This window comes from Chiroxiphia lanceolata, chromosome 1 (genome assembly GCF_009829145.1).
Source record: "Chiroxiphia lanceolata isolate bChiLan1 chromosome 1, bChiLan1.pri, whole genome shotgun sequence".
NCBI lineage: Eukaryota > Metazoa > Chordata > Aves > Passeriformes > Pipridae > Chiroxiphia > Chiroxiphia lanceolata.
The window spans coordinates 2,479,652-2,550,854 of NC_045637.1; the positions used below are offsets into that span (position 1 = coordinate 2,479,652).

The 71,203-nt window shown below is 45.5% G+C and overlaps 2 long non-coding RNA genes and 4 other non-coding genes across 8 annotated transcripts; 3 read left to right on the forward strand and 3 right to left on the reverse strand.

Moving 5' to 3' along the window:
• Positions 1 to 24,361: 24,361 nt before the first annotated feature.
• On the reverse strand, positions 24,362 to 57,462 carry LOC116794446. Of its 2 annotated transcripts, XR_004359801.1 has the most exons (4): positions 57,304 to 57,462; positions 55,088 to 55,314; positions 35,673 to 35,835; positions 24,362 to 25,106 (listed from the first exon to the last, which is right to left on the reverse strand). It is a non-coding gene; the product is annotated as an uncharacterized LOC116794446 (long non-coding RNA). The 2 variants fall into 2 exon arrangements; XR_004359802.1 differs by lacking the exons at positions 24,362 to 25,106; positions 35,673 to 35,835 and adding an exon at positions 53,832 to 54,029.
• TRNAF-GAA lies at positions 50,614 to 50,686 on the forward strand. The gene has a single exon. It is a non-coding gene; the product is annotated as a tRNA-Phe (tRNA).
• On the forward strand, positions 56,268 to 56,340 carry TRNAF-GAA. Its single transcript has one exon. It is a non-coding gene; the product is annotated as a tRNA-Phe (tRNA).
• A 10,951-nt stretch (positions 57,463 to 68,413) lies between the features above and the next one.
• On the forward strand, positions 68,414 to 70,838 carry LOC116794454. Of its 2 annotated transcripts, none has more exons than XR_004359808.1 (3): positions 68,414 to 68,551; positions 70,048 to 70,580; positions 70,665 to 70,838. It is a non-coding gene; the product is annotated as an uncharacterized LOC116794454 (long non-coding RNA). The 2 variants fall into 2 exon arrangements; XR_004359806.1 differs by having other exon boundaries at positions 70,272 to 70,580.
• On the reverse strand, positions 70,414 to 70,486 carry TRNAF-GAA. The gene has a single exon. It is a non-coding gene; the product is annotated as a tRNA-Phe (tRNA).
• Positions 70,839 to 71,110: 272 nt separating the features above from the next.
• Positions 71,111 to 71,183, reverse strand: TRNAF-GAA. Its single transcript has one exon. It is a non-coding gene; the product is annotated as a tRNA-Phe (tRNA).
• Between the last annotated feature and the right edge of the window lie 20 nt (positions 71,184 to 71,203).

Sequence of the window (71,203 nt, forward strand, 5' to 3'; positions counted from 1 at the left end):
TCTGAACATGGTCTGGGACTCTGAAGGAAGCTGGTTTTGGAAAATCTCCCATGAGGATCAGCTCTCTGCACTGACTAGAGGCTGATGCAAGTTCTGAGCACGCTGCTGTGAATCCTTTTTTTAAATCTCCAGATTTAGGAAGTGGAGAGGGGTGGCTTGTGCAATTCTTGAATCATAGTGGGATCCTACACTGCCTACAGAGTTCAAAATTTCTCATATTTTCAGTCAGGACTTGGCTCATTTCTCTCAAAGATTTTTCATGATAATGCAATTGTTACTTCTTTTCTCAAAGTTTCCTGTACTTAGATGAACCTCAGACAGAAGAGAGTTGTTAATTAGCCCAACTAATGAGAGTGGAGATACTCAGTTTAGTGCAGAGCTAAAGAGGGCTCATTAAAGTAGAAACCTTGTGGAATGAGCCAGGAATTCCACAAAAAAAGAACAATGAAGGGTGTTAACCCCTAAAGAGGCTTTGCTTTGCCGTCCAAGGTGAATGAAGGAGAGCAAAACACGAGGGAATGGCTAAATTTATCCTGCAATAAATTTGCCAAGGGTTGCTGGGCTGCTGAATGGGCAGTTTTCCCACAGAAAAGAAACCAGCACTGTTCCAGAAGTTAAAGTTTTCCCATGGGAAAGGAGGGAGAGGAATGGGCTGCAGGACGCTGGGTGAGAATGCATCAGGTTTTTTAGAGAGAGGATCACATACATCGTATCAAAAGCCAACAAAAAGGGGGAAAATAAGGGTTTTCCTTTCTCTGGGAAATTCGGGAAGGCAAGCAGGTCATTCCTACTCAGCTGGGGATCATTTCTCCATTGTTCAACCAAATATGTGATGAGACATAACCCAACCTTTGGGATCATCACATTCCACAGGAGATCTCCAGGTTCAGGTTGGATATTAGGAAAAATTTCTTCACTGGAAGAAGTAGTGGAGTCACCACCCCTGAAAGTGCTCAAAAAAAAAGTAAATGTGACATTTCCCCACAGGGTTGAGTGGATGTGGTGGCACTGGGTTGAAGGTTGGACTTGGTGTTCTTGGAGGACTTTTCCAACCTTAATGATTCTGTGACTAATTTTCTTCATTTTTTTTTGCTTTAAAGCCCTTTTGCTACCACCCAACCACAGCTGAAAGTTAACAGTTTTGCATGGCATTGTGGAGCAGATTTACACTTTATATTTATATTTATATTTATATTTATATTTATATTTATATTTATGTTTTGATATATTTATATTTATAGTTATTTTATTTTTATTTTTATTTTATCTATATATAAATAATTGAAATACATTATACCATACATATATACAAATAAAATATTTATATATAAATATATATATATATATAAATCTACTCTGCCATGTACTGAAGTGCCAAGGGAACCGCATATTGATTCACACAAATCCCAGGAATTCTCAGAGAACAACAAACAGCCTTGCACTTACAGTTTTTACATTGATATTTTCTTTTCTTTTCTCTGTTCTGAAAAGCAGAAGAGGCAAGAAGGGAGAAAATGAGTGCAGAGATTAATGAAGTGCTTTGTTTTGCTGCTGTTTTATCCTTTTTTTTCTCATCTGCTTACAAAAAAAAAAGGTGAAACATGAAGAAGGGCTGGTCTTTATACACATTATACTTCGGAAAATACTCCATAAATTGCGTGCAAAGTTAAACTAAGGCTAATTCTTAATCCTGGTCTTACTTACACGGACACACAACTCGCTGACGTAAATCCCAGCTCTGTAGGATCTCTGAGGGACCACGTAAATTTGGCTCCAGCTCTGCTGGAGGTGGGTGGGAGCTGCTTGGATGAGCAAAGCAACAAATCCGGAGCGCTGAAGGGGATGGAAAAAAACGTTTGGAGGAGGCCAAATCGTAGGAGGGAAATCGGGAGGGAAGGTTGTAGAATTCCTGGGCTGAGCATGGTGGTTAATCACCCTAAACGTGGTGATAAAGACCACAGATCATGAGAGTTTTCCTACTTTTCTACCGTCACTGGGGGGAGAATTAGTAAGGACGACTCAGTTGCGTTAATTGTAATGCAAATTAGCAACAGCCAACCCGTGGAGATGATGTCACCTAGAAATGGTTTGGGTAACGATTTAATTTCTTGCACGGACACAGTTTGCTTGTCCAAAAGTGAATCATTTATTGGTTGAGACTTTTGGTGTACGTGGGGTTTTGGGAAGGAGGGACAGGCATTTCCAGCCGGGGTTAAGAGGGCAGAGAGATGTTTTTCACCAAACAGAAAAGCAGGTATTTTTTTATCACAGTTGCAATAATTGATGGGACAAAGCAAAGCCAGAAGGAGATTTACCACAGGGCCTAGAGGTTTGCTTAATTACACAGATAATGCAAGAATTTCAGGGAGTGAATGCAAACAGACTTTCCTTGCCTTTGTTTAAATCCCGAGGCTTCTTGCTAAGATCAGTTATCTCTGTAGTAACACAAAGAATTTGCATCTCAACAGGTTCTGGGGTTATTTCATCACCTTAATAGATGTAAAATATTGACCTGTGAGCGAAGACAAGCTCTGCTCCCCTCAGCTGAGGCATTTTCAGGATGAATGGGCCAAAAATAACTCTTTTAAAGGCCAACCCACCTCTACAGAATGCAGGCAGAATTTGTGATGAACCAAAAAGCCACAGCAGTGCAAGAGGCTGGAAGCCACCAGGATTTTCACACTTGGAGATGCTCGTGTGCTTTTTAGATGTTAATGGTTCTTGTTAATGATTGTCACCTCAAAAGGAGATGGAGAAGTCGTTTACTGTTGTATTGGTGGTAGGGAAACCAAGGCAAGGAGACAAACGGCTTCTTTGGCACTTCAATGCTCCATTGGGAAGGGAAAAATTGATGGATGCGACTCTGAATAAGATACATCTTGGTTTTCATGGACTAGGGAATGTGCTTTGAAATCCTGCTAATTAGAGAACTTCAAAAATAAGGAAGAAATAGAGAGGTTGTCAGCTGGATCTCGTGATGGTGTGTTGTTACTTTATGCATGGTCAGCTCCTGTTAAATAATGATTTTCCTCAGAACAAACCACAATTATTGAGTGCTTTCTTTCCAGTTCTGAACTACAATTTAACTTCTAGTAAAATATTCAAACTGGAATAAACGATTTGGCCAGAGAAGCTGTGGCTTCTCCATCCCTGGAAGTGTCCAAGGCCAACTTGGATGGGACTTGGAGCAACCTGGAATAGTGGAAGGTGTCCCTGCCCATGGCAGGGGGTTGGAAGTGGATGGTCTTTAATATCCCTTCCTACCCAAATCATTCTGAGATTCCATGATTTCCAAGGATAGGGAATCAATGGGCACCATAAGAAAACTCAATTTTTTAACCTTTGACATTTTGCTTTTATTTTTAACAAGTTCTGTCTCGATTCAACTTTCAGTTTCTTTGTAAAGCTGAAGAGCCCATTTTCTCTCATCCTTCCTGTGAAACAAGTACTGGAGAAGGGGAGTGGTTGGATTCACAGGGAATTGACTGGGAAAGCATAGAAGTTGTGGAAAAACAGAATCTCCTGAGCTGGAAGGGGCCCACAAGGATCATCAAAGCCCAAATCCTGACCTTGCACAAGGAAGAGAGACAGGAATTGACTGTCAAGAAGCACAAAAGCCCAGGTGTGGGGATAAATACCCCTACACCTGATCCCTTCCAACAAATACTTCCATTCCAAGAGGATCCTTCATTTATCCTCTTTAGGTTTTATGGGAAATGAGCTGCAAACCAACACTGAACAAATATGAGCCCCTTCCAGCCTGGTTTTTAGTGGTGCTGAGTGAGCAGATCAATGAATCACCAAAAATCAGTAGGAAATTACAGCCTGGAATATGAATCACTCACTGATCTCACCAAGTTTTCCAGGAATAAGTGAGAAATTTTGGGGAAGAGCGTGGATCCAACTGAATGATGTCAGAGAGAAATGAAATTGCTGGAAATAGAGGATTTAAGGACAGCAGTTCTATTTTGGATGCAGAGAACATGGGTAGGTATCATCTTGCAACACGCATGAATGGAATTTTGCATCGTTTATCCAGGAAAAATGGAGAAACAAGTGGGATTGGGTTAAATAGCTGCCTCCCAACCAGGTAAAAATCCATATGGTTTAATTTCCCCCCTCTCCCTTGCCTGGGAAGGGTCCATCTATCTGCAATTAAGTCTCAGTTTTACAATTCAGGATTATCAATATCTCCTGTCAAGGCTGCTGTAACACCCTTTAAAACACTGACTTGTGGATGAGATAATATATGAAAAAAACGTGCTGTATTTTCAGGAAAAGGAATAAAATAAGATAAAAAATAAACCTTTTTTGTTTGTTTGTTTGTTTTTTTCCCCAAATTTTGGTGATTCTCTGGGTGTACTAGAAAATTAAACAAAACCAATTAGCAGGTAATCTGGGGGAAAATTATTCATTTTCCTTCAAGAAAAAAAGAGAAGTTGTTTTTTTTCCCCCTGTCTAAATAAACTATCATTTTGAGAGGAAAAAGTTTATAAGAAATTGAACATTAGTAATAAATACAGCCTTAATCTACCTAAATCCAAAATTAGGCCTTATCTTTAATTCTGGTAGGATATCGGGGGAATTCAGTCCTTCAGGAGACTGAGCCACAATTTTTAAGAGCTTTATATTCGTTTTTTTTTTCTTGCTGGTCCTATATTTTCTTGCAATTGGACTCAGCACCTCCTGGATTTATTTATCTGGAAGTAGAAGGGACAAAAAAGTCCAGTTCCTTAAACTTTGGAGAGATTAAGTGGATTTTGAGTGGCGTTTTGGAAGGCAGGGACGGAGAAGCTGACATACAATCACAGAATGGTTTGGGTTGGAAGGCACCTGGAAGATCATCCAGTTCCAACCTCCCTGCCCCGGGCAGGGACACCTTTCACTAAACCAGGTTACTCAATTTATATTATTTTTTTCCTCAAAAAAACCCATCCAAAGGGAAATAATCAAAGAATAGGGTAGGATGCTGTTGAAGTGTCCATTGATCTGACACTGAGGCATCAGTTCTGCTTTGGGTGGTCAGAGATTTCTGAGTTGATGGGTCTGGGCTCCCAGTTTCCCAGTTAGGGAAGTGGTTCTTCCCTGGAATCAGCACTGGTGAGGCCACTCCTTGGATCTTGAGCTCAGTTTTGGGCCCCTCAGGACAAGAAGGATATTGAGGCGTTTGAAGGTGTCCAGGGAAGGGAATGGAGCTGGGAAGGGTCCGGAGCACCAGAAGCATCTGAGGGAGCTGGGGGGGCTCAGCCTGGGGAAAAGGAGGTTGAGGGGGAACCTTCTCCTTCTCTTCAACAACCTGACAGGAGGAGGGAGCCCAGGGGGGTTCAGACTCTGAGAGGACAGGAGAAAACGGCCTCAAGTTGTGCCAAGGGAGGTTTAAATTGGCTATTAGGAAAAAATTTCTTCATGGAAAGGGTTGTCAAGCACCGGAACAGGCTGCCCATGGAAATGGTGGAATGTCCATCCCTGGAAATGTTAAAAATGTGTAGATCTGGCACTTGAGGATGTGGTTTAATGAGAACATGGCAGGGCTGCTGGTTGACAGTTGGACTCAGTGATCTTAAAGGTCTTTTCCAACCTTAGTGATTCCATGATTCTGTAATTTTCTGATTCCCAACACACTGTTTATTCTCCTGGGATGGAACAAAACTGCCCAAACAGCAAAGGAACCGGATGCAGCGTTTTGTGCCCGAGGTAATGAAGCCAGATCTGGAAAAATTAACTCAGGTCCGTGGAGAAGGAAATTCCTTTTAGCCTGGGATGGCTGGTTGGTGGAGCTCTGCAGGAACATCCCCATGAAGTCTTTCAGTGCTGCTTGAAGTATTTTCATGCTGGATTTCCCCTGCTGTGCCTGAAAATCCCAGTCAACCGAGCAAACAACCGGAAAATGCACCAACAGGCTGAATATTCTCATTCCAAATGGTTAACAAGCCACCTGGAAAAAATCAGCAAACAAATTTCCAAAGAAACGGGATCAGATAAGAAGTTTGCATTTACATTGCAGAAGTTCCAGCTAAGAGGAAATAATGATCAGCAATGATTTACCAGCAATAGCTGTGGGCACGGGAGGAGATCTGGTTCATGGAATGACTTCAGGGCTTTGGAATGACCTATCCTGGCCTGAGAAAATATTTTAGGGGTCTAGTTTGGGTTTGGTTTTCCTTTTCAATATTCCACAGTGCTATTTCCTCCCTCAGATTGCCAGTGCCCCAAAGGAAGATTATTAACCGAAATCACCTCTTTTATCTTAATTCAGACATGCCATGAAAACTAAAATGATCTGTTTGAATGGGTAAAAAGGAAATAAAGCTGCTGGCAAAGGTTTTAGGATTGTTGTTCTACATCAGCAGTGAAGTGACTGAAGATATGAATGAAGGGGATCAGTGGAGCTGCTCACGGGGGTGAAGTGATGGGAGCCAAAAATGGGTTGAGAAAGTTATTTTAGTGAACTCATTCCTGAGGAAATAAATGGGGAGAGTAGGATTTGAAGACCTGAATGATATTTTTTTTTGTAGGTATATTAATAGGAGGATGGAGTACAAGTCTGATGAGGAGCTGCTGGAGCAGCTGAGGGGGGCTCAGATGGAGAAAAGGAGGTTCAGGGGGGACCTCACCCACCACAACTCCCTGACAGGAGGGTCGGTTGGAACCAGGTGGGATCAGGCTCTGCTCCCAGGGAAGAAGTGACAGGATGAGAGGGAAACGGCCTCCAATTGCATCAGGAGAGGTTTAGGTTGGATATTAGGAAATATTTCTTCACTGAGGGGGTTGTCGAGTGTTGGAAGAGGGAAGTGGTGGAGTCGCCATCCTTGGAAGTGCTCAAAAAATGAGCCAATGGAACACTTGGCAAAATAGTTTAGTGGCTGTAGTGGGATTTGGACAAAGGCTGGACTCGATGATTTTGGAGATCTACTCCAATTGTCATCATTCCATGATTCTTTAAATCATGAGTTCACCCCTCAGTGACAGCAATGGCAGTTTGGGGATGGAGGGACCATCAATATCTTAACCAACATCTTCATCTACAACTGATTTCCCCCTCAAATCTCCAGTTAAAGATCAAATAAAAAAGGAATTAAGTGGATATGAACCACTTTCTAATCTCACTTCCGCTTTCAAGTCTCTGTGTGACAAATTTCAACTCACAAATGAGAACCAAACTGAGAAATCCCACAACTGAATATTCTGCACTTCTACTTTTCCCATCTTTGCAGGCACCTTATCCAAGTCCCAGTGTTCGCCCTGCCTGTCTGTGGGCCTGGAATGCTGCCTTGAAAACCATCATTAGAACAATTTAAAAAATTATTATGATTATTATAATTTTTTTCCTCATGGTAGAGCCACGCTGGCTGTGTCTGTCAGTCTTTTCCATGTTGGAGTATTATTTTCTGCAAGGGGGAATTATTAAGCAAAACAGAGGTTTCCCTTCGTAAATAAGAGGATCAGTTTAATTGAAAATTGTGGTAGGAGCAGATTAACAGGGTCAACAGCTTTTAAAACATAAATTATCTGTTCCTAACAGAGATTTTAGAGGGCACCAAGTGAACCAAACCACACAATTTCCTGTTGGTTTCTTTTTTTTTGTTAACTCTAAAAGAGAGGCAAGAAATGAGACAACAGATATTTGAAGGGATATAAAGCTTAGAAATTTCAACCAGTTTGGAAATCTCTTTTTAGCTCTTTCAGCTGGCAAAGTGACTGTGAGATTTCTGGGGAAGTGCTGAGATCTCCAGCCCAGGCAGAGGTTAATGCAGGCAGTGGCAGAGCTTGTTTTGGGCACAACTTCATCCTGCTTTCTGCTGGAAGGGGGAATTTGGAGTTAAGCCATTTAGTCCTGTGCCTGATAGTGTCAATCAAGGCACATAACTGGTCTGGGATGTGATAACTTTGTGGCAGTGGTGGACCTGAGTCTAATATTAAGTGAGCTTTGCAAGGATGCTCCTCTCAAACACGATACAGGGACTGGGGGAAGTTGTCCTTGCCCCAAAAACGTTGGTTTATAGATACATATGTTGTTTTTATAGATACATATCTTAGTGTTGGGCTTTAGGTTCCTCTCACTGAATATCAAACATTCCTCTCAGCCACACGGGGTGACTCTTGGGGTGTTCTGTGCAGGACCAGGGGTTGGACTCGATGATCCTTGTGCGTCCTGAATAATCTGATCCCAACAGTCCCTTCTAGCTCAGCGTATTCTGTGATTCTGTGGAAAATTGCTGCTTAATTTAGACTTAGAAAACAATAAGGGCTGAAGACAGATCAGCTTTTCATTAGGCAGGTGTCACATAATTTTTGGAATGGAGGAATTACATAGTTTTTGGAATAGATGGATTTAGGAAAAGAGCCTGTGCTAAAGACATTGAGCATCCTGTAAAAAAAGAATTGTTTCCCTTTTTGGATTTTTCAGGTCTGGATTGTAGAATCACAGAATGGTTTGGATTGGAGGGGACCTTAAAGATCACGGAATTCCAACCCCCTGCCATGGGCAGAGACATTTTCCACTGGAACAGATTACTCAGGGCTCCATAGTAAAGGATTTGGGGACACTTTAGAGCACCTTCCAGTCCCTAAAGGGGCTCCAAGAGAGCTGGAGAGGACTTTGGACAAGGGATGGAGGGACAGGACACAGGGAATGGCTTCAAACTGACAGAGAGCAGCTTTAGATTAAATATTAGGAAGAAATCCTTTACTATAAGGATGGTTTTCCAGAGAAGCTGTGGCTGCCCCATCCCTGGAAGTGTCCAAGGCCAGGTTGGACAGGGCTTGGAGCAACCTGAGCTAGTGGAAGGTGTCCCTACCCATGGAAGGGAGTTGGAACTATGTGATCTTTAAGGTCCCTTCCAACCAAAACAATGTCATAAATCTATGAAGAAATAAAAACTATAAATTAAAAGCTTGATGTCCTGCCAAAGCCACCCCGTGAGCTCCTTGGGAGTGACACCTGCTGCTCACTGGGGAGCAAAAGAAGCTCCAAGAGCTCCTGAATTTTGATGGATCTCTGCAGATCAGCTCTGTGGAATGCTCAATGATCTGGGATCTGGGATCTCAGGGAATAAAAAGTAGCTGTGGTTTGACAAAACAACAAACTCCCAGCGTGAACCTGCGGCTGTTTCATTCCAAGTGTGTTTTAGAATTCCAACTGCCTGGTCCCATAAGCTTCAGAGAAGTTCCAGCTACTTGGGATTCCATAGCAATACTCCCAGACTTAATAAAACTGTCTGGGGGACTAATGAATTATTTAAAGACTGCATAAAGAAAATGTAACCTATGCATTTAAAGTAGGAAAATCCACTTTAAAGTCATCATTCTGCTGTCTTTATCAATCTTACAAGGTTTTTTCTTCACATATTGGTATTTTGTTTGTCTGGGCTGAATGAATTCCAAATGGGAAGTATTGTCATTTCATTTAAGCCAATACTTGGGGGCTGCATAAATTTATATTGATAATATTTATAAAGCCTTTTGTTCTGTGTAGCTATTTGCTCTGTTAAACAATAAAGTGCTTCATATAAAATTGGAAAAAATGACAGACAGAAGCCACACACCCAAGTGTGATTTCCTTGGGGATGTTTTTTTTTTCCTGGACTAACCTTGACCAAGAGGATCAAAGCTCTTGTTCTTTTGGTATAATAATAAGTTTGGATTTAGAGAGGTAAGAAATGACAGGGGACGGAGGGAAAACCAGGCTGCTCAACAGCACCTTGAGAGGTCGGAAACCTCGAGAGAGCTGAATGTGGAGGACTGAGTGGGGAAGAGGAAAAAACCCAGGAGGGAAAGAAAAACCTCTGGATAATGGGATAGATGGGAAAACTGCAGAAAATCTGGGCTCTGATCCTTGCAGGTGGCCCAGGTCCTACCAACAACTTGAAGGAACAATCATGGATTGGTTTCGAAGAGTCCTGATAAAAAATACCCACATGAGGAGAAAGGGATGGAAAGGAAGGGAAAAAAACCTTCCATTTTAGGGTCTGCAGGATTAAATACCATCCCCTGAAACTGTTCTCAGTTCCTGATGGTGACAGTGATCCAGGAGCTGGAGGTGTTTGTCATTCTTACATTGTCTTTGGATCATGGAATCATTAAGGTTGGAAAAGACTTCCAAGATCATCGAGTCCAACCTTTGACCCAACATCACCATTCCCACTAAATCATGTCACAAAGTGACACATTTGCCAGTGTTTTGAGCACTTCCAGGGGTGGAAACTCCACCAATTCCATGGGGGATCATCTTCACAGATTCCTGTGCACACACAGAGTGACTTAAAACATCCCAGTCCTTTGAGTGATCCCTGACAGTGCCATGATGGATGAAAAGACAGTGGGATGATTAATTAGAAGGAAATAAGGATGGTTGAAGATGATATTTGCAGGTTAGAATCACAGAATATCCTGACTTGGAAGGGATGCACAACTTAGAGTCCAATTCTTGGCCCTGCAGAGGACAACTCCAAAAATCACCCCATGGGCCTGAGACCATTGTCCAAACACTTTAGGGGATGTGCAGTGACAGGACACGGGAGAATGGCTTTGTGCTGAAGCAGAGAAAGTTTGGATTAGATATTGGGAAGAAATTCTTCCCTGGGAGGGTGGTGAGGGGCTGGAATGGAATTCCCAGAGGAGCTGTGGCTGCCCCATCCCTGGAAGTGTCCAAGGCCAGGTTGGACAGAGCTTGGAGTAAACTGGGCTAGTGGAAGGTGTCCCTGCCCATGGCAGGGGGGTTGAATTCCATGATCTTTAAGGTCCCTTCCAATCCAAACCATTCTATGTTTCCATGATTCCACTCGGATTTCCTCTCTATATCCCACCAGACCACACTGGGACATCCTGAATGATACAGATAATTGGAAGTGATGATAAAGTAAAATTCCATCCCTATCCCAAAGAGCTGGGAACCTGAAATGTTTTTGATCTGGATTTTGTTTCTTCCTAAAACTCGTGTTCTGAAGACTTCGTGTTTTCACATCTTCTTGTACTAGAACTCCTGGATCTCACCAAGTGGGATTCATCTTAGGAATTTCAGCACAGGAAAAGGGGAAGGACTTTGGGCTGAAGGAGGGGAGAATTAAGTTGGATATTGGGAAGAAATTGTTCGCTGTGAGGGTGGTGAGGCCCTGGTACAGGTTGCCCAGAGAAGCTGTGGCTGCCCCTGGATCCCTGGAAGTGTCCAAAGCCAGGTTGGATGGGGCTTGGAGCAACCTGGGCTAGCGGAAGGTGTCCCTGCCCATGGCAAGAGGTTGGAATTCCACGATATTCAAGTTCCCTTCCAACCATTTTTTGTAGTGCTTTTAATGTGGTCCCTGCCCAATTAGGAGCACTGGCTAAGGATGCCTGGAAAAGGTTTCTGGGGGATATTTTCTGTGTCAAATATCCATGAGAAACCCAAACAATTTTCTGCCCAGTGCAAAACTTTTTCTGAAGGGGAAAAAACCTTGTGGTATCCACACAACAGGAATGGGGAAAAGGGCTGGAGACAGAGAGGATTTGCTTCTCTCCCTGTATCTTGAGACCTTCTCTGGATGCACAGCCAACAGAGCTGAGAACATGGAGAAATGTTGGAACCAGATCCACCCAGTCCAAAGAAAACACAGAAAATTTGGGATAAAAGTCCCTCAGAGGAACTCTGTGTTATGCCCAGGCCAATTCCAGCTGTGAGCCCTCATTGGAGCAGGATTGGTGGGTTTATCCAAATTTTTGGTTCCTTTGCTGGAAGCTCCCTTGTCCCTCTCAAACAGCTACCAAGGGAATACCCTTAAGGTGACTCAGATATGAGGAGTACATGAATAGCAGGCATTGGATTTCTTCGCCAGATAAAGGTTTGTCATTCCAGGTTTTCCTGTGCTGGATTGGAAGCAGACAGAACAGCAAACAGACAGTTTTCCCACACGAGTGGATTAATCCTCTGTGCTTAAAATCTGCAGGAATTATTTCCACAACAGCCCTGGAATAGTCGCCCCTTTGCTGAGCAGGGCGTGGCTGTGTGAGAACACAACTCCTTCAGGTGACATCCCGCTCAGCAGATCAAATCCTAACTGGTGAAACTGGGATGTTTGGGAACGGATGCTGAGCCTTGCTGCCATTTCAAATCCAGCCAGCTGGTGGCCGTGTCGGGTAGGGAATGAGCTCCCGGCGTTCCAAAAGCAGCGGTGCCGCTGGAAAATGCGGTTTCATCTCCGAGGGGGTGACACGCCTCCCAAAAACTCGCAGTCAAGCTCCAGGAGCCTATGCATTGGCTCCAAGGGGAGCATGGAAAGAAACCTGGTGGGTGTTGGGAAAGCGGGAGGGTGAAGATGAAGAGGGGACCGACGGGAGAATTTGGGAGAAGGAACAGTGCCCTTTGTAGAGAAGGGGTGGAGGGAGCATCTGTTTTGGGAAGTGGAGCAAAAGGAGATCTGCCAGTAATCCCTGGAAAGAAGAGTAATCCCTGGAAAGAAATGGAATTGCTCACACTTATTTTCTTACTAAAAAGAAGAGGACAACATACAGAACCTTCCAGTGGGAGGTGTCCCTACCCGTGGCAGGGGGTTGGAACTGGATGATCTTCCAGGTCCCTTCCAACCCCAAACATTCCACGATTCTCTGATATTTCCATGGTATTTTCCACCAGCCCCTCCGTTTCCCACAGCTGTCCCCTCACACCTGCCCGAGAAACTTCTGATGGAATATTTTTTCTCCTGTCATAACTCACGAAAAGGTGTCATTTCTACTGAAATGTGTTCAGAAACATCCCTCCCCCTCCCTGCAAGACAGTATTTTGATAATCCTGTCAACAACTTTTTTTGATTGGGTTTTGGGATCGCTTTTTTTCCCCCTGAAGACAAATTTGTGGTTATTTCCTTTACTTTTAACAGCTAAAATGGAGAAAAAAATAATTTTTATTCAAACATTTCTCTTTTTTTAAGCCTAATTTTTAACTTTGGAATGTATTTTATGTAATATTTCTTCCAGTTCCTTCTGTCCACCCTGTATTCCCTCTTAAACTTGGAATGCAAATCACTTTCAAACTGAAAAATTTCACACAATCTAGAAAGTCTTTGATAAACTCAATTGCAATTTAGTGTTAAGGACTTGTATTCATGGATATTGAATTTCTCCTGCTTGAGCTCCAGGAGTAATTCCCTCAGTTTTCTTGGATAGCAAAGGTGCCTTTCCCTGAACAACTTCTTCCTACAGACAGGACACTATTATTTATTCCCCATCCCTGAAACTGTCCAAGGCCAGGTTGGATGGGGCTTGGAGCAACCTGGGCTAGTGGAAGGTGTCCCTGCCCATGGCAGGGGGTAGAATTCCATGGTCTTTAAGGTCCCTTCCAACACAAACCATTCTGGGATTCCATGATTCCACTTAGATTTCCTCTCTATATCCCACCAGATCACAGTGGGGTATCCTGAATGATACAGAAAATTGGAAGTGATGAAAAGACAAAACTCCATCCCTGTCCCAAGGGGCTGGGAACCTGAAATGTTTTTGATCTGGATTTTGTTTCTTCCTGAAACTCTTTTGATTTTGGAGATTTGTACTTTCACATCTTCTTGTATTAGAACTCCTGGATCTCACCAAGTGGGATTCATCTTAGGAATTTCAGCATAGGAAAAGGGGGAAGGATCTTAGGCAGAAGGAGGGGAGATTTAAATTGGATATTGGTAAGGAATTCTTCCCTGTGAGGGTGGTGAGGACCTGGCACAGGTTGCCCAGAGAAGCTGTGGCTGCCCCTGGATCCCTGGAAGTGTCCAAGACCAGGTTGGATGGGGCTTGGAGCAACCTGGGCTAGTGGAAGCTATCCCTGCCCATGGTAGGGGGTTGGAATTCCATGATCTTTAAGGTCCCTTCCAACTCAAATCATTCCATGACTCTATAGGTCTTTCCCAAGTTTTTGCTGCCTTTTAAAAGCTGGATCTAAATCAGTTACAACATTCCCATCTTACAACATTCCCTCACAGCCCCTTTATACGTTTAATGCCCAAGGTTACAATTTCCCAAGGCATTCATCACCAGGAATTGTTGGCCAAACAACATGATCCCAGCAGGAAGCCAAGGATTTGCTCTATTACCAGGTACCTCCATCCACAGGGAACATATGAAATCATCAGGGATTTCACTCTGGAAATGTCTCCTCCAGTTAATAATTAGGATTTCTCTGCAAATATTTCATCAGTTATTCCAGCACAGTCCATCAAAACAGGAAGACACCACTTATGTCTATCCTTATGTATATATCACTACATATCAACATATCCTTGAATATATATTCATATATATTATTGAACATATATTCATATTTATAGAAGGATCCTTAAATCAATTTTTTCTTTATATTGCAATTTCGATCCTGCAATAAAAAGTCAATGTGATGGATGTGGGTCTCTTCCCATCCAAAAGCTCAATATATAGCTCAGTATCAATAACTCCAGCTATAAAACTCATATCTATAAAAGGCTCAGTACTTAAGACTAGATTAAATTAGGGAAATTAATTCAGTTACCTATGAAAAGAAGTGAAAAGGAGTTAACTGTAAATTTGGCTCCTTTTTTTTCCCTCTCTCCCTGCCTTGGCAAAGAGAAACACATTTCATTCCTCGCTCATACAGCAGCCAGAAATAATGGGGCTGCAATTTATTGTGAGCAGAATAAGAAAGGTAGAAGAAAGGAACTGCAGAGCTGCTCCTGGCTTGCCAAGGAACATCCCAGGTAGCCTCACACAGCTGGAATTATTCCCTTTCTCCACCTCTAAGCACTTGGAGGATGTGGGAATGCCAAAATCTCCTCCCAAAGCTCTGCGGTGGGTCAGGGAATTCTGACACTGTGTTGTCTCTGTAGGAGTGGAGGGATGATGTCAAATGATTCCAGGGAAGGGCAACCAGAGCTGGAGAAGGGTCTGGAGCATAAATTGCATCTGGGGAGGCTCAGCCTGGAGAAAAGGAGGCTCAGAGGGGACCTTCTTGCTCCTTACAACTCCCTGACAGGAGGGGGGAGCCAGGTGGGAGCCACCCTCTTTTCCCTAAAAACAAGAGATAGGACAAGAGGAAACAGCCTCAAGTTGCACCAGGGAAGGTTTAGGCTGAATATTGGGAAAATTTCTTCCCTGAAAGGGTTGTCCAGCCCTGGCCCAGCTGCCCAGGGCAATGGTGGAGTCCCCATCCCTGGAGGGATTTAAAAGCTGTGTGTGACACTTGGGGACATGGGTCAGTGGTGGCCTTGGCAGTTCTGGGTTAATGGCTGGACTTGATGATCTTAGAGGGCTTTTCCAACTGCAATAATTCCACATCCTATGGAAGTTTCCTGTACAGAACCTCTCTGTCCGTGTCTGTATCTTCCTGTTTCATAAACAGCTTCCTCAGGCCAAGTCTGAAATGGGAGAGGACACGATGACACCAACGGGAAGAGACCGACTTAAACTTGGTGAAAATCAGGTAAGAACCAAAACTTGACTTATCCTGCCATTTCCATCCCTTCAAAGTGGAAGAGGCAAGGGAATTTAGGAATCTGTAACCCTCAGAGCCACATATCTTGGACCCATCATACTCTCCCCCAGAGATCTGGGCAGGGATTTCACTGGAGAAGTCAAGGGGTGTCTGACCTTCCAGGAACTCAGTCAACCTTCAAAGAGCACCAAGAGTCAATCCATGATTTGACTCCAAGTGGGGAACAGGAGGAAACCTGGTGGGTTTTGGGGAAGAGGAGTGGCAAAGAGGAGACCAACAGGAGCATCTGGGAGAAGAAACAGTCTTCCAGGTGGAGAGGGGGTGTAAAGAACATCTGCATCCCCACTGCCCAAATTTGGAGCTGTTCCTCCTCTGGACAGAATAAAGTCACACTGGCCAGGGCAAGGCTGTTTCATTTCTCTGGAAAGTTAATGTCTTATAAATATGAATAATTAACACTGTTCAATCCACCACACTATGGGTTTTTGCTCAGGTGAGGTGAAAATAACTCCACGGGATAATCCCATTTTAGGAGGGCAGAGGGATTTTCACCACACAAACTGGGAGTTGGATTCAATTTCCAGATATTTTAACAACATGACAACAGAAGATCAAGCTGAAAGAAGCTGAATCCAATACTTCTATATCCTGGAAAACTGTCCCGTGCTCTACATGGGTCCTGATCCACATCTGTGTTCAAATTCCCTGTAAACCTTCAGCCTCTGTCCATTACACCAAGTCCAGGCATGGGATTTATCCAGGATTCAGCACCTGCTACCTCTTCCTGAGCCCTGTTTTCCTTTCATGGCTCATTACAATGAGTCAGATTAGAAACACAGCTAATTGATGTTGCTGCAGTAATTTACAGTAGCTCTTGTTCCTGTTTGTACATCATGGAGATGCCATGATGACATGTTGTCTTTCCTAATTATATCAGCCAAGTAATCCCCACTAAGAGCTGTAATAGTATTTTAATTAATATTATTATCCCCCTCTCTGTCACAAAGCACTGGAAATGGGAAACTACTTCTTTTGTTTCTTTTTGTACTTCCAGAAAGAGTTGAGTTTGATAGAAATCTGCAGGTCTTGAGTCCTTTTTCCAAGCAAGAGAGAGCAAGAGATGGGTTTGATTGTCACCTTTGCCAAGGGCATAACTGTGGGCAGGTGAGTCTCTATTTTGAGACCTCTGTGAAAAGGGGAGAGAATATTTAGATTTAGTTCTCTTGGTTTTGGCAGATGGGATTTCAAAGAAGTCCTGACTTAGAAAGGGAGGCTTTAGTGAATAGGAATTAACCAGCAAATGGTTTTGTGCTTCGGGCCTAGACTAACAATTACCTATTACTGATTAGTTAAATTGGGATTCAGTTACCAGGTAAAGGGAAAAAGGAAAGCATCTCTGGAGGTGACCTTGAGCTTTAATTTGCTGTTTTTCCCTTACTTAAAGGAGCTTTAAATTTATTCTATGACACAGTTAAGTGTCTACAGCCAGGTGGGGTGAAGTGGAGATCTCAGGGGCTTGCAGACTGTTGAGGAGGACACATCCACATGTGCATTTTTAGCCCCAAATAGCATTTGTGTTCCTGTGCTGGGAACCCCAGTGATGTCAGACCAACCTGGCTGCTCTTCCAGACAGAAGCTGTGGGGTTGAACTGTCAGACATGGATGAGGAACCTGGTCTAGTGGAAGATGTCCCTGCCCATGGCAGGGGGTTGAAATGAGGTGGTCTTGAAGGTCCCTTCCAACTCAAACCATTCACAGAATCAGACTGGGTAAGGTTGGAAGGGACCACAGTGGGTCATCTGGTCCAAACTCAGGGTCATCCCAGAGTACATGGCATAGAATGGTGTCCAGATGGGTCTGGAATATCCCCAGTGAGGGAGACTCCACACCCTCTCTGGGCAACCTGGTTCCAGTGCTGGGTCACTGCCCAGTAAAGAAGTTCTTCCTCATGTCCAGGTGGAACTTCCTGGGCATCAGTTCCTGCCTGTTCCTCTTGTGCCATTGCTGGGGCCCCCCTGAGCAGAGCCTGGTCCATCCTCTGCCCCCTCCCTGCACACATGGACAGACAGGGGTGAGGTCCCTTCTCAGTGTCTCCTCTGGAGGCTGAACAGCCCCAGCTCTCTCAGCCTTTCCTCATGAGAGCGATTCTCCATCCCTTTGGCATCTCCGCTGCCTCTGCTGGACCCTCTCCAGGAGCTCCTTGTCTCTCTTGTCCTGAGAAGGCCAGACCAGGCCACAGCACTGCAGATGAGGCCTCACGAAATTCTCTGGTTATTGCTCTTTGATTTACTGATTTAATTCAGAAGTGACAGCAGTGGCATCACAACCAGAGGGGGACAGGGAACCCAGCATGATACCGTGCTTGTTATCATAGAATTATAGAATCATAGAATCAGCTGGGTTGGAAGGGACCTCTGAGATCATCAAGTCCAACCCTTGATCCACTATCCACTACTGCCGTGGTTGCCAGACCATGGCACCAAGCGCCACATCCAGTCTCATCTTAAAAACCTCCAGGAATGGAGAATCCACCACTTCCCCGGGCAGCCCATTCCAATGGTTGATCACTCTCTCTGCAAAGAATTTCTTCCTAATATCCAACCTAAACCTCCCCTGGCACAGCTTAAGATCGAGCCCTCTTGTCTTGCTGATAGTTACCTGGGAGAAGAGACCAACCCCCACCTGGCTACAACCTCCTGTCAGGGAGTTGTAGAGAGTGAGGAGGTCGCCCCTGAGCCTCCTCTTCTCCAGGCTGAACAGCCCCAGCTCCCTCAGCCTCTCCTCACAGGACTTGTGGTCAAGTCCCTTCCCCAGCCTTGTTGCTCTTCTCTGGACCTGCTCCAGCCCCTCCATGTCCTTCGTGAACTGAGGAACCAGAGCTGGACACAGCACTAGAGGTGTGGCCTCACCAGCGCTGAGTCCAGGGGAAGAATCACTGCCCTGGACCTGTTGGTCACACTGTTCCTGATCCAGGCCAGGATCCATTGGCCTTCTTGCCCACCTGGGCACACTCTGGCTCCTGTTCAGCTTCCTGTCCATCCACACTCCCAGGTCCCTTCCTGCCTGGCTGCTCTCCAGCTACTCTGTCCTCAGCCTGTAACAGCTAAAGAAACCTTTTACCTGTATAAGCTTAATTACTCACTTAATTGGGGCCATCCTGAGCATCCTGTCTTAAAACAAGTTTGTATTAATTTATTATCAAATACAAGGGGAAGGTATCCCTTTCTTCCTGCTCCATGCCCTGCTTTCCTTAGGCAGGGAAATAGGGATACACACCCTGGATATCCTGGGGTAGGAAACTAAAAAGTGAGGCTGGGCTGCCCTGCAGCACAGTCTGATGAGGAAGCTGTTGAAACAGAATCCCTGGAGATGTTTTTAATGTGAGAACAGCAAAATACTTGGGGAAGAAATCTTGTTGGAGAGCCAGGATATGCTTTCCATGCTCCAAGTGTTGCTCCTGCAGCAGGAGATGAACAACAGGCACAATAAAATCAAAATATTAACGTGCTTCTCTACTCAGTCACCATCTTTTAACTCTTTTTTAGCTTGTTATTGGCTGCTTTACTCACTCTCACAGGAACAGGTGACTTCTCCAGGAGGAGAAGTTCAAGTTCTTCTTCCACCTGAACGTTGTGAAGGTGTTTCCTCAGCCCTGGATGACAAACCCAGATGGGCCTGTCTTCAGCAAGATATAATGATGAACAAGAACTTGTAGAGAAGACACCACCAGGAACTTCAATCATATGGAAATGTGATTTGGAAGTTTTTAAACATATTAAACAACAGGTGGACGTGCCCTTGTTCAGAGGGAACTCTGACCTGATTTATTTAATTCTCTTTCAGATTGAACTGAGAAGGCTTGAGTTGGAAATTTTCATCCAAAATAAAATCTGCATCCCAAAAAATCTGCATCCAAATGAAGAAAGAAAAGTCCCATTCCTGCTCTTGATGGAATTGGCATAAGGAATCTTCAGCAAGATATAATAATGAGCAAGAACTTGTAGAGAAGACACCACCAGGAACTTCAATCATATGGAAGTGTGATTTGGAAGTTTTTAAACATATTAAACAACAGGTGGACATGCCCTTGTTCAGAGGGAACTCTGACCTGATTTATTTTAGTTTAATTCTCTTCCAGCTTGAACTGAGAAGGCTGGAGTTGAACCCATTAAATTTTTGCATATGAGCTGGTGATGTCCTATAAATTAATAAAATCAGTCCTTAGTCCCAGCCTAAGATTTGAGCTGGGTCCTAATTGAAAGCCAGGCCACAAGATAGCCTGTGCAGGGTATTCCTGAGGTCTGGACTTCTATGGGTTAATGAATCCATTGTTTCCAAATTTAAGCATCCAAAGTATAACATCAATGCAGAGCCACTGAAATCTGGGTCATTTATTCTGGTGTTTATTAAAATTTTACCTAGAAGTAATAATGATTAATAGATTGTTTAATACATATTTCACCAGTTGCTCCTGAATTCAATGAACTCCTTATAACCACGGAGAATAATTGAATGCACTTGTTACTCCTGTGTTCAGAATATTCCCATTGTTGTAACTGGGTCACTACAGTGCCTGGATAAAATCGTGTCTTAAAAATAAGCTGGATTTAAACTGGTGAAAGGGAAATTGTGACATCAAACATCAGCAAAATGGGCTTTTTAATCAAATACACAACCTGCATGTCATGCTATTGTCTAATATTTACATAAGGATGTAAGAAATTAATTATTGGGCCAGACCTCTGGTCCTTTTAGGATAGGATTCCCTGTCCAGCAATGGAATTGGGAATTAGGGGAGTGAGAAACCTTGGACATTTTCTTCAGTCTGTTCCCTTGTTACTCCTATGGGAATATATTAAAAAATATAACATATCAAGATTCTTTCATGGGATGAGATCTGTTTAAAGGGAAAAGTAGGACTGAATGGTCACTTTTTAGGATTCAGTTAAAACTCAGGGAAGATATCCTGGAGTTGCCACTGGGAGTACCCTGAAATCTCTGGCTTTTTGTGCCACAACAGGAAAAAGTGCTGACAAAATCACTTTTGATGCTTGGGCATCACCAAGAATATTTTGGGAAACAAGACAGAGGAGGGAGTTTGTTGTTACACGGAATTTGGATGTATTTACACATTGGGTGATCAGTGCAGTTCTGGTCTTTGACTCTCCAAAAAAAGACCCAGTTGAGGTAAAAGAGAGTCCAGGTTAAAAAAAAAAAAATAAGATTTTTAAGGAGGTGGAGTATTTGCCTTTAGAGGAGAGACTGAAAAGGCTACACAGACTGAAGAGTCTGGAGAGGAGAAATCTGGGGATGTGAAGATGAGGTTGAAGATTGTAAAGTCATGAAATGGCTGAAAAACCAAATGGGTACTGGTTTTCAATGAAATTAGGAGGAGAACAGAAAACAGGCCAAATTGCTTCTTAATCCAGCAGACAGGACATGGGACTCACTGCTGTCCTTGGGACTGGAGTAAAAATTTAAGGGCTCCAAATCATGAGGAACAAAATAGTTCCTCAAAACAGACACAAAAAGGAATGGGTAGAAATGTCTCCTTTGCCTTCTCTAATCCAATCCCCAGACTAATCCTGCACTTCCAGACTCTTCAGTCTGGGATTGGGTTGGAAGGGACCTTCAAAATCATCCAGTTCCACCCCCTGCCACGGCTCTTGATGTCTTGGAAATTCCTGGGTAATTCCCTGGAAAATCAGTAGAGTCTCCAGTTAAGAATGAGGCCAGTAAGTGTTTGGTAAATATGGACACTTGAGAAAGAGTCAACGTGGCTCTGTTGGTTCAGTTGCACTACAGGAAAGGTAAAATTCTACTGGAAATCCAGTAGAAAAAATATGTTTGGATTGTCCAAAAGCCTCCACACAAAGGAATATTAAAAAAATATCATATACCACAGGACTGGAGGAGATTCTTTCATAGGATGAGATCTGTTTAAAGGGAAAAATAGGACTGCCATTGGCAGGGACACCTTTCACTAGCCCAGGTTGCTCCAAGCCCCATCCAACCTGGCCTTGGACACTTCCAGGATGGGGCAGCCACAGTTTCTCTGGGAATCTGTTTCAGGGTCTCACCACCCTCATAGTAAAGAATTTCTTCCTAATATCTAATCTAAACCTACTCCCTGTCAGTTTGAAACCATTCCCACTTGTCCTGTCACTCCATGTCCTTGTCAACATAGGTCCTTTCTGGGTAACCTGTGCCGTTTCCTCCCCATCCAAGACGACCCAACACCGCTTGACATGACTCTGGCTGAGATTGCCAAGAGAAGGATGACACCCAAAAACCTAATTAGTGGGTCATTATGGTTCCAGACATCTCCACATCAATTAGGGATGGCTGGAGGAGCTGTCAGGATCTTCCCTCCTGTCCTGTGTGAGGTGGGAGTTGGGATTTTTGCCTGTTGGTGTCCCACAGTCTGTCAGTACCTCGAAAGGAGACCCTTCCCCAACAGATTCACGAGGTCAGAGGGTACCTCCACCACCCTTTTAGGGGCGACTCAACAGAGTGAAGACCCCCCAGCAGGTCCTGCTAAGGTGTTTTCTGCTGCTAGCAACTGCAAGGACTCCTTTTAAGAGTTCACAGAATAACACCTTTTGTTAATACAAACCATGACATTAATAAGGTTGGGAGGTTGTCAGTGATTGTTTCAACTGTAAAAATATGCTTTAAAGCAACCTGCTGGTCCAGGTATTAATCAAGAATGAGCTCTGATATGAAGCACTCTAATGGTATGTTAAAGGGCAAGCACAAACCCAAGCTCTAGTCCTAAAAGCAGCATTTGACATGTGTAGAGTATGATTCTCACCCAAGGTGTCCCTGTGGGGACAGAGGATGGGATCGGCCTGTCAGCTGACCCCAGCAGTTTTGGGGGGGGTCTTCTCCAGCTATCCCTCTCTCCCCACCTTACTTTTATACTATTTCTTTAGGTTTAGGTGGAGCTTGAGTGGCTTTAGTCATAAATACCTTTTGTTTCTCATTGGTGTAAAGGTCTATGGCCACACCTAAGGGGGAGGGGGGTGGTTGTGGTTGGCACCTGAGGAGGGGGTTGGACATGATTGTTGGCTCAGCAGCAGAATCCTTGGATTCTCCCTTGGCACACAGGCACTATACGGTCTCAGTACCAAAATATTCCCATTTTTTGCTGGTATTTGCATGGAGGGGTCCACGGAGTCTCCACTTCATTCCATGCTCCATCTGCTCCTCTGAGCAGATGATTATTGTTGTGTTGGGAGCATGTGGACCTCATTCCATCCAGGAAGTTGCACTTGCTTTTACCCTGGAATTCTTAGCCTCCTCTGAATTTTAACCCTGTCCATCGTGCCACACCTCCTCAACTACAAATTTTTCTGGTCCTCTCTCAGTGCAGAAGAACTGTTCAGTTCCCACTGTGAATCCAGCTCTCCTTCCTAATTTTCTCTTTCCACACCATCCATGGGATGATTCCACATCAGGGGATCTGCAGGTTTAATTACATCGAGGTGCAGAGGGAGCAACAACCACTTCCGCTCCATCACCTCCTGACCCCTCTTCCTGTTCCTCTGCTCCCTCACTGATTGCAGAGTTGGCTTTCCATTAATTGGGAGTGTCTCTCTTAATTGTGTTTTGACAATCACAAGCCTCCTACTCCCACCTGACTCATTCCAAAGGCGGCCGGAATCTGCACCAGCGCTGCATTTCCGGGGGGATGGACCTTCAGTCGGAAGCTCCTCCGTGGTGATGAGTCAGAGAAGAGGAAGGTTGGGAGAAGAAAGGGTTGATTTGCTTCTCTTTACCTTCAGTGAAGGGACAAAACAGCAAAAGAATTGCTGAAAGGTGTAATTACAGGGATGTGTGAGGCAGGGAGAGGTGGTTTGTTTGGATGTTTTGCTGGAAAGCGAAGCTTTGGAAGTACAAACCTCTAGTAATCCCTGATGGAATTAACTTCCTGCAATGCCTTCAAAAGGAAAGGGGAAAAAAACCCAAAAAAACAGCTGCAAGAGGCAGCCAAATGTGCCCAGGGCTGGGTTTGTGTCACCTGACTTCAGATGTCAGCTCACCACAGGGACATCTCTGTTTTAATAATTAGAGTGAGTTCAGGTTGTCCAGCCTGGAGAAGAGAAGGATCCAGGGAGATCCAAGAGCCCCTTCCAGGGACTAAAGGGGCTCCAGGAGAGCTGCAGAGGGATTCTGGACAAGGGATGGAGGGACAAGACAAAGAGAAATGGCTTCAAAGTGCCAGAGGGCAGGGTTAGGTGGGATATTGGGAAGAAATTCTTCCCTGTGAGGGTGGTGAGGGGCTGGAATGGATTTCCCAGAGAAGCTGTGGCTGCCCCATCCCTGGAAGTGTCCAAGGCCAGGTTAGACGGGGCTTGGAGCAACGTGGGCTAGTGGAAGGTGTCCCTGCCCATGGCAGGGGTTGGAATGTGATGGTCTTTAGGGTCCCTTCCAACCCAAACCATTCTCTGCATCCATGAGTAACCTCCAGAGAACATCGAGTGAGTGTAGGACATTGTTTGTCTCACCTGCTGCAGGTGCTGAGTGGAGATCATGTCCTACATTAAACCAACCCCTTGCTCCTGCATTAAACCAACCAATCTCCTTGCTCTCCAGAGATGAAACAAGGAACTCCAGTGATTTTTTTCAGATGAAAACATATCTATCAAAAATACACACCCTAAACCAGACAATTCCAGAATCCCAGAACTATAGAATATCCCGAGTTGGAAGGGACCCACAAGGATCATTGAAATCCCATTCCTGGCCCTGCACAGGACCAGCCAAACCCACTGTTTGTTTCTTGGGAATTCAGCACCAATGTGGACACTCTGATACCAAATCCGGGTTGGGAAGATGTGACCCATCTCACACCTCTTTATCTTCTCCTTTCTTCACATTTCACTGAAATTAGGAGAACTTTGATGATAATTCCTCCTGAAAAATGATGTTGAAAGCATCTGTTGGCTTTATAATTTATTAAGGAAGAACACAAGAACAGGAAGAAATGGAATATAAGACAGCAAAAACACATGTCAGATGATAATTAATAGTTTAACATTAGTTTCCTTTGGATTTCAGGAAGGGAAAGCAAACAGAGAAAGACTTGCTTTGAAGCATCTGAAATTCAGGTTTTTCAGAGAGAAAAAAATACTTAATTCGAATTACGGCATTAATTTTGTCTTAATTTTTAAATTAACCCTTGTCCTTTCCCTTGAAAAATGAATGGAAATGAAAGAAGTAGCATTGGCAAAGTGTCACGAAAATCACTTTCACTCCTCTTCTCTTCTCTTGAATCTTCACAGCAAAAAGACAGGAAACATGAAGTTAAAAAGCGAGAAATTCAGCCTCTCAAAGAGAAGTGAAAATGTTCATCTCTTTTAAAAAGTCAAAACAAGCTGCAAAAATCTTCATTAAATTGCTGGTTGGAATGTTTTTCATAAGAAATTGGAAAATGTCACTGAAACGAGTGTGATTTATCTCAATGTTTACATTTGGAGAACTCTTGTTTTTTTCTGTGATGAAAAAAAAAATCCATTTCACTGTTTTCCATTAGCAAGTGGAATAATAAGGACTAAACTCTCTTGGAATCCAGGAGTAGGAGTGGGACAGTCTGCTCTGGAGAAGATCTTACATAGGGAAGGAGGAGTTGAGAGGCATTCCTCAAATTCCACCATCTGCAGACTCCGCTGCTTCTCATCCTTTGCTGACAAAATAAGACTTGTTATAAATCTAGAAGAAGATAAAATGGTATAAAAAAAATTCTTTTTTTTTTTTTTTTTTTAAATTATTTTTCTAGAGGAAACTGGAAGGGACAGAAGAAGCCAAAACCAGATCTATGTTAGGCAAAAAATAGATATTTCAGTCGAGGGATGTTGAGGAAAAATAAGCATTTAAATGTGGTTATGTCATCTCAGTGTTCTGCGATACCAAGTACCTGTGCCTGGACTTGAGAAAACACTTGTTCTCTAAGAGTTCATAATAAAGGAGGGCCTAGAAAAATTTATTTTTTACAAAGAATTTTATTCTTTGTGATTTAATTTTTTCAATTATTTATTATTTTCATTTTCTTGCTGAGATACCAACGAAGCTGAAGAAAAGATCACAGGAACATTCATGTGACACCACCAGGCTCCATATAAAAACTTGCAGTTACTGGAAATCAGGAGGAATTTCTGCAGCAGGAGGAATTTCTTCATGGAAGGGGTGGCCAGGCATTGGAAAAGGGGCTGCCCAGGGAAGTTTGAGTCCTCATCCCTGGAGGTGTCCAAGGAATAACTGGATGTGGCACTCTGTGCTCTGGGCTGGGGACAAGGTAGGGATCAGTCCAAGGTTGGACTCAATGGCCTTGGAGATCTTTTCCAATCTCAATAATTCTAGGATTCTACCAATTTCCAGATTATCCAAGGAGAAAGGCATTTAAAGACTGGTTGATTCAGCTGAGGAGACAGTTTATCATGGAATGCATCCCTAAGGACATGTTTTTGTGCCCTACAGTTTCTGTAACGTCCCCGTGACGCAAATCCACCGAGTGCCAGAGAAATGACACTTCTGTGAAACCACTGCAAGGGCCTGGAGCGACAGGACAAGGGGGAATGGCTTCAAACTCACAGAGAGCAGGTTTAGATTGGACACTGGGAAGAAATTAGGATGGTGAGGCCCTGGCACAGGTTGCCCAGAGAAGCTGTGGCTGCCCCATCCCTGGAAATGTCCAAGGCCAGGTTGGACAGGGCTTGGAGCAACCTGGGCTAGTGAGAGGCGTCCCATGGCAGGGGGATTGGAAACAGATGAACTTTAAGGTCCCTTCTAACCATTCTGGGATTCTGTGGTTCTAAACCTCTGGTGATAAAGTTGTTTGGAGTCACCTGACACACAGGGAATCCCTCACTCACGTGTGGGGGTGATCACAACCCACAAGACTGAGGTGCTGCCTTTCTCCTCCTCATCCTCGAGATTTCCACCTTCCCCTGCTCCAGTTTAAAAGGCAGAAAAGAGAAGTAGTTTAATTTTGTTTTTTTTATTTCCTTCCTCTCTGAGGAAACTCTGCCTTGCTCTGACCTGCTCCAGCGTTGCTACCCCAGTGTTAATGCTGGAAAACCAAATTTGGCTTTTTTAATTGGTAACAACTCCTGTGGCAGAGCCTTTTGGGTGGAATATTTCTTGGACATATGGATTGTCCACCCTGCAAGATATCAACTGTCTGCAGCTCAAATTCAGGGGGATAATTCAACTCAGCCAAGGATGTTTGCTGGGGTGGAGAATCCGAGAATCACGGGAAAAGGTTGGAAAAAGACCTCCAAGATCATCAAATCCAACAGTTTTCCACCACTGACCCACATCCCCGAGTGCCACATCTACACCTCCTTTTCCCCGGTCTCAATCCCAATCCATTGAATCCAAACACCATTAGCAGACCTGGAGCTGGAACTGGTGTCACTGGGAGCTGGTGCTGCTTGGGACATCCATCCCTTGCAAATGCTCAAGGCAGAAAATGCTCAATTCCAGTGGGTTTGGGCCACAAAAAGGGAATTCTGCTGCTCTCTGGGCTTTGCTTTCCTTCTTGGCAGGCACAGGCACAAAGCTCCTGAAGCCTTCAGCTCAGATTCCCACAGAATTGGAAATGAGGGAAAGGGAAGAGGGTTTTTTTTTCCCTCTCTCTCATGTTTCAGAATGTGCTAAAGGAACTTCTTTCTTCAAAATAGAGCCACGTTTGGTGTTTTATGGTAACATCTTGGCTGGATCTGTAATTCAGTCATTTCCATTTGCAATGGAAAACCGAATCCAAAAGAAAGAAAAAATTCTCCTGCTTTTTAGTGGTTGTTAGGAAATTTCAGGGTAGTTGCTGTTTTTTCCATTGACTGTCAGTGAAAAACCTTGGAAAAATCACATTATAGTTCTACATCTTTGCAGAAAATAGGGATAAAACCCCTTCATTTTTCCATATACTTTATCCGACTTCTTTTCCTTATTTGTAAATACTTGGATATACTGCCAGTCTTTGATTAAAAATAAATATATAAGGATAATGTTCCTAATTTTTAATTTTCCTTGATGGGTTCAGGCTGCTCTTTAATTTTATGATTTTTTTCCTTCTCTCATGTTTCAGAAACTGCTAAAGGAACTTATTTCTTCAAAATAGAGAGCCACGTTTGGGTGTTTTATGGTAACATCTTGGCTGGATCTATAATTCATTCAGAGAAATCCATTTGCAATGGAAAACTGGATCCATAAGGCAAAAAAAATCTCCTGCCTTTTACTGGTTGTTAGGAAATTTCAGAGTAGTTGCTGCTTTTTCCATTGACTGTCAGTGCAAACCCTTGGAAAAATCACATTATAGTTCTGCATCTTTGCAGAAAATAGGGATAAAAAAGCTACCTTTTCCCATATACTTTATCTGGCTTCTTTGTCTTATTTGTAAATACTTGGACATGCTGCCAGCCTTTGATTAAATATAGATATATAAGGATAATATACCTAATTTTTAATTTTCCTTGATGGGTTCAAGCTGCTCTTTAATTTTATGATGGTTCCAGTGCAGTTTTGAATCCATACAAAGGGTTCTGATGGTTACTGGTATTTAACGAGGGTTTTGCTCACTCAAGACCAACCTTTACAGTGGAATAAATCAATATAATTACAATATAATTTAATATTGTCAGATGCAGGTGACAATGGAGCAAATGGGTGTGTGGTTGGTTGCACACAAGGGGAAAAAAACTTATTTAAGTTTGTTTCCTGAGGGAATCAGGTTAGAAAATATCTCTTAAAGTGTCATTTAACCTTCAGCCCACGACCTTAAGACTTCAGAACTTGCACTGGAGATTCTTTAGTGCTGCCTAAAGTTCAATATTGGGGATTTTTCGGTCATAGAAAGAGCTTTTTGTACATCCCAGCGTTGATGGTGGAGATTAAACATGAGCTAAAGTTAAAAGGAAAGAAGAGTGAGTCAAAGGCAACCTGTGCTGGAAGTTAAACATCCCATCGTGTCCGTAAATAATATTCATTAAAACAATAAAAATCCCAATTTTTACCTTCTGGGAGGGCTCAGAGCAATCAGGGAATGCATCAGAGGAGCTACTTTCTCCTCTCCAGCTGCCTTTTTGCACATAGAAGCTCATAATTCTCCTGGCTGGAGTTGCATCACGCCCAGAATTCCTAAGCCAGGAGATCAGCAAACAAAACCTTGGAATATTTTCCCTTCTCTCTGGCTCAGGCATTTCAGTTTGGCTAATTGTTTGTTGGATAGTAGGGTGGTTTGTTTAAAGATTTTGTTGGACATACCCTAATAAATAGTTATTTTCCCTGTTTTTGGACATGGTTGTGTATTTGATTGGGTTTTTTGGATTGTTTTTCAGGCTGTCGCTTTTCCTCCTCACACGGATTTACTGTCTGTCAGCAATAAACTTCCTCAGGAGATATTTTCCCAGGAAACCCTGGGACTAGGGGATAGAAGGATGAAAAATAGGGGGGAAAAAAAAATCAGGATTTGACATGGATGAACAAAAAATGTCACCCTGCGACTGAGGAAACTCACGCAGGAGTCACAAAGACGTGGATTTTCCACCCCTGCCACTGACAGAAACGAGTTAAAAAGTTAAAAGGGCTGATCTTCTGCTCCCTGGGAGGAATGGCAGCTCCTTCCTGGGAATTCTGCCTGGCTGGGACGGACTGGATTCAAGGAATCAAGTGTTCAAATAAATAAGAAGCAGCTTCTCCAGGCAAACTGCTGGAGGAGAGGCCGAGCAGAGCTCCCTCCCCTTGCTGAGGATTCCATGTTGTTTGTTCTTCCAAAGATGATTCTCTGCTAGGCTGGAGAGTTTTCCCTTTGAGGAACAAGGAAATGCAAGAGTATAAATGATATTATTCACCTGTTTTCTTTTTTCTTTTTGTTTTATAGCGTATTAAAATAGAAAAGAAAAGGAGGGATTGATACCTCAAGCCCTGACTGGGTGGCCACATTTGAGCATTCCTAGGAGTGGGTTGATTTACAAAAGTGCCCTTGGAGGAAACACTTCCCCAAAGGGGGGATCGAGGCCTGCTGCTGCAGCCCTTGGCCATGGGGAGGAGAGGGACCCACCGTGCTTTGCCTGGGGCTGGAGAGGCTGAGGATGACATTGGATCTGGGAATTGTTCCGTGCTGAGGGGAACAAATCGCTGGGTAAAAGTTAAAGATTTTTGGATGTTTGGACTTACATGCAGAAGATTTTTTTTTACCTCACCCTTTCCTTGGACTGCTTTTAAAATACCTCCAGAGCATCCTTTTGGCTGACAGTCAAATGTTCTTGATGCTGCCTGTGTGGATAAAACCAGCTAATTTAGTATTATTTCGAGAATCCAGAGATAATTTTCACAATACCTGCACTTTTTTGTGCATATTTATGTGTGCCAGCAGTGCAAGCAAATCCTCTTGGTTGCTTGGCACTGAAAACATCAGCAGCAGAGGTAGCACCTTTGTACCAACACTACAAACAACTTCCAGTTCTAGTCACAGGGAACATCCTTGGGAAGTAAACATAAGGGGGATAAAAGGACAGCTTATTGTGAAAAAGATTTTTGCAGTGTCTAAGCCAGAAGCTGGAGCTTTAAAGCAACCAAACTCCATTTCTTGCCAGAAGTCTGTGTAAGTTAAAATCAATACCTGTTAATTCCAGGTTCACCATATGATTCCAATCTATTGATCGGGCACTTTTTTCCAGCTACACTGAGCTGGGGTTTGTTGGCACAGGCCCTGAGCAAGGCTCGACTTCACAGCTTGGTTGATGTGGAGCTCACCTTCATATTTGTAATTTGATCTTGTCTTTCCTCAATTAAATGGGAAAAACCTTTCTTTTGACTCTGCCTGGGGGCAACAGATGAGTTGACTCAGCAATTCCAGCTAGAAATAAAACATCAGCAAGTTTGAGGCTTATTTTTCAGTCATGAAGAAGCCATAAAGAGGGTAATTATCACTAAAAATCCTGTCTGGAACGACAAGAAATCCATCTGCTCAACTTTGTGAACAAACTTCTTTGCCCAGCTCACACTTTGTACAGTATCCCTCTTGAAAAAGCCTAAATAGGAGGACCAAGAGACCAAATCTCTGCCAAAACTGGGCCAAAGAAGTTTCTGCAGAAGGCACTGAAGTCTCCCAAAAGTCCCAGTTTCACAGTCAGATATTGTCCCATGGATTATTAAACTGTTGGAAGTTTTCCAGAGGGCAGGATGGGAACAAGTTACTTGAGAATTAAATATATGAATTCCTGACATGAACCCCAAAGCCTGAACAAACAGGCGGTGTTTTTACCCTGCTACAGCCTCCTTACCAAGTGTTTTCGTGGGCTACTTCCACTGGATGACAAAACAAAGGGAAAAAAAGGAATGGACTGGATGCAATAAAGTGGGTGATTGGCACTGGAAAATCTTCCAGGCTTAGGAATATTTCCCCTCAGCTCCTGAAAATCAGAGGAAAACACAAGCAGATAATCAACCGAAGTTAATTAGTCTTCCTTGCTCTGCTCAGGAGCTGGTACTGAGCGCATACATCTGTTTGGTGGTCTCACTATTAATTTTCCCTGATAATTGTTCCATAATATGTCATGGGGGTTTAATAATTATTCCTCATTAATTTGGCATTGGGAGCTGTCACATTTTGGAACTGCTGCTGAGGAATTCCAGGTTTCAGCTCAAAAGGAGCTGCAGTTTCAAACCACTGCCCTGCTCAGGGCTGGGGTCTATCCCTGCCTTTCCTGGATTCTTCCCAAATCACTATAAATCAACTATTGGCATTGGACACAAGGGGCAAACCCACTGCTTTCCTAAGGAATTCAGGAGATCTCTCAGCTCTTAACAATGTTCATTTGCACAGGACTAATTGCTAGGACTAATTTCCTTGTTATTCAGCACTTTTGAAATGAAGAAAGGAGAAGAAATCGAAGTCGGAATTCTCAACTTTAATTTCCTACCTCTCTTCCCAAAAGATTTCTTTGATCCAAACTGCTTAGAGTGGACTCACTGCTTGCAAACAAGCGCTGGGAATTCTGGAAGATCCCTCAGGATCACCAGCCATCCCTCAAGGCTGCTGTGCTTGGGAAGGACCGATGCACTGTGGGTATTGAAGGATAATTTTAATCTGGATATTTTTTTACAGGGTCTAAAGTTTTCCTCCAGTTATTTTAAGTGACAATTCAGCAAGATTTTGTTAGGACTTCTGTTTAAAAAGCAGAACAAGAGAAGAAGGAGATTCCAAGGGAAGCCTTTCCAACAGGGATAACAGTAAAACCACAACAGGCTGTTGCTGCAGATGATTCCACGCCCATTGTGATGCTAAAGAATAAACTCCAACAACATATGGAAAAGCTCTGGATTCAGATGACATTATTTTGGGGCAATTCACTTCTGCTGAAGGCAACTCTGCCATAAAAGAGTGAAATCCCAAACACAGACCGGATAGAGCTGCACAAAACCCCACCTCAACACCCAAAGAGGGGCTTTCCAGGCACTTCTACCCAAGGAATGGGAAGTACTGCAAACTTCTTCAGAATTCCATGAAGTGGCACAGGATGAACCCAAGTGATGTCCTGGATATGTGGCTGAAAGGTGACTCCAACCATCTGCTGGGATATCTGGGGATAAATTCCCATTGGTTTTGTCTTGGCTGTTATAGCCCTGTACCAACTGTGGTCAAAATAATCGGGATAAAGGGGCTGTTTCTCTTCAAAATGCCTCGTTTTGTTCCAGGATGGTTAATAATTTTAATTCACGTGACTTGGCTGCCTGTATGAACACAATTCCCTAATGTAGGTGTGCACCTTTGAGTGTGCAAAGGGAGAAAATCTGGAATGATCCTGCTTTTATACACAGTCAGACCCAGGAGAGTGAAAGCAAATGGCCTGAAATTAAAAACTTGCTCACTTGAATCATTTTCTAAAAGACTACTTATGCTATTAAGTCCTCATCCAATCAATACATCACTTAACTTTAATTTAAATGATGACATTTTTTTTCTCCTGTGTTCTTAAGTCTAATTAAAAGGAATTAGTCACGAGAGTGACAAATTTTAAGCCAACTCCAGAATGACATCATGTGGCATTTATTAGGTATCAAACACGGGAAGAGTTTTAACCAAACTGGCAACTACAGCAAAAGTAATGTCTTGGCATCCAAATTCTTTCTTAAAATTAAGTCATTTGTTATTAGGGGTATTCTTTTTTTTTTTTACTTTTTCCTCAAATAACTTCTTTTTCTGTGCTTTCTTTTTTGTTAGGACTGGAGGAGACAGAAATTGTATAATAGTGAGTAATAAAATCTGTCATTCTCGTGAGTAATGCTTTGTAATTAGATGAAATAAAAGTCAAGTAAGTACAATGGTGTGTGGTGTGCAGGTCTGGGGGTGTATTGCTGCTCTCAAAGGGGTTTATATTAATAATGGTGCTGAACTTTCAAGGCTGGAAGGTTCTACTTGAATTAGCATCAGGAGGTGAAGAGGTTTATCTGCACTTTCGGTTCCGAGCGCTGCCGCAGCCACGGAAATCTTTCAACGGGGAGAGTTGAGATGATCCCTGGTCTTTCATCACTTCAAGGCACAAGCTTTGGGAAGAAAACCCAAAGGCTGTCTGTGCAAAGCAGACACTAGATGGCCGAGTTCCCCTCTCAAACGCTCATATACATTGGGTCATGCTCTGCAACAGGCACCCCTCGGAGTTATTTATTTATTTATTACATTTATTTATTTCCCTCTTCAGGATTTGCAGGTCCCCAGAATTCCAGCAATTCCTTTGCTGCTCCTTTCAGGCTCTTTCCATGTGAAAGTGGCAGAGCATTCAGCAGGAAAGATTTTGTTTGAAATATTTCAGGTTCATCGAATCATTAAGGCTGGAAAACACCTCCAGGATCATCAAGTCCAATCTTTGAATGCCACCATGCCCTCTACACCACAGCATGAAGAGCCAGGTCAACTTGTTTTTTTTGTTTTTGAGCACTTCAAGGGATGGTGACTCCACCACTTCCCTGGGCAGCCTGTTCCAACGTTTAACCACTCTTTCAGCACAGAAATTTTCCCTCATATCCAACCTGAACCCCCTCAGATGCAATTTGAGGCCATTTCCTCTCATCCTATTCCTTGGTACTTGGGATCAGAGCCCGAGTCCGATCTGGTTCCACTCTCCTGTCAGGGAGTTGCAGAGAGCAAGAAGGTCCCCACTGACCCTCCTTTTTTCCAGATGAACCCCCCCAGCTCCCTCAGCTGCTCCTGGTGCTCCAGACCCTTCCCAGCTCCGTTCCCTTCCCTGGGCATGCTCCAGTCCCTCTGTTTTTTTCTGGTTGTGAGGGGCCCAAAACTGATCCCAGGATTTGAGGTGTGGCCTCACCAGTGCCCAGTTCATTCCATAAACTTTGTTTCAGTGACTGGCAGCGTGTCCTCAAAGCCAGGATCACTTTCTATCACATTATGTTGCTCCTTTCCTGGGCTTCTCCAGAGCCAGAGGTTTTACCTGTTGTGCCCTCTCTGGTCCTGGAGCAGATGGCCCAGGTAGGGCTGTTACAGAGCTGGGAATTTTGGAAGATGGATCTTTCCCAGCCTTGGGTAGATAGATGAAGGCTCTGCCCCAGAACTAGGAGTACTGGGAGCCACTTGCAGCTGCTCAGTGCAATTATCATTCTCATTTAATGGGCTCACTAATTGCCAGGCAGTAATGACATGCACAGGAGTGTCAGGTTTGCTGGGGAACTTCTGGGATCTGGGAAGTTTTATGGAAATATGGGTGATTTTTGCTTTCTTCCTTATTTAGAACATGTTTTCAAAAGGAGCAACAAATCTTAAATCCTGATTTTCAGCTATTTTTTTCTTCCTATTTCTGCCGCAGAGATTCCAGGGAATATTGGGTCCACTATCTCCATTTTAAAAATACACTGAAATACAATTACTGCCACTTTTTGTAAACAGTTATTTCAAGGTTAAATTCAACTCAATTCAATTTCTAGGCTTTTTATTCAGGAGTAACTTCCTCTTGCACAACTCAAAGCTATAAAGTTTACCCTTCTTGATATCTCTGACATTCTGTCAAACTGAAAAACCACACAAGAAATTTGCTTCTTATCCACGTTAATGAACTGGTGGGATTTTGTACCCTGAAGTTCATACAACATGATAAAATCATGGAATGGTTTGGGTTGGAAAACACCTTAAAGACCATCCAGTTCCAACCCCCTGCCATGGGCAGGGACACCTTCCACTAGCCCAGGTTGCTCCAAGCCCCGTCCAACCTCTCCTTGGACACTTCCAGGGATGGGGCAGCCACAGCTTCTCTGAGCAACCTGTGCCAGGGCCTCATCACCCTCCCAATGAGGAATTTCTTCCCAATATCCCATCTAAACCTACTCTCACTTTAAAGCCATTCCCCCTGTGATAAAAGGACTGAACAAAGTTTGCTGAGAATCTCTTTTTAGGGTGATCACAACAAAGATACAAATCACTGCAGATCTCCTCTTTCCAAATAGCATTTGATTGGCTGAGACAGGTTTTAATTGATGGACTGAGGTTTTAATTGATGGACTGAGACAGGTTTTAATTGATGTAGGATGTGTCTTTTTGTTCCTTTCTATGGCAGCAGCGTCGCTCTGGAAGGACACGTGGTAACAATCTGGCGAAACCAAAGTGGGTTTTATCATCATGACTTCCTTTATCAACCAGACATGAAACCTCCTGGAAGAGATAACAGATTTCTTTGACGAGACCTACTTTCCAGGGAACGATGTCATCCGGTGCTGGAGAGGTATTTTTAACTTGGAATTTTCTATTTTGATGAACTTCTGAGTTAACGGTGAATTTCCTTATTGAGGATCAGACTTTACGCTCCAGCATTTCATTGCTAGGATGGGAGAATACCCTGAGTTGAAGACTTGATAAAGTGTCCACCAGCCCTCAAGTCCTTGGAAAATCTCCAACTGTGTTAAAATTAATTCAATCCCAAAACAGCTTCCAAAACTCTGTGGATTTTTCTGTTGGAGCATCAACTTCCATGCTGCCAAAGTTCTCAAATATTTCTTTTTTTTTTTTCCAATTCATTTCACGTTCAAATGGGGCCTCAGTTGGTAGAAATTAAAATTGAGGAACCTGGTCTAGTGGAAGGTCCCACCCCATGGCAGGGGGTTGGAATGGATGATCTTTAAGATCCCTTCCAAACCAAACCATTCCATGATTCTGTAAATGTTTATAGGTCAAGTTAATTCTATTAAACATTTACTGCCACGATGGGGCATGTTCCTATGGGTGCAAAGGGAATATTACAACACTCACTGTGGGTATTTTGACTTGGGATCACAAATGATGGGAGAATTTTGCTGCATCCAGGTGTTAAAGCCTCTTTTTCTTCTACGTAAGGACTTTACAGCTACTTTTTGCCAGCCCAAAATGTGTGTTCAGGCCCTGTTCTGCCTCAAACGGTGGCTGAAAATCGCACCTAATAAAATGTAAAAGATAAAAATACCCCGCTATTTCCGTGAGATGTCCTCTGCAGATGGGTGGCTGAGGAAATGCTGCACCAAAATACTTTAATTCTCTGAAAAACCGGCAGAAAGGGGTTATTTTCTGCTCCCAGGGAGCCGCGATCCAGGAGGCACTTCCACCCCTGTTCCTTATCCGTGTGCACGGAGCGAGAGATGCAATTTTCCTATTGGCACATCAAATTCCTTAATCTGTTTGCCCTTTCTGCAGCAGAACCTCCACTTGGTAAATAACCCGGGGATGGGAGCAATCAAAGCAGCGAAGCAAAGCCAAGTTATTAGGAACTTTTTGAAATGTAGGAAGGAGCTGAAAATGGGGAGATAGAGACGAAAGGGAAAAAAAAGCACATCCCAGGGGCACATCTCCTTGCTCAGTAGGCAGCAGGTTGAACAAGTTACAAATAAACTGTCATCTTAAAAGGTACCAGATGCTGACGCAAGAGGAGAGTTAAAACAACAACTCCTCAAATATTCTCGGCAGCGGCTTTTGCTGCTTTGCTGCAATCCTGAAAATTGAGTTGGGTGCTGTGCTCTGGCAGTGATTTTGCTACCAGACAACTCATGTTCTGCTTTTCTTTGTGTTTTCTTAGATCTTAATGGTCCCTGTTCTGACAATACTGGGATATATTTATTGATAAAATAAATTTCCAGAACATGGTTGCCGGTAGACTTGGGGCTTAGGAAGGTCAACTTAACACGTATGAACTTGTAGTGACCGTCCCCACTTTTTGCACACGTGGAAATATGGGTTTAATCCAAGTTATGAAAAGAGGGAGTTGAAGTACAGATTGTAGGAATGTTGCCCCATCCCTGGAAGTGTCCAAGGCCAGGTTGGACAGGGCTTGGAGCAACCTGGGAGAATGGAAGGTGTCCCTGCCCATGGCAGAGGGGTGGGAACTGGATCATCTTTAAGGTCCCTTCCAACCCAAACCATTCTATGATTCTTTGATTCTAATATTCTGTTATGAACCCTGTTTTAATATTTTTCACATATTTCCATTACTGGCAACTTCCGTGTGATTTTCTTCTCCAGTGACACCACTTTCTTCTCTGGTCACAAATTTACAGTCTTCAGCAAAAGTTTCTCCTAAGTCTGAATGCAAATGCAGGCACAGACATAAATCAGATTTAACCTAAAGCTTTTAAATGTAGTTCTTCCTCAGCTCCCATCAGGATTTGGCCAAGGGCTGAACTTCATCTTGGTCTGCTCAGCTCAATGTGCTCCAATAAATTCTGCACTAATACTTAACATTGGAGAGTTTGTCTGTTTAGAAGAACTCTTTCTTAAGCTTAGAAACAGGTTTAGGAACCTGAAGCTGGATGGTGAGGGACTGTAGCATTCATGGCTCCAAGGTTCTCTTCATCGAATTCAGGATTACTGAACCCTGGAGTGGGAACATGGAAGAGATGGGGCTTAATTCCAGACCTATAATGTGTGACCAGCAGGTTGGGGGAGGGGATTCTCCCACTCTACTCTGCTCTCATGGGACTCCACCTGGAACAGTGTCCACCTCTGGGGTCCCCAACATCAGAAGGATGTGGAAATATTGGAGCAAGTCCAGAGGAGACCACAGAGATACTCCAAGGGCTGGAGCCCCTCTGCTCTGGAGCCAGGCTGGGAGAGCTGGGGGTGTTCACATGGAGGAGAGAAGGATCCAGGGTAACCTTGGAGCCCCTCCCAGGGCTTAAAGGGGCTCCAGAAGAGCTGGAGAGGGACTTGGGACAAGAGATGGAGGGAAGGACAAGGGGGAATGGCTTCACACTGCCACTAGGACAGGTTTAGATCAGATATTGGGAAAGAATTCTTCCCTGAGAGGGTGGTGAGGCCCTGGCACAGGTTGCCCACAGAAGCTGTGGCTACCAAATCCCTGGAAGTGTTCAAGGCCAGGTTGGATGGGGCTTGGAGCAATCTGGGATAGTGGAAAGTGTCCCTGCCCATAGCAGGGGGTTGGATCTAAATTATCTTTAAGGTGTTTTCCAACCCAACCCATTCTGTGATTCCATGACTGTGGAAGGTACCACAAGAAACCACAACTTTGCCCTACAGGAAGAACAACATTTGGAAAAGTGTTCCTAACGCTGAGGTTGGTGAAATGGTGGTCTGGATTGCCCAGGAATTGCAGTACCATCAATAGAATTCCTAGAGATCAAGTTAGATGGATTTCTTACAGGAATGAGGGAGGCCACGTAAAGAAGCAAGAAGAGACAAGCTCCTTCGTAATTTTAAGCTCTCAGGTTTAGGAGATGTTCAGATGAAAACTACTCTGCAAACCAGAGCCACCTCTCACTTGGTATTTATTGAGACTGAACAAAGAGACTAAATCGGTATCAAACAAAACCTTCAAGATCAAGTTGAATGTTCCAGGCACCACTGAAAACAAAATTATTCGTTTTCCCCATTATTTTGTAGTTCACTACAGGAACAAATTTGAGTTTCTGATCTGCAGTATAGAGCAGAAATCACCCTTTTTGGGTATAAAATCCCCTTACCCAAGTTAGGGAAAGAAAAATATTTTCCCTCCTTCCCCCCCTGAAAAATGCTCTCAGGCTCATAAAGACCAAACAACCCCACCCAGGCAGCCCTGAATCTAAGTTCCATTTCTGAAGTGGATACCTATTTTGAGCTGTTTTCATATCCATTTTAACATGCAAACAAACCCTTTTCTCATCTCCTCAGACGAGATCCTGACATCACCTGCTGGAAAGGAGACAATGTTTTCCCTCCAAGGGAATGTTCCAGTTCAGTGCTCAGGCTTTGATTCCTGCTCAGAAATCTTTCTGATGGAGTCAATCACATTTCCAATCAGAAAATCAAAATGGTTTTTTTTAAATGAGATGCTTTATCTCCTACACATTGAAACGGGGATGTGTTTTCCCCCTCGTGAGGTTCATGTGCAGGGTGTGCTCTACTTAGAGGTGTGTCTGTAAATCCCCTTTTAGAAGGCAGTAATCCCAGTTCCTTCAGCACCTCCGAGTCCCCTCTGTAAATCTGGGATGAGAATTTTGTCTCCACGAAGCAGAGCTTTGCAAATCATGAACATCTTGAGGAACTTACTGGAAAATTGGGGCAACCCAGAGTTATTTATTGACTTGCTGTCATATTTTGTGCAGCTTTCCCATCATCCTGCTTGGCCAGACAATTTATGAAGGATGTGTGGGGAATACTGAGAGGAGCTGCCAAGCACTCGGAATATTGATGGTGGAGGGAGAAAGAGGCTTCCAAAGAGTTTCTGGAAGTGGGAAACTTTATTAAGAGCATGGATAAAAGTACACCAAACTCCATTCATTTTCTGATAAACACATCTTGATGTTAAACTTCTCTATATGAAACCTGTGTGGGAAAGTGATTTATTATTTGACTACTGGTCTGCAGCGTTTGTGGGGGGAAAAAGAAGCCCAGCAGCATATTTTGCATAAAATCTGATCAAACGATGTTTTTGTCTGCTAAACTGGAAAGGAGACAATGCTTTCACTCCCAGGGAATGTTCCACTTCGGTGCTCAGATTTTGAGTTCTGCTCAAAGATCCTTTTGATGGAATAAATCACAGTTCCAAGCAGAAAATCAAAATATTTTTTTAAATGAGTTGCTTTATCTCCCACACATTTTCTGCCTCCTGCTGTTTTTTGTTTGTCTGTCAGAGACCCAATAATTTGTGAATTAACACAAAGTCTGGAATAATTTTCAATTAATCAAGCAGGTATTTATTTTTTTTTATGTTTTTAACACAAGGATTTTAAGTTTAGTGAAAACTTTCAGTGGGAAAAAGTTTTCCTTTGGCACTGAGTGCTCTTCAGAGCTGTGACCTCCACATCAATCTGGTTGGGACATAATACTGAGACTTTCACAGCTACTACATTAGCAATTAAAAACCCCGTAACGCTCAATTAATTACCATTTAAATATGCCTTAGTGAAATTTCTTACTGTGTTAAACTGGACTAAGAGATGAAAATCTTCAATCTAAGGCAGTTCCAGCAGGTCTCTGGTCTCTCTACATAAGAACTGAATTTTAAATGTGGCCTCAGCTCTGTGTCAAATGAGCTCTTGCCAAAGAAATGTCATTTGGAGTTGCTTCTAAACGAAAATTCTCTCCTGTCCCAGCTTTAATGAAGATCCTGCCACTTCAATTAGTTTCATGGAATTAAACAGAATGGACTCAAATCCATTGCTCCTTTTTCAAACCATCCCTACAAGCAGAAAGTTGAAGAAACCACCTTTAATTGCCTTGTTGAAACTCTTGGAGCTCTTCCTTTTTAAACTCCAGGAGGAATAACCCCTTAGGGAAATAGTGGATTTTGGTATTTCTTGGTAGGTTTGTGATGTGTCCTCTGTTTCTTCTCCAGAAACAGAATCATTTTCCCGTGATTTTGGTGCCCTGGAATGTGTCTGGACTTTTCCAGGTAAGTTTAGAGCACCAGGCTTCTGTCCTGTGACACGGAAGGAAGGGACTTACTTATCATGGAATCATAGGATAGAATCATGGAATGGTTTGGGTTGGAAGGGACCTTAAAGATCATCTCATTCCAACCCCTGCCATGGGTAGGGACACCTTCCACTAGCCCAGGATGCTCCAAGCCCCACCCAACCTGGCCTTGGACACTTCCAGGGATGGGGCAGCCACAGCTTCTCTGGGCAACCTGAGCCAGGGCCTCACCACCCTCTAAATAAAGAACTTCTTCCAATATCTGATCTGGCTGGATCTGGGCACCCTGAACAACTCTAAGGGAAGGTGGTGGGGAAGTTGGGCCCAGACCAGTAAGTCCAAGGGGAGAAGTTTATTGAAAACTCTCTTAAACAGGGAGGAATTAATTTTTTACATGAATCCATCCACATACAAAGTGGATGATCATCTGGGGTCTCTTTTCAGTCAGCAGAGAGAGGTGGCTCTGTGGGACAATCGGCACTTTCCTGGGGGTGCAGTCCAAGCTGACAGCATTTGCCTGTTCCAGCTGTCAGTGCTTTCCCATCAAAGCAGTAGTTCAGTGGTTAAAACACCTCTGTTGTCCAAAGTGGAGGATTTTTAGGGTTTTAGTTATTTCCAGAAACACCTGGATTTGGCCACCCAAACCACTGACTAGAATTTGTCCATCTTGGATGGACTAAGAATTGCCACATTTCCTTGTGCCTGAGGATTTCACCACCAAGGGCTCTATTTCACCTTTGGACTGTAAACAAAATTCACCCTTGGGCTTCTTGAGGAATTTAGAGAGTTCTTGAGGAATTTAGAGCCTTCTTGAATGCACCAGTGAAAGCATTTACCTGATGTCTCCTGTTAGGCTGTTGGCATGTTGGGAATCACAGAATCATTTAGGTGGAAAAGACCTCTCAGATCATTGAGTCCAACCTGTGACTGATCACCACCTTGTCACCAAGCCCAGAGCGCTCACTGCCACATCCAGTCATTCCTTGGACACCTCCAGGGCTGGTGACTCCCCCATGCTCTGACCCTGCAATGTTCTTGCCCCAGAAAGAGCTGAAGAAACTGTTTAGGTGAGAACTTCCCACCTTGCTCCAACTTCTCCCCCAGCTCTGAGTTTCACAGACTCATCAGTAAATTTGCAGATGACACCAAGCTGGGGGGGAGTGTTGATCTCCTGGAAGGCAGGAGGGCTCTGCAGAGGGACCTGGACAGGCTGGATCCATGGGCTGATTCCAACGGGATGAGGTTCAACCAGGCCAAGTGCTGGGTCCTCCACTTTGGCCACAACAACCCCCAGCAGCTCCAGGCTGGGACAGAGTGGCTGGAGAGCAACCAGGCAGGAAGGGAGCTGGGAGTGTGGATGGACAGGAAGCTGAACAGGAGCCAGAGTGTGCCCAGGTGGGCAAGAAGGCCAATGGATCCTGGCCTGGATCAGGAAGAGTGTGGCAGCAGGAGCAAGGCAGGGATTCTGCCCCTGGACTCAGCACTGGTGAGGCCTCACCTCGAGTGCTGCGTCCAGTTCTGGGCCCCTCAGTTCAGGAAGGACATGGAGGGGCTGGAGCAGGTCCAGAGAAGGGAATGGAACTGGGGAAGGGTCTGGAGCACAATTCCTGTGAGGAGAGGCTGAGGGAGCTGTGGGGGCTCAGCCTGGAGAAGAGGAGGCTCAGGGGAGACCTTCTCACTCTCTTCGACTCCCTGACAGGAGGTTGTAGCCAGGTGGGGGTTGGGCTCTTCTCACAGGCAACTATCAGTAAGACAAGAGGGCTCGGTCTTCAGCTGTGCCAAGAGAGGTTTAGGTTGAATATTAGGAAGGAATTCTTTCCAGAGTGGGTAATCAGACATTGGAATGGGCTGCCCAGGGAGGGGGTGGATTCTCTGTCCCTGGAGGTGTTTAAGATGAGACTGGATGTAGCATCAGTGCCATGGGCTGGGAACCACGGCGGGGTTGGATGAAGGGTTGGACTTGATGATCTCAGAAGTCCTTTCCAACCCGGCTGGTTCTATGATTCTGTGATTCTATGATATTTCTTGCCCTCAAACACTGAGTAGAATTAGACAACCCCAGAGCCAACAGCATCTGCCAGGCGTGCTGGGCCGGCAGAAGGAAATATTTGTCACTCACCCACCAGGTTGCTGCAGCAAAGCAAAGCTTTTTTGCCGTGGCCTTCATCTCACACACCCACCTCCACCACGGGTGGGCCGTGTCTTCTCCCGGGGGAAGCCCGGCGGCTGCGTGGGGAGGGGTGGGTTTCTCCCAATTAGTTTGCTCGTTGTTGCCTGGGTGGTATCAGACACAAGCTGGCGTGTCCTGCGTGGCAGAGCTCTGCCAGCAACAGAGACTCCCACTGCTCCCGGAAAAAATATCAGCTACTGGCATGTCTGGCCTCAGATTTACAGATATTTGCGCTGCTCTGTGGAAAGAATCATTTTTGTTTTAGAAATATGTCTCTGCCTCTGAGGCTGTTTATCTACAGCCCCCTCTGCGTACAATACTTGGCTGGCATTTTTCAAACTCAGTCTTTTAAGTAGCAGAAGGGTGGGTTTTTTATTCCCTGTGTGTCATCCCAGCCTGTATCCTTCCATCTTCAGGAGGGAAAAGTTCTGGGATGAAACTCCAGGCCCTTTCTCAAAGGTTGATCAGATTCCACATCCCTGGAAGTGTTCAAGGCCGGGTTGGATGGGATTTGGAGTGACCTGAGCTAGTGGGAGGTGTCTCTGACCATGGCAGGGGGATTGGAATGAGACGATTTTTAAGGTCCTTTCCAATCCAAACCATTCCATGAACCTGTGGTTGTTATTTTCATGTTGCTGGAAGGCAAGTGATGGGGTAGAGTGGACTTGCACTGCCCACACCACCCAGAAGGAATGAGGAACGTTCCACAGGGTCCACAGCATCCTCCTTGGGTTTGGTGGGTCATATCTGGAGTTCCAGAAAGATCCCTTCATGAAGCTGTGGCCTGGAATCCCAAAAGGAATTGTCTGGGGTTTCACTCTTAGGCTCCACCACCCAGGGGAGATGCCAACTGCTGCTCTCCACAAGATTTATGGATAAATCTTCCAATTCTTAGTGTCTAATGGACACAACAACTCCCCACCACCACTCACTTTCTCTTACATTAGGATGGAGGAATAATTATGGGTTTTCCACATCCTGGAGAGACGTTAGGGAAAAAAACCCAACCAAAACCCTGTCTAAAAACAAGCAAGCTGTGGATTTGCAGGCAAAATTGTGCAATTAGCTGGGACCTGTTACTGAAAAGTGTGAGAACAGAGTGAAACACAGCAGATGGAGAAGACTCAGCAAACACACACTTTGCTTGTTTTCAAAACTTTTCAACAGCATATTTTTTCCTTTTTTTTCCCCTCTTTTCCCTCTGGCTGTTGCTGGATGATGAGCAGTAGTTCCATGCTTGGAAGAAATCTAAAAGCTAATAAATACAGTTTTGCAGCCAGTGTGAGTTTTAGAGGTGGTTTATCTTCCCTCAGGAGGACCTTTATTTGGTTTATAACTGAAGTTCACCCTTTAATATGGGCAGGGAAAAAAAAAAAAACAAAGGAGGGTAGATTTAGATGGGGTATTTTGGAATAAATTCTTCCCTGGGAAGGTGGTGAGGGACTGGAATGGAATTCCCAGAGAAGCTGTGGCTGCCCCATCCCTGGAAGTGTTCAGGGCCAGGTTGGACAGAGCTTGGAGCAACCTGGGCTAGTGGAAGGTGTCAGTGCCCATGGCAGGGATTGGAATTCCATGATCTTTAATGCCCTTTCCAACCCAAATCATTCTGGGATTCTATGATTAAATGAAAATACTTTACTAACAGAAATGTAGGGCTTGGTGACGAAATACTTTATAATTCAGATTGAAGGCCAAACTTTCTTTTCCCCCTCCATTTCATATATTCAAATTAAATAGAAGCCCTTTGCTGCATAACATTATATTTAGACTTGTCTTATTTAAGTGGGAACCCTCAGTTCAAGGATTTTCCATTTTTTAGGGAAGGGGTGAGGCTTTGAACTCCTTGAAAACCACCTACAAAACCACCCTTCACCACCAGTTCTGGGACATTTCAGTGGGGACAGTTCACTGTCAGAGCCACAGGGATTAAATTAGACACCAAATAATCCAGGGAGAAATGGTGAAGGACAAAGATTATTCCCAGATTTTGTTGTGCCTGTTTGCATAATCAGTCTCTGTGACTCTGGACTGTAACTAAATCCCTGGAATCTCCCCCTCAAGCTGCTCTTGGGCTGACCACTGATCCTGAAATAATTTCTGTACAGAGAAAAGCTCTGACCACCCTCCTACAAACCTCAGAGGGCTCAGATTTCCAGCATCCCCAAAAGGATCTGGCATCCCAGCATTCCCAGAGCTCCAGACTGATGGAGTCTTCTCCTCCATGGTAGGATATGGAATCCCAGCATTCCCAGTGATCCAGACTGATGGAGGCTTCTCCTCCATGTTAGCATTTGGAATCCCAGCATTCCCAGAGCTCCAGACTGATGGAGGCTTCCCCCATGCTAGGATTTGGCATCTCAGCATTCCCAGAGCTCCAGACTGATAAAGGTTTCTCCCCATGTGAGCATTTGGAATCCCAGCATTCCCAGAACTCCAGACTGAAGGAGGCTTCCACAGCATTCCCAGAGCACCAGGCTGATGGAGGCTTCTCCCCCATGCCAGGATTTGGAATCCCAGCATTCACAGAGCTCCAGATGGATGAAGGTTTCTCCCCCCTTTTAGGATATGGCATCTCAGCATTCCCAGAACTCCAGACTGAGGGAGGCTTCCACAGCATTCCCAGAGCTCCAGGCTGATGGAGGCTTCTCCCCCATGTGAGCATTTGGAATCCCAGCATTCCCAGAGCTACACACTGAGGGAGGCTTCTCCCCCATGGTAGGATTTGGAATCCCAGCATTCCCAGAGCTCCAGACTGATGGAGTCTTCTCTCCCATGTTAGCATTTGGAATCCCAGCATTCCCAGAGCTCCAGACCGATGGAGGCTTCTCCCCTATGTTAGGATTTGGAATCCCAAAATTCCCAGAGCTCCAGATGGATGGAGGCTTCTCCCTTTTGTTAGGATTTGGAATCCCAGCATTCCCAGAGCTCCAGATGGATGGAGGCTTCTCCCCCATGTTCCTCCCCTCTCAGACTCCCGTACCCTGCTGGGATAAACCCCCCTGGAAACGTCAGCTGAGCAGGAGTTGGCAGGTGGCCTCCCCTCCCTCCGGGGGGATATTTTGGGGTGTCCTGACTCACAGGCAGTGCCCGGGGGGCTGCATCACCCACCTCTCTGTGGGGGAGGGCAGGTGGGCCAGGCAGAGCCCCGGCCCCACGGGGAGGGAGATGCTTTTAGCTCTGACTCATCCCCGAGCTGCCTTCGGAGGGAGAAGCAGCAGCTTCAGGGAGTGGGAGTTGCTCTGCAATTTTCTGTTTACAGCCTTTGCTCACTGCCTTTTCCCACCTGGGGACGGTTCTGAAAGTCAGAGAGCAGGGATTTTGTGGCTCACAACATCGGAGTTTATTCCTTTCCTTTTGCACGTTGAGAGTTTGGTGTCTGTAGGAAGAACTGGGAAGTGGAAAAGGGAGAGGGGGAAGGAAAAGCTTCTCTTGGACAGGCACGGGATGTGCATAAAATACAAATCGCAGCAGCATCAGGTTTTTGTGCACAAAGGTGGGAAATGCTACTTTTCTGTGTGTGTTTTTGGTTTATTGTAACTGCAGACAGACCTGGAGATTATCCCACATGAATTCCAGGAGTGGTGTGGTAGCCACTGGGCTCCTACCTGCCAGCTCCTGTGAAATTAATGGCAGTAGGAAAAGCAGAAATCTCATCACATTTGGAAAAATTTGGGGAAGTGGATTTCGATTCCCTGATTAGAAACAGGTCAGAACAGCTGGAATTTATTTTACGTCCAAGACTCTCTTATTTTACATCCAGGGCTCCAGCCTGTCCAAAGAGTTTATTGGGACATGTCGACTTGAGAAATAGGGTGGGAAGGGGAAGAACCAGACTTGTTTGAGCCCAGATTCTGGCTGGATGTTTGATCCCAGGCCCCAATATCATTCCTGACACACAGGCCCCAGATAATCCACCATCAGTCCCTCAAACCTGTCAATCTTCCCATCAAACTCGGTGTCACTCAGCTCCATTTCCCTCTGGATGAATCAGCCATGGATAATCAATTCCATGGCTTGGGGCTGGGTAATTAGTGCCATTATCTTGTTTACTGCTTGGGGACATCTCTAGATGTCCTTGTAACACCCTGGTCAAAGGGGAGTGACCACGGGGGGATGGATCCACAAAGGATCTTCACTCTGCCAAGCTTATATTGTTTGCAGGGCTTGATCCTCTCCATGTTTTCTGGGAATGGCATGGAATTCATAGAGTTTTTTGGGTTGGAAGGAACCTTAAAGATCATCCAGTTCCTTCCTTGTGGAAGGAACACCTTCCACAGACCAGGAAAGGACAGAGGGAAGAGGGAGAGTATGGAAGTAAGGAGGGGTGGGGAGAAGGTGTTTTTAAGATTATTTTACTTCTCACTCTTTTGCTCTGATCCTGTTAGTAATAAATTTAAATAATAACCACCTCGAGTGCTGTGTCCAGCTCTGGGCCCTCAGTTCAGGAAGGACATGGAGGGGCTGGAGCAGGTGCAGAGAAGAGCAACAAGGCTGGGGAAGGGACTGGAGCACAATTCCCGTGAGGAGAGGCTGAGGGAGTTGGGGGAACTCAGTCTGGAGAGGAGGAGACTCAGGGGAGACCTCCTCACTCTCTGCAACTCCCTGCCAGGAGGGGGGAGCCGGGTGGACGTCGGTCTCTTCTCCCAGGAACCAGCAGTAGGACACGAGGGCTGAGTCTTCAGCTGTGACAGGGGAAGTTTAGGTTGGATATTAGGAAGAAATTTTTTCCAGAGAGAGTGATCAGACCTTGGAATGGGCTACCCAGGGAGGGGGTGGATTCTCCATCCCTGGAGGTGTTTAGGATGAGACCGGACGTGACATCAGTGCCATGGGCTGGGAACCACGGTGGGGTTGGATCAAGGGTTGGACTTGATCTCAGAGGTCCCTTCCAACCCGGTTGATTCCATGATTCAAAGATTCTATGATTCTATGATGCAAAGATTCTACGATTCAAAGATTCTGTGATTCTGTGATGCAAAGATTCTATGATTCTGTGATTCTGTGATTCAATGATTCTATGATTCTATGATTCCATGATTCTATGATTCTGTGATTCTGTGATTCTATGATTCCATGATTCCATGATTCTATGATTCCATACCTGGCATCTGACCAGGATGAGCCCACTCCACCTGCCTAATGCCAAGGGCAAGAGCCAGTTTATGCCACATGGGTCTCAAACTTTCGTGAGAGTAGGTTGGCTTAACCCCCTTCCTCCAGGAGAGATTTCCAGGCCTGGATCCCAAGGGAAGACCTCCCAACAGCCTGCTGTTAACTACCTGACTTCCAAGCAGATTTGAAGCTCATGTTTCTCACCCTTCCCAACATATCCTATGGAATATCTCCAGCTGGCCCTTGCAGCCTCAGATCTTGGCAGGGAATGTCTGTCTATCCAAGAAAGCTTATTATGAACTTCCAGGAGTTGCCAAATTGGCAGCTGAGGCTCAGCCATGTACAGGAATGGGATTTTGGTGGAGAAACTATGGAAAGAAGTAGTAGACACCTCATACATGAAAAGGGGGGAGTGTCCCAAGGTTAGAAAAGCACTTCCCAGTGCTGAGACAGCACTTGTGTGGAGCCTTCAGGATTGGGTCAGAGTTGTGATACCCAGGAAGATGCATAACCTTCCATCCTCCACACATTTCATTGTCATAATCCCTTTCCATCTTGCACATCCACATTTTTTTCCTTGTCAGAGATTACCTGTTTTTTATGGATGAAAAATGAAGCTGAATCCTGCACCCAGATTTAGGACTGAGTAAATCTTTGGATCCCATTGTTGAAACAACAAGATGCTGATGGAGGAGGGATTCTTAAGAGCTGCATCCAGCTCTGGAGTTCCCAGCACAGGAAGAACATGGAGCTGTTGGAGCAAGTGCAGAGGAGGCACCAAGATGATTAAAGGGATGGAGCGACTTTTCTATGAGGAAAAGCTGGGAGAATTGGGATTGTTCCAACCCAAACCATTCTGTGATTCTTGAGCAGGAAAGAAGCAGCTGAGGGAACTGATGGCCTCCAACTGCAGAAGTTTGCTTTGGAGGGAACTCAAGATGCTCCAGCCCTTTTCCCCATCTCAGTGTTTCCTCTGGAGCTTTGCAGGACCCTGGAATAAACTTAGGGAAACCTTGTGGTGGTTCTGCTTTCCTTCTGAGCTGAGGGAAGCCAAGTACAGCCACAGGGTGTCACACCTTGGTGATGCCCATTGCCTACATCCCCAGATCCCTCCTTACCCTGCATCCAGCATGGAATTTTAGAGTGCTTTGAATGAGGAACCTTTTCCATGTGCCCTCTGAAATTCTCTGCACAGGGGCTATTCATGAACCAAACAACACACACCTTGTTCTTTCCAGTTTGGGGGATTGGGGTTGAAAGTCAAGTTGTTAAACAACAACATTTAGATTTGGGAATTGTTTCTTTTTTATTTTTTGTGTTCCCAAACCCTTTACATTTAAACACAGATTCACTCCCCAATCATTCTCAGCTGCCTTTCTTTTTAAAACACTGGAAGACAGAGAAAATTATGTGTGACTGGGTGAATACTGGGGAACATAACTCTTATTTATTTAAGAAAAAGAGATGAATTCCATATACAATTATATGGAAGATGGCAAGATTGCTGTGTTCTGGGACAACAAAGTGCCAGCATTTGGAAAGGAGATGGATTATTGGAGGTAATTTATGTAGTTAAGTGCAGTTAAACTATTGCACATCGTGGTACAATATATGACATAATAGACCAAGAGAACTGAGAAGTTTTCCAGTCTGTTTTCCATTCCAGCTTCCCAGCTGATGCTCCACCAGAGAAACCTGTGGAGGTCTGTTGTTTCTGGGGAGAGGCTGTTCCTGGAACAGTTTGACCAGAGAAGTTGTGGATTCCCCATCCCTGGAAGTGTCCAAGGCTGAGTCGAACAGGGCATGGAGCAACCTGGGATAGTTCCAGCCCATGGGCTGGAAAGAGATGATCTTGAAGATCCCTTCCAACTCAAACTTTTCAATGATTCCATGATATGGTCTCTTGTATCTGCAACAAAATTTGGCTATTTAACCCTGTTCTTTTAAAAAATTCCACTCTGCTTTTCCTTAGCTGGGTCTTCATGTGGAGAAGGGGTTGTTTCAAAGGGAAAGGTTTGCTGTGACAACTCGTTTGGAAGGGGATCTCCTACCCTTAAAACAGAAATCTGTCATGTTCTAAATGGTAAAATTAAACAAATATATTTTCACAAACCAGTTTGGTATTTGCTGTATTTTTCCCACAAGAGCTGAGCAGTGGCTCAGCAAAACTACTAAAAAAGCCCCCAAAAGCCACTGGTTCCCCTGTGTCTCAGTTCCCTCATCAATAAAAGGACTCTGTTGTAGCAGGTAAGAGATCTCAAGGATTTGAGGCTGGAATGTGCTCAGATCTGAGAAACACTGTCAGCCCTCAGGCTGAGTCCTACAGATGAACTTTCTTGGTTGCTGGAACTCTTGGGATGAGGGATATGAAAAGACAAGTCACTTTAAGCAACCTGGTCTAGTGGACGGTGTCCTTGCCCATGGAACAAGATGATCTTTCAGGTCCTTTCCAACTCAAACCATTCTGTGATTCTATGAAGATCTGCCTGGAGGGGAAACCAGTTGGAACAGCAAAAGTCTGAAAGGTTTTGTGCAAAGTTCAGCCCCTGCAGGGCTGAAGTAGCTCAGCCAGGAGAGCGTTAGATTGAAGATCTAAAGGTCTAGTGGAAGGTGTCTCTGCCCGTGGTAGGGGGTTGGAATGAGATGATCCTTAAGATCCTTTCCAACACAAACCATTCCGTGGTTTAAGCATCCAGAGACAGATGTGAACAGACAGAACAGGACATGTCCCTTCCAACTCCTTCAATATGGCACAAAGGGGATGAACCTCAGCCACACTCCTGTCATCTCCCATGGAACATCTCCCTGGGCCTTTTCCACAGGCAGGGAACTGCACTAGAAGGACCATCAGCCTGATCTAAATGGACACATTTGATTTCCCTGAGTGCCTGGTGCTGTTTGAGAAGACTCTTCTCAGTGGTCCCCAGGGACAGAACAAGAGCCAAGTGTCCCCTGAGCCAGTTGGAGCTGCAAAAGGCTGAAAGCTCTTCCTGTTCCAGTGGGGTTTGTGCCAATAGCAGCCCCAGCAAGGCTGAAGTAGCTCAGCTGGGAGAGCGTTAGACTGAAGATCTAAAGGTCCCTGGTTCAATCCCGGGCTTCAGTAGGGTTTTCCTGCCCTTTTGGGTGCCCAGGGCTGGGATTCCAGTACAACAGAGACATGGACAGGCAGGAGAGAGGCCAACAAAGGGTCGGGAGGAGGATGAAGGGGCTGGAGCATCTCTCCAATGAGGAGGGAATGAGAAAGCTGGGACTGGTTGCCCTGAGAGGTGAAGTCCCCATTCTTTGTCATATTTGAAAGCCACCTGAATGTGATCCTGGACAACTGGCTGGAGGTGTTCCTGCCTGAGCAGGGCTTTGATCTCCATGAGATCCCTTCTGACCTCAACCAGTCTGAGTCTGTGAAACAGGGACATGGTTTTTAATTCAAAGGCATCAGCAAAAATAGTGATAGAAAAGGATTTTTTCTGTAGTTCCTTCAACTGTTTTTTCCCAGTCCTGCATCCTGGACTGCCCTCTAAAGTGGTGGTGATGTTGAGTCACTGATGTGGGGGATTGTCTACTCTGTAACAAGTCCAGGGGAGGCCACAAAGGTTATTAGAGATGGAACTCCTCACCTATGAGGAAAGGCTGAGAGAGGGATTTGTTCAGCCCAGAAAAAAGAAGGCTGCAAGGAGACCTGAGAGCCCCTTCTAGTGCCTAAAGGGGCTCCAGGAGAGCTGGAGAGGGACTTTGGACAAGGACATGGAGTAACAGGATGAAGAAGAATGGTTTTAAATGGAGAGAGGGATGTTAGATGGGATATTGGGAAGGAATTCTTCCCTGGGAGGGTTGTGAGGCCCTGGTACAGGTTTCCCAGAGAAGCTGTGGCTGCCCCATCCCTGGAAATGTCCAGGGCCAGGTTGGACTGGGTTTGGAGCAACCTGGGCTAGTGGAAGGTGTCCCTGCTCATGGCAGGGGTTGGAATGAGATGATGTTTAATGTCCCTCCCAGTCCAAACCATTCCACAGTTTATGACCCTCTGAGCTCTGAGGACAACCACTGGTGCCCCCCCACCTCTGCCAGGCAATGTTGGGGGCTTGGAGCAGCACCAGCTACAGCTGCAGAGTCCTCAGCAGCAGCAGAGCTCGGCTCCTTGCTGGAATTAATGATTCCATCCTGCTTAATCGAAGGTTTCTCCCCTTTGCCCTAAATGTCGATCCCTTCTTCAACCCACAGGAGTTTTGTGAGGTTCCTTCTTGCCTCTACTGGTGGTGTTTTGACTCAGTGAGTCACCGAAAGAGGGAATAAATCCTCCCCTACCTTCACTTGTGCCCTGTCCCCAAGAACAGCAGAAACAAAACTTTGACACCACATTACATAATTTTCTTCTTGCGAGCCCTTACAAACACCTTCATCCCAGGAAAAAATGACAGAATCTTGGAAATACCTCTTCAAAGAAATGGAAATAAAGAAAGCCTGACTGAGACAGCTTAAAATTTCGGATTTATTGATGGTGGAGCTGAGATGAGACCTGAGAATGATCCAGACCCTGCTCTAACCCCTGTAACACACTCCTGAAAAATAAAGGGAACAGGGATATGATGGTGAGTGACTGTCAGGGAAAAACAGGTGGAGGTGTTGGGAAGACAACACAGTCAGGGAACATATTAATCCCTTGAGACCAGCTCATTCCTGCCCACTCTCATGATTATTTATGATTTGGAGGGGCTGCAGGGAGTTACCATTTGGGAACTTTTGAGATATTATCCCTTTTTTTTGCAGAGCCACAGTGTGATTCCAGAGGGATCTGAGCTGCAGCAGCGTGAGGAGGTTGTAATGCAGAACCCGTATCACCCCTCATTTCCAAAACCTGTAACTAAGGATAAACCCCACAGATTCCTGGTCTCTCCCATGGCACTCCTTCATTCCCTGTTGTTTTCTGCCTGGCTCTTCATAATCCAAAAATCTGGGATAATTTCCTCTCCACACCCAGCGTCAAGAAGGACAAAACCCCTTTGGCAGCTTCAGGGCATTGCTGAGAATGGATTTAAAAGCAGGAAATTCCCAGGGCGATCCCGTGCGTGTGGCTCGGATGCTGGGGAAAAAGGGACTGGATTGACGGAGGAATGGTCGTAAAGCAGCAGAAAAGAGGGACTTACGTCAGAGATCCTGATTTCCATCTCGACGTCACCTAGCAACACTCCAGATAAGGGCTTTCACTTCCGAGGAACTCGTTCCCTGGGAATTTTCCCATTAGGTGGCACCACTGGCCTTGAGAAGCCTTTGATGTGCTTTGTCTCCTTCGAGCCACGTTGACCTAAATCCCAATTCGGAGACCCCCGTCCCCAAAAAGCTCAGGAAGAGTTGGATGAGATTCGTGCGGACCTCAAAGTGACCTGGGCTGTTGGTTATGATTTGATTTGGAGAAGAGTTTTTGATAGGACCCAGCCCATCTTTGCACTGGATTCTGGAAAATCCCATGGGAACACAGAACCTGGCTCCTCTGGGCATGAACTTCACCAGAGTTTGAGCTGAACTCAGGAGTGGAAATAACTTTTCTTGTTGGTACTGATTGGGTAATTTAATTCCTGGCTGCAGGGAGGGAGTTGTAACTCCCAACAAAGCTGATCTTGATGGATTTATGGTTTGCTGCTGGAAAGGGGATGCCTGGGTTCCCAGGAGAACATGTTGACAACGCCCCAGGTGTCACACAGAGACCTCCAGAGTCGACTTCTGAAGTTTTTGGTTTGGATTTTGAAGGCAGATTCAATTTTGGAACTCAGCATCTGATTTCTGTGGGCTCTGTCTGGTGACTGAGCAACCTGGACTAGTGGAAGGTACCTCTGTCTACGGCAGAGGGTTGGAATTAAATAATCCTGAAGGTCCCTACCGACCCAAACCATTCTGTGTTTAGGTCAGGTTTAGAGATTTACTTTTTTACCTTCCAAGAAATCAAGGGAGACGAATCCTACCCCAGGAACCTATTCCAAACTCCTGGGTTTGCAGTAAAAAAATGTCCTACTGGGTCTCCTCCTGTGTTCTTTGCTACCTGTCAAGCCGCTGTCCCCATCTGGCCTTCCAGGAATTTGTTGGTCGCCGATGCTGCTGAACTAAATAGCTCCGAGCTCTTAAGAGAAGAACAGAACAACACCATTTCACAGAATCAGAGGCATTGATATTTCAAAATAGACACTGGATTATTTTGATTTGCCTTCAAAGACAAGAGTTTTTGAAGAAAAGCTGCACTCCAGACTTTAATAACCCTTCAAAGCAGAGCTTTACATACAAGGGAACACTTGTGATGGGCCACACAATAATCATCAGCTGATAAATCATCTGGCTCTGCAACCCTTTCTCTCACTTCCTTCAGCATCCGAATGTGGGAAAATAGACCAGGAAGAGTTTTCAGTCCCTGCAGGCTGAGCCAAGCTGGACTTGTAGGATCTGTAGTCACTGAATTGCTCCTTCTCTAAATAAATATAAGCAGAGCTGCTGTGAACATCCAACCTCATTTTGGGAATGATTTTGCAGGGGGCAGATTGCAGGATTTCTTGAAAATATTTACTGCGGTCAATTCCTAACTACCTTCTCTTTATGGATCTTGAGATCCAGGTGGACATGAGAGAGACATTCAATAGGATAAAGAACAAGGATTGCTCATTCCCACTTCAGAGTTGAGACCCAGTCAGCCTTCAGGCTCCAGCCCTGTCAGCAATATTGGAGATTCCTCTCATTTCAGCATCTCCACCAGACTCAAAACAGAGGAATCTGGATTTGGGTTGTGTTGTCTCTTGGCCAAGGTCTTTAGTGGACATTAAAGATCATCTCTTTCCAACCCCTCTGCCATGGGCAGGGACACTTTCCACTAGCCCAGGTTGCTCCAAGCCCCGTCCAACCTGGCCTTGGACACTTCCAGGGATGGGGCAGCCACAGCTTCTCAACATCTTGAGTCACTGGTGTGGGGGGTTGTCTACTCTGGAGCAAGTCCAGGGGAGGCCACAAAGATTATTAGAGAGGTGGAATTGCTCTCCTGTGAGGAAAGGCTGAGAGAGATGGATTTGTTCAGCCCAGAGAAGAGAAGGCTCCAAGGAGACTTTGGAGCATCTTTCTCTTGGCACCACTGAGCTTTCAGGAGCTGGATCTCTCATATGTAGGAGACAATTTATAAGCTTAAATGGGAGAGTATCATTGCTCAGCTGGCCAAAAATGTCCCCATCTGAGAAGCACAAAGATGCTGTGACCCTCAGCCATAAGTGTGACCAGTTCCTCAGTGACCAGGAGTGGGATCCCCACTGGGATCCAGGCATGGAAGTGTTTTTGCAGGAAGAAAACCCACTTAGGATATGATTCTGTTGTCTGGATATCCCATAGCCTAGTTTGGGAGCCCTAAATATCAAGGAACTGTTATCTAATAAATCCCTGGGAGGAAATATCTGCTGCTGTCGAGCTGAACATTCAAGCCCAGATTAAATATATTTTTGACACCTCTCTCTACCAGATTTTCTAACAGACATGGAAAACTCACCGTGCATTTCACAGAAGTATTTTGGGAAGACGTGAATTTGGAGCTGGGGAAAGATGGGAGATCGCCCTGGGAGCGAATTATTTGCAGGATAAGTTGGTGGGTTGGGCAAACCTGTCCCATCTCGCTGCATGAATCTGCTTGGCTCCCATTCCCTGGGTGGAGAGAGACAGATTGGTGTGCAGAGATTAGCCAGGCTCCATGGAGAACTCCAGATCCTTCCGTGGGCTCTGTGAAAAGATGTTAGGAAAGTCTGTTCAGTGCTAATGCTCATGATGGCTCTCAGCTCAAGGCTGCTGTTTAAATCCAGATTTTAGCTGTGTTTTCTCATAAAAACCCAGAATGATTTGAACTAGAAAGGACTTTAAAGATCATCTCATCCCACTCACCTGCCACTGGACCAGGTTGTTCCAAGCCCTGTCCAACCTGGCCTTGCACACTTCCAGGGATGGGGAAGCCACAGATTCTCTGGAAAGCCTGTTCCTGTTCTCTGAGTAAAGAATTTCTTCCCAGTGTTATGGACCTTGGCCTTCAGGAACAGCAGTGAGGCCCAATTTATTATTTCTTATATCTATTATTTCTTATCAGAACATGCTACAGTGAAGTGGTTTGGGTATTTTAGACCTGTCCAATGTGTATTTTTGGATATGTCAGACCAGCCTGAAACCCTGAACAGCACAAAAAAGAGAGATGGTCTGAGGGATGAGACAAGACAACGTCCTCAGCACCAACCCAGAGAGAGGAGTCTGTGTTTGATTGTCCCTTTTACTCTCTTTCCAGTTATCTCTTGAGCCTTCCCTACAGTGAATTTGTCTTTCACTTCATCCTACACCACCTTTGTCACTTCACATTCAGCTTCCCTTTCTGTAGCTTTGTAGCTGCAGAGACTTAACTCCATCTCCTTGTTTTCCTTGCAATGATTTGTGAGCTTCTCTAATATCAAAGTGTTTCCTGGCTCCATCTTCCAGATTCACATTATTAAAATCATGCATGGAAGTCACAGACTCCTACAGGGAGTCTGGGCTGGCATCTTGGCCCAGTGCTTTTGATCCCACTCTGCCTGTATCTTATTCTCTGAAACAACTTCTTTGTTTCCCAAGCTGAAGTCAACTAAAGGCTGCCCAAAAAGGCTGAAAGATCATCATATTTCAACAGATTTTGTGCCAATGGCAGCCCCAGCAGGGCTGAAGTAGCTCAGCTGGGAGAGCGTTAGACTGAAGATCTAAAGGTCCCTGGTTCAATCCCGGGCTTCAGCAGGGTTTTCCTGCCCTTTTGGGTGCCCAGGGCCAGGATTCCAGTACAACAGAGACATGGACAGGCAGGAGAGAGTCCAGTAAAGGGCCAGGAAGGTGATCACAGAATGGGAAAAGTTGGAAGGGACCACAGCGGATCGTCTGGTCCAAACTCAGGGTCATCCCAGAGCACAGGGCACAGAATGATATCCAGATGGGTCTGGAATATCCTCAGTGAGGGAGACTCCACACCCTCTCTGGGAAACCTATTCCAATGTTCAGTCACTGCCCAGCAAAGAAGTTCTTCCTCATGTTCAGGTGGAACTTCCTGGCATCAGTTCCTGCCCATTCTTCTTGTGCCATTGCTGGGCCCCCCCTGAGCAGAGCCTGGTCCATCCTCTGCCCCCTCCCTGCAGATAGATGTAGATAAGGTTCCCTCTCAGTGTCTCTTCTCAAAGCTGAACTGGCCCAGCTCAAGGGGATGAAGGGACTGGAGCATCTCTTTTACGAGGAGAGGACGAGAGACCTGGGGCTGGCTCTCCTGAGAGGTTATGGAATCTCCATTCTGAGAAATTTTAAGAAGCCACCTGGATATATCCTGGGCAACTGGCCCTCAGTGGTCTTGCTAGAGCAGGAGGTTGCACTAGAAAATGTCCAGAAATCCCTTCCAGCTATTCTATGTGGAGAGGACAAGGACAAAAGTTTACGTCTAGAGAAGGGAAAAACCAAACTAATGAAATCCTCATATTTTTCCATCAGCAGTGTCCACCCGGTCAACCAGCCCAACCACCCTGGCTGAGCAACCAGCCAACAAAGAGCTGTGATAAAGATCAGGGTGTGGGAAAAACAGACCTACACATAAATAAGCGGGTTTAAACACTCGTCTCCTTGAAACATTTATCAAGGTGAAGTTTTTCCTCTTTTTCCTTGATTTTTTTTTTCTTATTATTTTTAGCCAAACTAAGATCCCCAAAATTAACTCCTCACCCTCTCTGAGATGCTGGTGTCTGTCATCTGCTGCGGGATCTGCAGCGCGACGTCACGAACAGGGCCCCCAAATAAACTTCCGCTCTCATTTAAGGCACCATCTGTGTCCCATTTCTGCAGAGCCTGGCAGAGATCTCTTCCCTTCTATGGAATGTTCCTTCTCCTCGCTGAGTTCCAGACTCCTTCGGAGGTGGGGAAGGCGGTGGGTGGGAGTGGTGCCAGCTCGGTGCCAACGGAGCTCGGAGCTCGCTGTGACAGAGCCCTCGGGTTATCAGGAGGCTTTCGGTGCTCAACCACGGTCAGGAGGCCCTGGAACAGGCTCGAGGGTGATGCCTTAAACTCTGTGTCACATCCAATTTTAGTTTAGCTCTTTCAGTGTGGCACTTTTAGCACCTCTGTACGAGATTTCCAAAAATGTTTAACGTTCCTTGCCGAGAATTCCAACGGACCGAGATTTGAGCAAGGTGAAAAACAGCTTATCTGGAGAAAATGTACTCAGAATAAGACATAACAGGATCACACCATTTGATATAACCAAGTCAAAACTGCTCAGGAGCCTTGAGGCTGTTGCAAGCAGGACAGAGATGATGATGAGGAGGAGGACAGGGATAAAGGGGTGGTTGTTTTGCCATCACTGACTCAAATTTGGGAGGTGTGTCTGAGGGTGGGACAATGGGACAGACAGTTTTGGGGCTGGGTGTAACCAATGAGGTAATGCCTAGATATTGTAATTAGATGGTATTATAAAAATTGTAAAGGCCTGTACTGTGGGTGTGTGCAATACAGTTTGTGCACCAAAGGCACCACAGTTAAAGTGCTGCTTTCTACCTTTCTGTACTTAAAACTGTCCAGAGAATTATTTCTCTGATTTTAGGCAACAAGGGGCAACCCACAGATGAGGCAGAGCCAACACCGGGCCATGTCTGGCTGTGAGAAAGAGAAGCTTCACTGTGGTTTGTTAATTAGGACAAGAGTAATGATGGGAGGAAGAGCCAAGCTCGGTATGTCATGGAGAGAAAGGTCCAAGTCATTGGGACACACCATTGTTTGGGGCACAGAATCACAATCAATTAGGTTGGAAAAGACCCCTGAGATCATTGAGTCCAACCCGTGCCCCAACCCCACCTTGGCACCCAGCCCATGGCACTGAGTGCCACATCCAGGCTCTGCTTCAACATCTCCAAGGATGATGACTCTACCATCTCCCCGAGCAGCCCATTCCAATGTCTAATCCCCCTTTCTGTGAAGAAATTCCTCCTAATGTCCAATCTAAACCTCCTCTGGTGCAGCTTGAGGCTGTATCCTCTCATCCTGTTACTTGTTGAACCCCCCCTGGCTCCCTCCTCCTGTCAGAAAGTCGTGGAGAGTGAGAAGGTACCCCCTGAGCCTCCTCTTCTCCAGACTGAGCCACCCCAGCTCCCTCAGCCTCTCCTCATAGGATTTGTTCTCCCGACCCTTCTCCCGCGCCGTTGCCTTTCCCTGGTCCTTTTACCAGGATGAAGTTCACAGCCTTATCTTCCTATTATGCAAATAAATTCAGCTTTATTGCCTAATTCAGACAGTGAAACCCAGAACAAATCAGGAAGAGCCTTAGTTTAGGCTCTGCACCAAACCAGCTGAATGAACTGTGCAAACTGTAACCCTGGGCCTCAGTTTCCCTTTGGTGTAGCAATTCCCTTCCCTTCCCAAACCTTCCCTTCCCTTCCCAAACCTTCCCTTCCCTTCCCAAACCTTCCCTTCCCAAACCTTCCCAAACCTTCCCAAACCTTCCTTTCCCAAACCTTCCCTTCTCAAACCTTCTCTTCCCAAACCTTCCCAAACCTTCCCTTCCCAAACCTTCCCAAACCTTCCGAAACCTTCCCTTCCCTTTCCATGGAAGCACTCAATGTTCTCTGTGTTCTCAGCTTGTTTGTGTGTGTTCCCCCAGCACGTGTCCCCAGGGATGGTGCTGCATTACTCACACACCTCTCGAATCCTCTGTTTCTCTAATTCCTTTTATTTGCAGGAGTTGGGAACAGTCATGCTCTCCAGGAAAACACAGCCCTCACAAAGCTGGAATCAGCGTCACTCAGCTGTTCCTAAGAAACTCCTGTGACTTGCAGGTGAATTCACCACAGACTGGATCGGAAATGGGAGGTGGGAGTGGTAAGAAAGAAGGGGACAGATCATCCCAGAACACCGGGAGATGAGGTAAATAATTAGGAAACAGTGTAAGAAAGAGGATGATGGACTGGAGATGAGGTAAGAGACCCAGAATCTGGGTCACCGTTGGTACAGAACATTTTAAATGGCCAAGGAAGACTTTGGGATTCAGGGGATCTGTTTCTGGTTGTGGAAACTTGCTCGTTTTGGCAAGAGCAGCGGCCACCACATCAAAGCAGGGACAAGAGAGAGGTGCCTCCAAATCCACTTCCCACAAGTTGAATTGATTTAAGGTCCTCTTTGCTCTTTTCCTGTATCCACACAGAGCCCCACATTCCCTCAAATCTCGGTTGTTTGGGTGCTCCAGGAGGCTCTGTGTGTGCTTGTGGAAAGTTTCATTATCAGGAACTTTAAACCACTATTAAATCATTATATCTTAAATCAGGACCAGGGCAGTGATCAGCAACTGAAATCCATCTGAAATCCAACTCAAATGCAAATTCTGGGGGCTGTTTTAGGCCTTTCACGACAAGAAAGACATTGAGGGGCTTGAGGGTGTCCAGGGAAGGGAACGGAGCTGGGAAGGGTCTGGAGCACCAGGAGCAGCTGAGGGAGCTGGAGGGGCTCAGCCTGGAGAAAAGGAGGCTCAGGGGAGACTCTCTCCAACTCCCTACAGGAGAGTGGAACCAGGTTGGACTCGATCTCTGCTCCCAAGTACCAAGGAATAGGATGAGAGGAAACGGCCTCAAGTCACACCAGGGGAGGCTCAGGTTGGATATTAAGAACAATTTCCTCACTGAAAGGATTTCTCAGCCCTGGCCCAGCTTCCCAGGGCAGTGGGGGAGTCCCCATCCCTGGAGGGATTTAAAAGCCATGTGGATGTGGCACTTGGGGACATGGTTTAGTGGTGGACTGAGGTATTTTTACATTAATGTTTGTATTTGCTGATCTTAAAGGTCTTCTCCAACCTAAACAACTCTATGATTTAAACTATAAACTTCCATGAAAAGCTGTGGCAGAGAGGGGAAAATGTAACTAATTTAATTTTCCAGCCCTTCCCTGTTGTTTTCCTGTCCCCCTCAACAATAAAATCAGCTGGCAAAGGTGGCTGGACACACAAAGGGATGTTTTGTCTCCTGGGAGTGCCAGCAGAACCCTCTAGCAGGGAATAGGGATAACTGGTAACACATTCCCAGAGCCCTGCCTTGCTCATTGTCTGTACTTCCCACCCCCTCAGCCCGGCAGAGCACTCCCACCTTCCAAAGGGAGCCAGCCAGGAATGGTAGGGAGGGAAAAATTCACCTGGAAGGGAAGGAAAGCTGTTCCTGGAGGAGGTGAGAGCAGAACTGGGAATCCTGTGATGTTCAGCTGTGTTTTGAGAGCAACTTTCTGGCCTGACCCTGACCTGGGAGCTCGCTGAGGGGACAAGAAGGGCTCAAGGAGGTGTGTTTGCACCCTCACCAACGTTATCCAGCGGGGAACAGATCACCCAGAAAGTTTAGCTCATTTGGATTAATGAATCCATTGCAAATTCCTCGGGAAGTCTCTCTCTCACCTTTCCAAATGCTGCTGGAATTTGCCAGTGTGTGAGACCAACTTTTAACTGTTTCTCTTGACAGCTGCCAGCCCTGGAATGGGATAAATTCCTCGGCTCTGCTGGAAGATTGATGGAGAGGGATTTATGCTGCTGATGGTTACAGGCACATTTGTGAGTGTTGAGGTGTTTGGGGGGGGGTTGCCCCTTCTCACGTCTTCCATCTTATTTGAATTTTTTAAAATCTTGTTTATGTGTTATCTCCTCCAAAATGACACCTGGGGAGGTCACTCTCCCTTCCCACACCACCACTCACAGTTGAGGCTCTCACAGGTCACGCTGACACCTGATTCCTGGAATCATGGAATCAGAGTTTGGGTTGGAAGGGACGTTAAAGATCACCCAGTTCCAACCCCTGTGAGATGGGCAGGGACACCTCCCACTAGAGCAGGTTACTCAGACACCAAGCCAGGCATCAGCAACTGGAAAATCACATTTCTAGGCACATATTTTCCCTTGCTGCCAGGTCCTGCTCCTCTGGAATGACATCTTTGGGAAGGTCCTCGTGTGCAGCTCCAGGCTCCAGCATCTTGTGTCACTGTGTTTCCCATCACCCATCAACACAGGAACCTTTACAGGGCTGGCAGGAATAACATTTCTAATATTTTTATATTATATTTCACAATTATATTATATATTTATATTTTTATTGTTACATTTTTAATAATTTTAGTTTTCTATATTTTCTATATTTCTATATTTTCTATATTTTATATTTTCTATATTTCTATATTTTCTAAATTTAGTTTTCTATATTTCTATATTTTTCTATATTTCTATATTAGTTTTCTATATTTCTTTAATTTCTATATGTCTATTTTATTATTAAACTGTTAGTATATTTTATTGTTATGTTTTATATAATATATTTTATTGTTACATTATACATATATTTTTTTATATCAGCTCCAAACCCTGAGCTAACAGGTCTTACCCCAGGGAAGCACTACAATTGCACAGGAACTGAGTTTTACCTCTCCTGACTATATTGAGAGGCCGAGGAAAAAAAAAGCAACCACCAGACCAACCAACCAACCAAAAAAAACCCAGTCAAACAAAACAAAACAAACAAAAAAACCCCCCAAAACAAAACCAAAAATAAACCACAAGAAAAACAGTTCTTAACTTAAAAACTTCAGCTAAATATTTAAAACTTCAGGTGATGATCTGAGACCTTGAGGCCTAAAAATCCTTGGGCTGAAAAAAAAAAAAAACCACCCTCAGTGATTTTAAAAGTGTTCTAGTCCTGACTTTTTTTTTTTTTATTTTAATTATTGGCTCAAGGACTGGGGAGATTTCATGGTAAGGGAAAATCTGAACTCTTTCAAGATTTCAGCTGCAAAAGCAGCTTCCCTGGAGCACCGGGACACCCAGAACGTGTTTGGCCACCCATGAGGATCCTGAATGGGGTGACACTAAAACCGGCAGGCGATTGCTCGATTGCTCCCGGTGCAGGGAAGGAAAAGCTGCCGCCGTTTGAAATGCTAATTTTATGGGGTTTAAAAGCCCATTTCGCTTCTCTTCCTCCTCCTCCTCCTCCTCCTCCATCTCCTTCACTCTCGCTGCTCCTCCGGCGGAGGTGCCAAAACCTCCTCCGTCAATTTGTGAGAACTTTCTGCTTGAAAACTGGAGCAGAGAATCACCCACGGGTCCCGCCTGGCACGAAAATACCGGAGGCAGAGGCACCGATTCCAAACGACTCGAGGAGTTTCCCCGTGTCAGGGGAAAAGAAATGGGAACGTGGAACCGACTGCACCAAAATCCCTCCGGGAGGAAACACCTGTCCAACATCTTCTGACCATGAACAGGGATATTGCTCGTTATAAAGACATTTTCCCATTTGTTTCTAGTGCCTTTTTATTCTTAATTTGATCCTTTTGCTCCTTGCCTGGGACTTGAAATATTCCCAGATCTGTTTTGGTTTTTTGTTTGTTTGTTTGTTTTTGGTTTGGTTTCGTTTGGTTTCGTTTGGTTTTTTTTTTTCCAGTGAAACAAAACTCAACAGAGCAAACTCTCCTCTAGACATTCCCACTTGCTTGGAATGAGGGATTATAAGACAAAGTTAAATTTCCAAAGCAAAAGAGAAGTTTTCAACCCGTGTGGCACAAGTCAAGTGGCTTAAAATGATGATCTAAGTGTAGTTTAAAACCTCACGTACTATATAGGAATTAAATTCACTCCTCTGCTGGATTCTTATACTTTTTGTATGAACTACTTTCCTGAATTTGCAGAGTTTTGCCAAGGGTGTTTTCTGGGCTGTTGGGAACCAAACTGAAATCCACCCACCCTTCTACACGGAATTCCAAACTCTGTTCCCTCCTGGGTGCTCCCAAAACCTGACAGAGATGTATTAACTCTTTCTCCATCCTATATCCCACCCTGGGCAGGGGAATAAAACCCTTAATATCTCATAAACGACAGCAGGAAGCCCCAAAATCCTACTTCTCTCTGCTTTTCTGAGCACAATTTGCATATTTAAATAGCCTCCTTCCACATGGAACCAGTAGAGCTTCATGTTCTCTCATTTTTCCCCCACCAGCCCCCTGAAGTCACAAATAAAATCAGGCTTTGCTGTTCAAACCCCAGGGGAAGGAGAGCCCGTTGCCCTAGAAGTTAACAGCCCAAATAATAACCTAAATTGCATTTAATTAATCAGCCACACACCCTAAAGCCATGACCCTTCCGAGGTAGTTTGGCTGTTTTTTACTTTAGTACCTCTGAGGAACTGAGCAGAATCCAAAAAGTCTTTTGTTATTCTCCAGTTTTAGCATTTGGTGTTCAGAGAAAATCTTGGACAGTTGATTCATCTGAAAGAGGAATTTTTGTCTTTTTCCTTTTTATTTATTTTTTTATGATTTTTTTTTTTCGTGGCACATGTCCACACTCCATTTTAAGGCACAGTTTAGACAGTGAGATAAATCCTAACTCAAAATTTTCCAGGGATGTTTTTGGATGACCTCAAAGGAAGAACTGCCCTGATTCTCATATAGAATGAGTCACAAAATCATGGAATGGCCTGGGTTGGAAAGGACCTGAAAGATTATGGAATTCCAACCCCTGCCATGGGCAGGGACACTTTCCACTATTCCAGTGCTCCAAACACCATCCAACCTGGCCTGGAACACTTCCAGGATGGGGCAGCCACAGCTTCTCTGGAAAACATGATCCAGGGCCTCCCCACCCTCCCAGGGAACAATTCCTTCCCCATATCCCATCTAACCCTGTCCTCTGGCAGTGGGAAGCCATTCTCCCTTGTCCTGTCACTCCACTCCTTCTCCAAAGTCCCTCTCCAGCTCTCTTGGGGCTGGAAGGGGCTGGAAGGGGCTCTCAGGTCTCCCTGGAGCCTTCTCTTCTCCAAGCTGAACAATCCCAGCCCCTCTCCAGAGCAGAGGGGCTCCAACTCCAGGTCACATTTGCACTGGATAAGTCACATCATGTTCATCAGTTGAACAAGGGCCTCATGCTCTTCAAAATATCCCAACAGCTCCAACTTTAGGGCAGGCAGGGATGGACCTGTAGCTCTAAGCTCAGCTTTTGGCAAGGCTGAGTGCTCAGCTGAGCTCTTAGGAACAGCTGGACTTCTCTGTGGAGGGTCAGCTCCCAGGTCATGGGCGGCTTCCCGAGGATCCTTGGGGCAGAACTTTTCAGCAATAAAGACTTCAGTTATCCCAGGATCCTTCTGAAGTCCACAGGGATAGTAGGTGCCACTCAGACTTCAGGTGCCACGAGGTCAACCTTGACCTCACCTGCTCAGCTGGGATGAGAAAAGCTGAGCCTAATCCTGCTGTCAGAGGCTCTGGGTGGCAGCTGCTGTGTCCCACTGATGGAAGGACTGTGGGATACATTTGCAGAGGACACCAATTTGGAGGGGAGTGTTGATCTCCTGGAAGGCAGGAGGGCTCTGCAGAGGGACCTGGACAGGCTGGATCCATGGGCTGATTCCAATGGGATGAGGTTCAACAAGGCCAAGTGCCGGGTCCTGCACTTTGGCCACAACAACCCCCGGCAGCTCCAGGCTGGGACAGAGTGACTGAAGAGCAGCCAGGCAGGAAGGGAGCTGGGAGTGTGGATGGACAGGAAGCTGAACAGGAGCCAGAGTGTGCCCAGGTGGGCAAGAAGGTCAGTGGACCCTGGCCTGGATCAGGAAGAGTGTGGCCAACAGGTCCAGGGAAGTGATTCTTCCCCTGAGCTCAGCACTGGTGAGGCCACACCTGGAGTGCTGTGTCCAGTTCTGGGCCCCTCAGTTCAGGAAGGACATGGAGGGGCTGGAGCAGGTGCAGAGAAGAGCAACGAGGCTGGGGAAGGGGCTGGAGCACAAGTGCTGTGAGGAGAGGCTGAGGGAGCTGGGGGGGCTCAGCCTGGAGAGAAGGAGGCTCAGGGGAGACCTCCTCACTCCCTGACAGGAGGGGGGAGCCGGGGGTGGGTCGGGCTCTGCTCCCAGGCAACCAGCAGTAGGACAAGAGGGCTCGGTCTCAAGCTGTACCAGGGGAGGTTTAGTTTGGATATTGGGAAGAAGTTCTCTCCAGAGAGAGTGATCAGCCATTGGAATGGGCTGCCCAGGAAGTGGTGTATTCTCTCTCTCTGGATGTGTTTAAGGTGAGACTGGATGTGGCACCAGTGCCATGGGCTGGGAACCATGGTGGGATTGGATCAAGGGTTGGACTGGATGATCTCGGAGGTCCCTTCCAACCCATCTAATTCAATGATTCTATGATTCTATAATATCTTAATGCTGGTATGGGTGGTTTTCATGCCACTCTGGGCTCTGCACTAAAGTGTTTGTCACCTTTACAGCCCCACAGGAGCTCTGTGTTCCTGGCACGGTGCTGCTCCACCTCCGAGAGCTCTGCACTGCAGCACAAACCTGCCTTAATGCCTTTAAACCTGGAGTAGTTGAGGCAGGATTATTGCTCCCAGGGCATGCAAATAATAATCCTTTCTTTCCCTCATCTCGTAGCTGCCATGTAATTTAGGAAATTAATCTTCAGGGCTGGTAAAGTCTTTTGTTCTCTGCCTCTGCCACAAAGAGCTCTGGCTGTCAGATCCCAGAGTGCTTTCCAAAGGATTCCAGAGGACTTTTCCCGATTTTCTGAGGGTTGAAACTGAGACGTGAGGATAAAAATTGCCTTGTCCTCGTGCCAGACATTGGCAGAGCGAGGGACAAAGCAGACTAGTCCATGTATTAAAAGAAGTTTGAGCAGTCTGGCCTAGTGGAAGGTGTCCCTGTCCATGGCAGAGGGGCTGGAATTAGGGGATATTTCAAGTCCCTTCCAACCTAAAACATTCTATGATCCTATGAAAAAGAAATCAACAGCAAAAGCACTCCATGGGAATGAAAACTGTGACAGAAAAACAGCCATAAATCTAAATTTCCTGGGCTTCAGGGGTTTTTTTTGTGTGTATGTGTGTGTGTGTTTGGTTGCTTGGGGATGTGTATTTTGGTTTGGGGCTTATTTTTGGTTTGTTTGTTTGTTTTTTTTGGGGGGAGGGGAGTTTAGGTTTTTTGGGGGGTTTTTTTGGTTAACTGGTTGGTTGACTGTGGGGGTTTCTTGGGGTTTTTTTTGTGTTTCTTTTTTTGTTGTTGTTCTGGGTTTTTTTGTTGTTTTTTTTTATTATTGTTTTTTGAATTTTGGGGGAGGGTTGTTTTGGGGGTTTTCTTTGTTTGATTGGGTTGAGTTGGGTTTTTTTTAGTGTTTTATTTTGGGGTTTTTGAGGGTTTGTCTGTTTGTTTTGTGGGGTTTGCTTGCGTGTTTTTGTTGTTTTGGTTTAGGTTTTTTTGCTCGTTTGTTTTGTGGGTTTTGCTTGTGGTTTTTTGGGTTTATTTGATTTTTTTTTGTTGTTGTTTGTTTGTTTTGGTTTGTTTTGTTTTTGTTTGTTTTGGTTTTTTTCCGCAGGAAAGAATTTTAAGCTCCTGCTGAGAGATTCCCATCCTTTTATCTGTCTGATCTTTCTCCTGCATCTCTTGGGCAGTGAGACACAGCTCCGGTGCTGTGCGGTCAGGGGGGATGTGTGTGGATCGATCCCTGTATGTGGATCGATCCCTGCGTGTGAATCGATCCCTGTGTGTGGATCGATCCCTGCCAGCCCTCCTGGTGGGAAAGGCGGGGAGAGGCGCTCACAAGGACGGGGGAGAAGGGCGGCAGCAGCAAATCAGGACTGAAAAAATTCAGAGAAAAAAGGCAGAAACCACTGGAATAAAAGGAATAAAATCCGAACTGAAGGGCACTGACAGTGCCGTGTTTGTGGGGGATTCGGGAAAAGGTGGTTCTTGGGATCTGCCAGGAGCTGATTGATGGATGTGGGGACATGAAGAGGGTGAGAGGAGGGAACTGAGTGTGTGCTGGGGGCTGGCGAGGCGCTGCCAGGGCGGCCGCCCCCGCTCCTGCCGCCCACCCGGCGCAATTATTCATCCCGCTCCTGCCCTCGCAGTTCCCCGGGAGCACGGGGCAGCTTTAACCCTTCCTTAGGGCAGGCTTAACCCTTCTTCGGGGCTGGTTTAACCCTTCTTCGGGACAGGTTTAACTCTTCTCTGAGCCAAATTCAGGGAAACTCGGCAGCTTTTGGCACGGAGGGTTGAGTCAAAGCTGTTCCAGCCAGGAGGGCACCAAGTCGTTGGGAGGAGGAGGAGGAGGGAAATAAGCTGCTCCCACCCCCTCTGTGATGCTCTCGGGGAGTTTCTTTATGTCCTGCAGTGTGAACATGGGGCCTGACTGACACCAGTGGGGCCCTTTTCTTTGTTTTCCCACGGCTGGACCGGGCTCCAAAGGAATTTCATTGTGGTTGCCACCTTATGCTGGACTTTTAGAGGTGAGTAAGCCCAGATGTCACTGGCACCTCCAAGAGAACATCTGGCAGGGCACATCTGAGCTAAAACTTCTTCCCCTCTCTGACTGAACAAAAATCACAGGATCGTAAATTCACAGAATGGTTTGGGTTGGAAGGGACCTTAAAAATCATGTAGTTCCAACCCCCCTGCCATGGCCAGGGACACCTTCCACTAGCCCAGGTTGCTCCAAGTCCCGTCCAACCTGGCCTTGGACACTTCCAGGGATGGGGCAGCCACAGCTTCTCTGGGAAACCTGTGCCAGGGCCTCACTACCCTCACAGGGAAGAGTTTCTTCCCAATATCCCATCTAATCTTGCCCTCTGTCAGTGGGAAACCATTCCCTCTTGTCCTGACACTCCATGTCCTTGTTCAAAGTCCCTCTCCAGCTCTCCTGGAGTCCCTTTAGGCACTGGAAGGGAGAGCTTAGGGTGTCCCTGGAGCCTGCTCTTCTCCAGGCTGAACAATCCCAGCTCTCTCTATTTTCATAAATAGATCTATTATGTCCAAACCACCTCCAAGGAATAGTTCCTGGCCCTGTTATCCCCTGAACTGTGCCTGGGCATTGTCTGGAGGACACAGGATGACACATTTAAACACTGTGGACGGGCACTGAGCATCAGACAAGCCCCGGCACTGCCTTTATTCCCATTTCCAGCACACCTGTTAAACCAGGACTGTGGAACCAGGTCAGAACGTTGTTCAGCAGAGATGCTGGAATGCTGAGCCTGTGCCATCCTGCTGCTCCCTGAGCCACCCTGCTGCTTCCTGAACCACCCTGCTGCTTCCTGTGCCATCCTACTGCTCTCTCTGTCATCCTGCTGCTCCCTGAGCCACCCTGCTGCTCCCTGTGCCATCCCACTGCTCTCTGTGCCACCCTGCTTCTCCGTGTGCCACCCTGCTGCTCGCTGTGCAACTCTCGTGCTCTCTGTGCCACTCCGCTTCTCCCTGTGCCATCTGGCTCCTCCCTGTGCCACCCTGTTGCTCCCTGTGCCACCTTACTGTTTTTTGTGCCATCCTTCTGCTCTCTGTGCCATCTGGCTGCTCCCTGAGTCACCCTGCTGCTCCCTGAGCCACCCTGCTACTCCCTGTGCCATCCTGAAGTTCCCTGTGCCATCCTGCTTCTCCCTGTGCCACTCTCCTGCTCCCTGTATTGTCTTGCTGCTCTCTGTGCCACCCTGCTGCTCCCTGTGCCATCCTGCTGCTCTCTGTGCCATCGTACTGTTCCTTGTGCCACTCTGCTGCTCTCTGTGCCATCCTACTGCTCCCTGTGCCACTCTCCTGCTCCCTGTGCCACCCTGCTGCTCACTGTGCCATTCTACTGCTCCCTGTGCCATCTTATTGCTCTCTGTGCCACCTTGCTGCTCCCTGTGCCACCCTCTGCTCCCTGTGCCACCCTCTGCTCCCTGTGCCACCCTGCTTCTCTCTGCCTCAGGTTCAGTGTCTCTGCTCTGGCATTTCCTCCTGCCCTCGGGCTCCAGCCTCCTTCCAGGGGTGGGTTGATGAGGTCAGACCCACCAACAGGAGTTATCCCAGCCAGGGTGTGCAAACTCCTGGGAAACCTGAGGGCAACACCCAGGATGTGGTTTTACAACTGCCCAAGATCCATTTCCAGGGCAAAATGAGGCCCAAGACAGAGCAAATGGGAGAGAATTGAATCCTGCACATGGGCCACAAAGGGAGTTCTGACCTACTTTGATCCAATTTGGGGGCCGGGAGGCCTAATTTAGATGCAGGCAAAGGCAGTCAGGAGTAAAAGGCTAATTTTAGTTGGCACATCCTTGGGCCACAAGATGCTGCCTGAGGGGATCAGGTCTGAAAAAGTCCCTCCTGGATGAGCAGCTGTTCCATTTGTGGGGTTGTGTTTGGGTGGTGGCTCTTGGCAGAGGCATTTTCCCATCAGGACATGGTGTCTCTTCAAGGCTAAAGAAGGTGATGATGTTTTTGACTCATTATTCACATCCTGAGCAGGGAATTCATCTCCTGGAAGTGCTGCAGGATCTGAAAACTTGATGTCCAGAGCACCACCAGAATGAAAGGCAGAAAGAAGAGTCTCTGCCCTGCTATGGGGAAGAGATTGGATGGTGACCTTGAGAAACTGGGAGTCAAAGCTTTGCTTCTCACTTTTTTTTATTTTGAAAACTAGTAACTCGTGTTTTGTTTTGTCTCTGCTGTTTGCCTGAAGGTCTCCATGGATCAGGAATTAGTCAGAAAGGGTCAGAGAAGCAAAGATAAAGCACAGTTACTCAGTTTAGAACTCTTTGGGGTATCTGCACGTTGAATACTTTAATTTTAAAAAGGTAAGAGTGGGAAGGTTCAGGAAAGGGCACTAAGATTCATCAAAGATCGTGGAATTGGAGAATATCCCGAGCTGGAAGGGACCCACAAGGATGTCATTGACTCATTTAGGTTGGAAAGGACCTCCAAGGTCATTGAGTCCAAGCTTTGACCCATCACCACCTCATCAACCCACCCAGAGCACTGAGTGCCACATCCAGTCATTCCTTGGACACCTCCAGGGGTGAATCATCAAGCCCAACTCCCAAAACGCTGCTGAAGCCCGGGATTGAACCAGGGACCTTTAGATCTTCAGTCTAACGCTCTCCCAGCTGAGCTACTTCAGCCCTGAAGTGAGGATCCCTTTCCCTGTGACGAACAGGCAGACCCACCAGGACAGCCTGGAAAAAGGCACTTTTTAGGGAGAGAGCTTGTTTCAAGGTCTGTTGTGATTCAGACTAAAATGAACTCTTTTGATAAGGTGTTATTTCTTGTGCCAAATAACAGGTTTGATTTCCTGCACAGCCAAATACCTGTGGGTCGACCTTCCTACATCTTCTCAGGGCAGTCCAGGACACAGGACTGGGAAAAAACAGCTGAAGGAACTAAAGAAAAACCCCTTTCTATCACTATTTTTGCTGATGCCTTTGAATTAAAAACCATGTCCCTGTTTCACAGACTCAGACTGGTTGAGGTCAGAAGGGATCTCATGGAGACCAAAGCCCTGCTCAGGCAGAAACACCTCCAGCCAGTTGTCCAGGATCACATCCAGGTGGCTTTCAAATATGACAAAGAATGGGAACTCCACCTCTCAGGGCAACCAGTCCCAGCTTTCTCATCCCCTCCTCATTGGAGAGATGCTCCAGCCCCTTCATCCTCCTCCCGACCCATTGCTGGCCTCTCTCCTGCCTGTCCATGTCTCTGTTGTACTGGAATCCCAGCCCTGGGCACCCAAAAGGGCAGGAAAACCCTGCTGAAGCCCGGGATTGAACCAGGGACCTTTAGATCTTCAGTCTAACGCTCTCCCAGCTGAGCTACTTCAGCCCTGCTGGGGCTGCTATTGG